This window comes from Micromys minutus, assembly GCF_963924665.1.
Source record: "Micromys minutus genome assembly, chromosome: 21".
Taxonomy (NCBI): domain Eukaryota; kingdom Metazoa; phylum Chordata; class Mammalia; order Rodentia; family Muridae; genus Micromys; species Micromys minutus.
Genome location: NC_137956.1, coordinates 4,955,313 through 5,027,401, shown reverse-complemented (window position 1 = coordinate 5,027,401; position 72,089 = coordinate 4,955,313). Strand labels below are relative to the sequence as shown.

Genomic DNA, 72,089 nt, shown 5'->3' with positions numbered 1-72,089 from the left:
AGCCATATCAGACTCTGACACAAGATGGGTGTTGTTAGAGACAATGGCATATGAAATTCTGAATATCAAATGTAAAATAACATTAGAACATTAAAGGCACAGGCAGTATCTATGTATGAGTGGATAAGGAATAGGCTCAATATTGGTTCTAGCTTGTACCACAAATATCACAGATCAAGCTATAGCAAGGTCTCCAATATCAAATTTTCCATTGCTTCAATTTTGCAGAAAAACTATAACCAGGCCACTAAAGGTCTCAGATCTCAAAATGCTTGGTGCTATAATTGAGAGAAATATGATCATTTGCCACAAAATTATGAACAAGGCATCTTTTTTAAAACTATAAACCAGAAAGGAGACCGAGGTTTCTAGGAGTGTGCAGCTGACATGGCAAGGGTTGCTGCTAGACCAACAAATATAATTACGTCCAAGAGAGATAACAGAGGCAATTTCTCACCACCAGAAAGCAGCCTTGGAGGCCTTGCTTGAGGCCCCAAAGCAAAAACTATAAGCTGTTTTCCTCTTGTCATTCAGAAAATAACAAGCAGCAGAAAAAACCTCAGTGAAGGATTAGAGGTCTAATGCATGCTACTGCAGGAAGTGCTGCTCTACGCTTGACCATCAATAAATGTCTTACTCTCTCCATAAAAATTCAGTGTTATGAAATAACTGGAGCTTATGGTCCTTTGCCTACGGGGACAGTAGAGACGTATTGGGAAGGAGTGGGTTGAGTTCCCAAGGATTCATTGTGTATCCAGGAGTTATAGGTGAAGATTTCAAAGGAGAAATTAAAATTATGGCTTTTATAAATAGAGATGCAATTTAATGAAGGTGATAGGGTTGCTCAGCTGCTACTATTTCCCTACATTAAAGCCAAAGCCATACCAGTAGATAGAACAGAAGAGTTCTCCTTAAAACTTTGGCCACTGATTCAAACAGTGCTTACTTTGTTAGAAATGTCTCTGTTTATAGTTTCCTGGACATCCAGCATGATCAATGGCTTGAAGAGAAGGGAGGGGGAATGTAGTGACAATTTTAGAATCTTGGTTTTCATAAAAACACAAACATGTTGTAAGATTGTGCCTTTGTTTAATCTCAGGTATGGAATAGGAGACAGCTTCAGATTGTCCACAGCAGCGGACTATAATTTGCCTCATGCTCTCTCGGGGACATGATTTTGCCAGCTGCAGATAGTTTCTGGAGTGTGTGACATTTAGAACTCTGGGGAGTTTTCAGAGGGCATATACATGCTAGGGCCCTGAGAAGTGTGGCTGGTTGTTGGATGGTTGGTTAGTGGTTGTTGTCGGTCATGGTTTGTTAAGTAGTCATGTGTAAATAAGAAACAACAACAAGAAGAAATTAGATGCCTTGATGGCAAAGTTCAAACTTGCCCCAAGGTACTCATGCCTCTGATCATCAGGAAATTGTCTAATGGTAATGTTGCCTTCTTTCTGACCCCTGACTTTATTCAGGGATTTTTCTTTTGTTTTCTTCTATCTTTTCTTCTCTCTTATCTGGTGTTAGGGAATTGAAAGGGTAGAAAAAGGGTGAATGGTGGAAGAAAAAAACCCACCAAGTAGCCAAAGAACGCACTACACAGAATACTTCAAGATACTGATGAAAACAATTAGTTTAAAAGAAAATTATATTGTATAAATGCATAATGTCTAATAAATTATGGTAGACATTTTATAAGCCTATTAGCAGTTGTCTATGGGCCTTCTAGAGGATATTTGGATCCCATGTTAAAAATGCCTTGGAGCTGATAGATTATTTTTAATGAATGCTTATTGCACATAACAGAAAAGTCTAGACTGCAGTGATAAGGTAGGAAAATGGTGTGTGAACCTGACTTATTATAGCAGAGGCTTATTGTGCAACATGAGACCAAAGTTCTCAGCATTAACTCCAAATTTTAAACCCAGGAGAGCAAAAGAACAGGATTGTCAGCCAGAAATGGATAAGGTGAGGGCTGGGGAAAGGCTCAGTTAGAAAAGATGAGCACAAGGACCCGAGTTCAGATCCCTACAATTCACACACTAAAAGAAAAAGCTAAACGTGGTGGAGTACACTTATAATCCAAACACTAGGAAGGCAGAGACAGACAGATTTCTGGAGTTCATTGGCCAGCTGGCTTAGCTACTTGACAAGTTCTATGATAGTAAAAGATCCTGTCTGGGCTGGAGAGATGGCTCCGTGGTTAAGAGCACTGACTACTCTTCCAGAGGTCATGAGTTCAATTCCAAGCAACCACATGGTGGCTCACAACCATTTGTAATGGGATCTGATTGCCTCCTCTGGTGTATCTGAAGACAGCTACAATGTACTTATATAATAAATAAATAAATCTATTAAAAATGAGAGACCCTGTCTATAAATAAATAAATGGAGGAGGATGAACAACTTATTGGGAACAACGCTTGAGGACAGCACTGCCTTCCACATGCGTGCACACACATGTGAATATGTACTTTTACACAAATGCACACCTTCATATATGTGTACTCATACCCACAAAGAACACACACATAAATGGAGAAGACAGACAGACAGATAGGCAAGTGTCCTAGTTAGGGTTTTATTGCTGTGAACAGACCCCATGACCAAGGCAAGTCTTATAAATAACATTTAATTGAGGCTGGCTTATAGGTTCAGAGGTTCAGTCCATTACCATGCAGCATCCAGGGAGGCATGGTCGGGGGGAGCTGTGAGTTCTACATGTTCATCCAAAGGAAGCCAGGAACAGACTAAGTATCCTCAGGCAGCTAGGAGGAGTGTTTCCAAGCCCGCCCCCAGAGTGACATACTTCCTTCAACAAGGCCACACCTTCTAACAGTACCAGTCCCTGGACCAAGTATATGCACCATCACAGCAAGCTTTCAGGGAAAAGATGGGTTAGAATCCCTGGTATGGTGCATGGTATGGCAGTTGCTATTTGAGATCAGAATCTCAACCCCCAAGATCTCAGAGGTGGGGTTAGGGTGGGGTTGAATATGAGGAACCCCAGAGACCAGAAGTGAGGTTCAAAGAGGATCTTGAGAGTAGCCAAAGGACCAACTTCACAGAATACTTAAGGATACTGATGAAAACTATTAGTTTCAAAGAAAATTGAATCATACAAATGCATAATGTTTAATAAATAATAGTAGAAATTTTATAAGTCCCCTGGCAGTCATCTATGCGTGTGGCCAAAATGTCAAGAACTATTTTGCTAGCAAGAAAGTGCAGCCAAAGGGCCTGAGGTTGCATTTCACAAATCTACCAGAAGAGGGAGTAGCAAGCATTCTAAAGAAAAGAGTAGGTTCAGGACCTGAAAAATTTTGGCCCGGAGTAGGACTCCTCCAGTGCTCTTCATTCCGGGGCAAGCACCAAGAAGCCCCTTTCCAAGTCTTTAAATGCACTGACAAGACTGGAAACAGGGCTCAGCTGTTAAAAACCCAGAGGATGCGGATTTGAATGTAGGTCTTTTAATGATAACACGGCAAGGCATGTCTCTAGTTTCTGGGCGCTGCGTATGAAATACACTTAGTATTTTGGGAGAGTCTTTTTAGTGCCTCCTTTCATGGCATGATTTACCTGACTATGATATAAAGGAGCACATAATGATATTTATGAAATCATTTCTATGGTGCCTCGTCTCACTGAGTGGCATCTGCATGGGGCTAATGTAAAACAAGCTTATCCTATCTTATCTCATCTGCCCTGCACCATGTATCAACAGGGCGTTCTTCTGAAACTATAACCACTCATGTGTATGTCGAAACATCTGAGGTCACAATGTTGTCATTCATGATAACACAGATTCTGTTTGGAATCTAGAAAGAGTATTGACAGAAAGGAACACAATTATGTGGTAGGTACTAAGTGTCCTATGAATGGTGCATATATAATTAATTTACTACACAGAGCTGGCCTGTAAGGTTTGCATTATGATAATCCCTTTTGTGCAAATGTGGAAACTGAGGGGGCAAAGCTGGCATCCCCTATTGAAAGTCTCATAGAAAACCAAGGTCTCTAACTTGGGTCTTTAAGATCAACCCTGAATTCTAGTCTCTCTCAAAAGTAAAAAAGATCTCTCCATCACTGCCTGCCCTGAGTGCCAAGTCCTGACCAGGGAACTGGTTTCTTTCTTGGGTAGCTCCCCCAAATTAATGAGCCAAGGTCTGGATCCCCTCCAAGGCAAAGTGATGAGGGAAGGATGTTGGACTTTGAGTTACAAAGAGTTTCTGGGTTACATATGGAAAGGCAAAGTAACTACCAAGATTTATCTGCAAGACAGTCAAGTGTGAGGATTAAGACTACCTAAAGCAACAGTTTTCAATCTGTGGGTCACAACTCCTTTTAGGGGCAATTGAATGACCCTTAACAGAGATAGAAATCAGATAGCCTACATATCAGATACTTAAAAGTATGATCCATATAATAGCAAAATTACACTTGTAAAGTAGCAATTAAATAATTGTATAGCTGAGGATTAGCATAGCACGAGGAACTGCACTAAAGGGTCTCAGCACTAGGAAGGGTGATAAACACTAATCTAGGGTAGGAGAAGATTCACGGGGCAAATCTTGACAGGAAAGAGTATAAAGTAGAATCCTAAGATGGAAGGCATCGACTTTGGAAAGATGTATCTTGGACCAGGAAGGAGAACCACAGGTACGGAATATGAAGTAACTCCTTCTTGGAGGGAGTAACCTTTAGGTGCAGGAGATGTTTCGTTATAAGGTTTTGAGAAATTGGTAAAGGCAACCAGTCCCCTGTTCCAGCCCATGTTTTCTAAGAGTCTAAGATTCCATGTGTGTAGAATTTCCTGCCACAGAGGCATGCACAAGTGCCAACAGGAGTAAAACAGCTACCTTCCACACCTTCCACTCTGTAAACTGAAATGCCAGCATCTTGGTTATAAGCCAGAGTGAACTTTGAATGTGAGTCATCTTCCAGAACCTTTGTTTTTCTTTTTCCCTTTCTCCATTTTTTTCTTGCTCCCTTCCTCCTCCTTCTGCTCTCTTTTTCTCTTCTCTTTTCTCTCTCCCCTCTCTCCCCAGTTTTCTTATTTTTACTTTGAGTCAGGTTCTCACTGTGGACCCCAAGCTGTATTGGAACTTACTCTGTTGGTGAGGTTGACCTAGAACTTTCAACTTTCATGTCTAAGCTTTTGAGAGTCCAGATTACTGAAGTGCCATCTTGCCAAGCATGAAGACAGCATATTGAGTCTCAATCAGTTCCACTCGATTAAAAATCAACTTGCAGGCACTGAGGTGGAGAGGGTGAGTAGGATCCAGTGCACCTTCATGGAGACAAGTCAGGGGAGGGGAGATGGGAGTGGGATGGGGGAAGGGGATAACAGTTCAAATGTAAAGACAGAGAGTATCTATTAAAAAAACATCAGATATTAAAAAATCTACTTGCAAGGAAGTAATATTTGATATGGAGTATTTCTATTTATTCTTTAATGCAAGTTTAATTTTGTTTTATGTAAATATAAATTTCATACAGTTATCAATGGATTTTTATAACATCCAATCTTTCCCATCTTTCTCCAAACTCTCCCCTACAAATGCCCTCCCAACTTCACCTCTATACCTTCGTCTTTACCCATTGAGTCCGATTAGTGCTGCTTGTATGTGAGGGTCATCTATGAGAGCCTGGGCAACCTAATACTAGCCACACCCCCCAAGTAAAACTTACTCTTCCTTCCCCAGCAACCAGCTGCCAATAGCTGCTCAGGCAGAGCTGGAGGCCTGTGAGCCCTGTTCCAGCCCATGCTGGGATGTTGACTGCCTCCATCTGTGCTGGTGACCTCAGCTGCTATGAGTTAATGGGTGCGGTGACCACAGCATGTGCAGAAGTCTAAGTTTCACTCAATGAATCTCTCCGTCCTTTGACTCTTACGTTGTTCTTTCTGTCCCCACCCCTTCCTGACATTTTGCTCAGCTTGTGTGTATGAGATTCTATTGGTCCTACTTAGGACTGAGAGCTGATTGTAATTTATCTCATAAGAGAGTTTTTTTTCAGACTTTCTTTACCATCTATATATGGGCCCAAACTTACAGGACTTCTATATCTTAAGACATTTCATTCACTCATAGCTTAATGATATGGTATTCTGTAACATTCTATGAATCTCCTTCACCTTCAAGTCTCCCCCAAGTTTTACTATAGGTGGACTCTAACTTTGATGTAAAATATCCTGACAAAAATACCTGACTCTATTTTTCTCTAGCATAATACAAATCCAAAGCAAACCTCTCAGGTCTTCTTTCAACTAGACTTTGGCCCCAACCTGCCTACAGTACTTGAATGAAAATGGACAGCACATGCTAACATAAAGAGATAGATCAAAGGATTGTACTCCGATCCTGACCACAAGATGACGGTGGAGAGTCAGTGGGCCCTTTGTGCTTTGTGGCAAAACAATTAGGTAACATTACACAGAACCACCTTTCCCACCAACTCTAAACTCTGTGACCTTATTAGTTTATCTTCAAGAAAGTAGGAGTGTTACTAAGTTAATTTCTTCTGACAACAACTTGCCAAATGAAGTGACTGGTACTTACCAATCAGCTAATCCTTGCCTCTGCTTCAATTCCACCCTGGGTTACTTGATAAGATAGAAATTCTGTACACTCATCAAATGTGTCAAGACCACATTCAGGAAGATGCTAAGTAGTAGGAGAGAAATGCCTGTCTTCTTCATTGGCTTCTTAATTGGAATGAGAGTGTCTTGGCCTCCAGGGCTGGTTTCCTCAATCTCTGTGTGCCTGGGAGCCAGTGCTAAGTACACAGTCACTCAGCGAACATTTAGTAAGTCCAGTGTGGTGGACACATCTGTAATCTTAACATTAGGGAAGCTGCGGCAGGAGGATACTTCAATTGGGGCAAGGTTGGGCCATGTAATGAAAATCTTGATTACAGTGTTTATTATATGCTTGCTGAACTGAACAAAGTCAACGGAGAAGACAAAAATAACCAATCACACTATATAAGCAAATAAAAATTTGAGCATTTGAAGATAGTGGGTCAAGGCACTTTTAAGGTATTGGTTACAATTTCCAGGTACCAAATAGAAGGCATACTTAAAGTTGTGGACAAAATACTCATGCAAGGATATTTTGGTTACCATTTTGAAGCAAATTGATTATAATGTTTTTCTAATTGTCCTTCAAAAGCACATCAAGTGTCAACAGTCAAAAGGCTTTGATATTAGTGGACCAAACACACACTGGAGAACCTTGCTTCATTTAGTCAACACACATCCCCTTAAGCAAATGTTCACTGAGCAAATACTCATCATCTTTGGACCCAGAAGATCAATGACTGAAGCCCTGGGGAGGACATGAAAGGCCTGACTCTGGGGACGCCCCACCTGTATGTACAGCAGCTCTGACCGTGTTCCACTCACATACCTCAGTCCGAATGATTTCACTTTAAATAGCTTCTTTACTGCTCATATGATCATTAATCAGTGACCTCTCTCTTCACCAATACAGCTGGGAAATCAGCTAAGTGGGGATTTGATTAATTATTTAGAAATAAATCTATCTCGGGTCAGAAGCTCCAGCAGCTGAAATCCTCAAGCCCGAGACCCAAGTTCAATCCTCCGGACACACGTGATAGAAGGTCAAGAGCCGACACTGAGCGTTGTCCTCTGACCTTCATCTGAGTATCACGGCCCATGTGCACACTCACGTACATTAGAGAAGTGAAATGTTTAAAGAGAAGATGAAAGAGAAAGCTATTCAGACAGAGCTGGAGTCTCCAGATTCTGTGGATTAAATGGGAAAAGATGCAGAGATGGCTCGCACAGCATCTGTCCATCAGAAATGTAGAATTTAAAGATATACCTGTGGGTCTCTCTCAAGGACAGAGGTTTTGCTGTCAGTGGTGTGCTAATGTTTAAAAGCTTGTATTCTAGGTTCTTGGGTAAAACAAGCTACTTCATACTGTCCTTCAACCAGGTGATCCTAGAGAGGGACAGCCCCTAGAAAATGAGAACATTACAGCACCTGCTATAAGCCACATATACTCCAAAATCTTAGCAATAGAGTTGGGTTTGAAAACCATCCCCAAGTTTGATTTGGGTCCCAGTTATTGTGACATCTCATGCTGTTGTTGTGGTAAAGTTCATGAACTCACACAGTATGGGTCCACTCGAGCTCTTTAGACCATACCAAGAAATATATAAAACAATACTGTTAGCTTTGAAGAAACTGGTCTGAGTGCATGATACACACTGCCTCTGAATACTGGCACACATGCGGGTGATAAGGGCTGGGCCAAAGGGATACATGAGGAATACAACTTAAATAAAATTCAGTGTGGGTACCACACTGGTGAGGCTGGGACTCACAGATAGGTTTGGAAGGCTGGAAGATGGATGACTTGTGGCAAAAAGCACTTGCTGTCCTGATCCCACAATCAGGTCTCAGCCCCCATATCAGGCAGCTCACAACCCTCTGAAACTCCAGTTCCAGGTCATCTGACCTCTGTTTTGTCCTTCACAGGCACCGCACTTACAAGCATACACATCCCAGCACACAGGGAGACGCAGTCAAAGATAAAATCATATTTTAAAAAGGTAGGAAATGGCTTTACTTCTCAAAAGGTGATGTGACTGGGGTTTGGACAGGAAGACTAGCAGGAAGATAAGATTCTAGATGAAAAGACAGAGCACAGGCAGGAGCTTGTAGACGGAAGCAAACAAGGCATGTTGTGAAATTGACGAGTCCTCTCAGGTAAAATCAAATTTCATGCTGAGAATATTGAGGTGCATATTTGTGCAGTTACAGAGGACTTAGACTTGTTGGGTGCCTTGACACCCCCTTTTTTGGCTGCTATAACAAAATATCTGAAAATGAATCATATATAAAGAAAAGGAGTGTGTTTAGCTCATGTTACTGGTGAGGTGCTCCTTTCTACAGAAGTTGTATTCTGCATAATCAGACCAAGCAAGTATGCCACTTTCCTCATAGCCCAATAGTCCATAGACGGATTTATTCATTCACCAGGGAAGATGTTCCACGAACCAGATGCCAGTCTCAGCTCTCGGGGCTGCTGCTGGGGACAAAATTCCCAGAGAATGAACTTTTTAGGAACCATCACAGTAGGACATTGCCAGTATGGATGTAGGGATTCTGGTCTTATTTACATATAATGGGGAACCATTGAGTTTTACAAAAAGAAAAAGTATAACTAAGTGTTTTAAGAGATTTGTCCTTCAAGCAATAGGATCTACAAGGTGACCCTGAGCAGGGGAGGGAAGAGCTCATTTAGTCCTTCCCAATATTATTTCTTCTTTTCAGTTACAAACTAAGGGGTTAGGGAGATGACTCGGCTTTTAAGAGCACTTGCTGCCCTTCCAGAGGATCAGAGTTTGTCTCCCAGTACTCACGTTTGCCCCACAGGCACATGTAACTCTAGCTACAGGGAAATCTGAAGCTCGGCTGACTCCCATGGGCACCTGCGTGAACATGCACACATCCACACATAGACATGCACATATGCACGGAAATCAGAAATTCTAGAAAGAGGTCCATTTTAAAAAATTATTTATCTAAATATTGATGTTTAAAGGGTGGGTTTTGTTTAGTAAAAAGGACAAAACCTTTTCTGTAATGTTGAGAAGCCACTTAAGTTTTTACTTGTAAAGTTGACAACATGAATCATTGTGAAAGAGTAAGAATTTATTAAAATGTTTTTTATGTGTGTGTGCAAAACTGTATTTACACATTAAGGCTGTAAATTATAATGGCAATAGAGGGTCTTATTATATCCTGATTAACCAACTTACCAGAACTCATGCACCTACCTCTACTTAAACTAAGCTGACTGCAAAGATTCATCGAGAATCTGGGAGATTTCAAATGCATCTATGCTTGTAAAATGACCTTGTACTTGTGAAGTAAATGACTCTACAAGATTGGCCATAAACATAGAATGTAGCTCTAAGTCTTCTTCAACATACTGAAGACTGAGGGACAAGCAGAAATATAGCAAACAAATACAAAAACAGGAGTGATAATTATTATGTAAAGTAAAAGACATGAAATACTTAATGTTTGAAGGGGACATTTTACTTTGACAAAAGCAAAGCTCACTGAGAAATTGTAATGATGACAAAAATTCATACAAAGACAGCTTAGTGTAGTGAAGCAAAGCTACGGAGCAGTTTCTCGTGTATATAGCTATATATGCAGGGATAGATAGATAGACAGACAGACAGACAGACATACTGGTGTGTATATATTTATACACAGGGACATATGTGTGTGCATATCTATTCTTATACATGAAGGAATATATTTCAGGAATTGGTCTTACACAGTTTTAGAAGCTAGTTAAGCCGCCTCTGACAGATATATTGCTTCATACCTGAAACTTGAAGTTCATAGAAAGATCAGGAAGAGGAGATGCGTGGGAGGTGGGGCACATCAAGAGTACTCTGGGACCTGCCATTGTCACCCGGGTTTATGAGAACAGACTGATCCCCACCGAAACATATCAGTCCCAATTGCCTCTGACCTTGATGACATGGATGGCCTACGGAAGGCAGAAGGCTTCATTGTGGAGTGCCACACGCTCATGCCTCGTGTGGGAGTTGAGAAAGATGAAGGAAGATCCAGGCAAGGTGGAGAGGCTGCAGGTGTGGATGTGACCTCATACCAGCAAGGTGAGCCATCAGGTGAGTGACAACATGTGAATTACGAACAGGTGGCGCTTCCGTCCTGTCCTCCGGAGCTGTTGCAAGCATTTCTCTTGGAACTGATTCTAACGAGATAAAGAGGAGAATCGGGAGAAATACACTTGGCTTACCAGAGTCACAGGTGACACAGCATTGACACAGACAGAAAAGGTTTCCACCGAAGCCTTCATATCATCTTCACTGGAGCAAAGCCACCATCCTGGAAGCTTTGAGCATTCTTTCCCCGGAAGTGGACTGATAAAGAGGGGCAAGCGGAATTGGAGGATGACCCCAGGGTTTCCCATCCTAGTGTACGTACACACCAGAGTCCAACTGGGAATGAGCCTGGTCTGGTGACTAGAATGAGACTTTGCCTGCAGTTATGTTATAGGAAAGGGCACAGGGACAATCCAGATGCGATCCCCAAATCTGTTGACTATGAGTTGATAATTACTCCCAGTGGACCTAGCTAGTTAGATGACCCCTTAAAGTAGACTGAAATCTTCTGAAAGTAAGTAAATGTGGTCTGAAAAGATATGTGGAGGGGTCACATTTTAAGAACCAAAGGACAGCTGCTAGCAGCCCACAGTCAATTGCTGGCCACACACAACAAGGAAAGAAAGTCTGACAACACCCTAAGGGTGCCCACACACTGACCTTTCTCTGTTCAAGTCTTCAGATAAAAATACAGCTGGCCAACACCTTGATCTCAGCCTCCCACAGTCCTGGGCAGAGGAGCAACTACACCAGGCTGGATTATTGGCCTCTTGAATCTGTGCCTTAATATGTTAGTGTAGACCAGAATTAAGCTTGAGAGAATGTTTGATTACAGATAATTTTGTTATGCAACAAAGAAACTACCACTACCATACTAATTATAGTAAAGTGGAACAAATATAAATAATCATTAATCTTGACTATATGAATGTATCACTTAGTGCAACGCAAAAATAGACTTTGGAAGTTTCCAGAACATTAAAAGCTTTGATCCTATATTAACCCACGATGACTTTTAAAAGACATTTTAAAAAGTTGAAATCTTAGCACATTCTCTAAACATTCATAAATAAAATTAGATATTAGCAATAAAAATTTTTTGAGTTCAAGAAATCACATTATGGACAGCCATTTGGTCTAACCATTTACATGTATGGTATTCAACGCTAATCAATAGTGAGACATTTAACATCTCATGCCTATATTTTAAAAGTATATAATATGGGGACTGGAGCCATGACTTGGAGGTTAAGAGTTCATTCTGGAAGAATAACAAAATAATTCGGTTCCTAAAATGTAAATAGGTTGTCATTTGCTCTATACCTGATTTCTCAACTTCTTTTATGTGCCTTGTTTTTAGAACAATTTCAGAGATTAAATGCTGCTTTAAACTTTGGTACTTTGATTTTGTTACATTGACAAATATATTAATGTACTTACATTCATTTTTAAAATACACATTAGTGCCTAGAGCCAAAAAATCATGACTTAATTTAAGTCATGACCACATGTTGAGACTGATTGATATTTGAAATGTTCATCCTATTTTACAGTCATTCACAGTGAAACAATGGCAGTTAGCGTTGGAAGTTAGACAATGCTAATCAGTAAGATCCTGAGCTCAATATTTTACTAACTTGCAAAGTTGCAAGTGTTTTTAAAAAATAAAGTACATAAAATATGGTTTTTTTAAGGTTGTTCTGCTTTTGCAGAGGACCTGAGTTTGATTCCCAAAACCCAAACCAAGCAGTTCACAATTGCCTGTGACTACCTGACACTTTCTTCTGGCTCCCAGGGTATCCTTATAACATGCGGCATGCGTGTGCATGTGCACACACACAGATGAAATATGTAAGGTTTTTAAATGTCTTAGATTTCTGGCATGCTGGTGAACAACACAGCCTTAATATTCGGGAGGCCGAGACAGGCAGATCTTTGAGAATTCCCAGCTAGCCTCTGTATCAAGATCCAGGCCAGCCAATACTAAATGGTGAGATTTGTTCTGGGTAAATAAATATGCCTTAGAAATTAGAAACAAAAATTCTTAGCATGCTAATAGAAATATGAGAGGAGGAACAGTGGATGTACTGGACAGAGACCGTGTGTTTAAACTGAAGAACCATACAAGGTGCTTGCGTCTATTGTTTTCATTCATTAAGACTGTAATGACTTTAAATAAAACAATAAAAGAAGAAAAATGTTCCTATTGTAAGAGAAAAGGTATAATGGGTTTTATTCAGACTTTATTGGTCTGCGCCTTTAAAAACGTCACTTTTTGTATTTGCGAAGAATTGTGGCTACCCACAGTACTTTGACCATATGGTTTTATTAATAATCTTGTTCACTATTTTACTTATTTACAAAATAAGGTAACACTACAAGGAAATCCTATACATACCGATCTATCTTTACAGGCCTTTCTAAAGGTTGTATTATTGGCTAATATGCGTATGTACAAAGTGTTTCTTTGTTTTTAAATATGTGTGTACATACCTGCACACAAGGCACACATAGGGAGGGCAGAAGAAAGCCTCAGCTGTTGATCCCTCTCTCTCTCTCTCTCTCTCTCTCTCTCTCTCTCTCTCTCTCTCTCACACACACACACATCCTAGAAGTAAAAGTGTAATTTAATTACACATTTTATATTTTTATAAAATATGAATGTCTTTCTAGTATGGTTTTTTCCCATTATTTTAAACAATTTATTAGCTAAATTAGAATTAAAGTTTAATCTCTCTTCCTCCCTTCCTCCCTCCCTCTGTCTCTCTCTGTCTCTGTCTCTCTCTGTATATATATATATATATATATATATATATATATATATATATATATATATATATAACTAATAAAAAAGCATTAGGTTTATGGTAAAGTTGCAGTATGACATTCTCCTCATCAAAAATTTAGACAATTTCTCCATTTATTCTTCTCCTTTATGTCTGCAAGTACAGGGGCATCATTTCCTCTCCCAGGGCTTAGCAAGCGTCTTCAAACCTCTCTTTTCTAGACATCTATTCACACTGATTTCTTTGGAACTGGGACAAGATCTCATCCTTCATTCTATTTGCCTTGCACTCTAATAGTGCTGGATCTCTCTCTGTCTGCTGTGATGCCAACACATTTTTAAGAGAGGTTCCCTATGCCACTTTAGGAAGGAATAGGCCTCTGAGTGGTGATGCCAACCCTGCAGTAGCTTCAGGGATGACACTCAGCGTGGTCAACCTGGAACTCCGGCCTGACATCACAGTCCTAGGCTTCTGAAGTCAGAAGCCATGCCAATAAGTGTGCAAAACATTGTCCGTGCTAGAGTCAAATCAGGCTTCAGTTTCCTTTGAGACAGCCTAATTTCCAAGTGCTTAGCACCTTAGCACCTAACCCCAAACTAGCCTGTGATGCTTAGTTCATGCTTGGCTCAGGGAGTGGCACTATTGGGAGGTGTGGCCCTTTTGGAGGAATCGTGTCTTTGTGGACATGGGCTTTAAGCCCCTCACCCTAGATGCCTGGCCATGAGTCTTCCACTAGTTGCCTTCAGATGAAGCTGTAGAGCTCTCCTCTCCTCTGTGCCCTGCCTGCCGGGATGCTGCCCTGTACTTACCACTCCCTGAGCATAAACAAACCATCACATAACCAACACGCACACTGATACAATGTAAGGGCAGGGAAATAAATTGTTCACTGATTTTTCTTTGAGGAAGAATGAGATGGAGGGAAAGAGAGGGGGAGATGGGCAGGAAAGGAGGAAGGGGAGGGAAGAAGGGGAGAGGAGAGAGAGAGAGAGAGAGAGAGAGAGAGAGAGAGAGAGAGAGAGAGAGAGAGAGAGAGAGCATCAGGCTACTTGGTGAGGTAGGAGGGCCAGAAGTGCATAATATTGGGGTGGGGTTGGTGACACAATGGCACAGTGAAAATTTTATCTAGACACCAACAAACAACATTTCCTGACATCACTCCTTTGTTCAAAAATGGTATTTAAGGCCAAAAGAAAGTTATAAAAACTGTGGACACCATTGTGCTATAAGATAAATTCAGGGCTGGAGAGATGACTCAGAGGTTAAGAGCACTGACTGCTCTTCCAGAGGTCCTGAGTTCAATTTCTAGCAACCACATGGTGGCTCACAACCATCTGTAATGGGATCTGATGCACCCTTCTGGTGTGTCTGAAGACAGCTACAATGTACTTATATGTACTAAATAAATCAATCTTTCAAAAAAGAAAAATTCAACCAGCCAACCAACAAACAGAATCCCCCAACCCTTCCTATAAAGTGGTGCCGAGGGCCTGCTGTGAAGGAATAAGGAAGACAGGACAGTGGTAACATCCAGCCTAGTGTTTATTTTGCATGATGGGCATGTACAGGCCAGGTAATGTGTGCACAACCTTGAAGCACCTTCGCTCTTAAAGAAGAATGAGAAATTAAAGTGAACCTGAGTGCTGAGGTCTGCAATTACAGATCTGAACACTGAGCCCCAACCCTGAAGGGAAGAGTTTGACCCTCACAAGACAGAAGAAGTAGAAGGAAGAGTCTCAAAAAGAGGGAGAACTGTGGCTTCTCAGGTAGAGCCCACTTCCAGAAATGTCACTGAGGTAGGATTGGGGTAGGGGGAAAGGGGGAGCTGCCAGGATAAAATAGGAGGATTCTTAGATGTAGCGACCTTGAACTAACGCTGGTCAACACCTTTGCATGTCTGGTGCCCTGATCAAGGCAGCGATACCTGGGGACTGGGTGTTTGTTACTGCTGTGACGTTTCTCCTTGCAAAGGTGAAAGGAAGCTGGAGTTACTGGAGTGATGAGTCCACCAAGCAGAACCTCTCCCACAGGATGGCTGAGTGATAACTGACTTCCCACATCTGGCCAACTCCTACAGCAGGTATCTGGAGGGCTCTGTAGCCGGAGCAAGGTGCTCTATGATTCACAGGACAGAAGAGATTAATTGGGCGCCAAGCCTACACAGGCTCCCTTCCAGCTGAGGGCTTCAATGTTGCAGGTCAGATGAGTTGCTATTATCTTATTGTAGAGAGGGCAGGACATCTGGACAATCAGCGGAAAGGGAGACCGGCTGCTGTGTGCAGAGCGACTGCATCCAAATGCAGCTTCCTTGGGATACAAGAAGGATGGTTGGAATCCTGCCCTTCCCATCCTCGCTGATCACAAGTCCCACAGTTAGATTGGTAGGGGGGAGGGGAGGATTGTGTGATGTCATATAGTAACTGTTAACAGCCTCCGGGTCTTCCTAGTACTGGGGCTCTGTGGGCACTTAGGAAGTCCCCTGGTAAGGGCCTGCTATTGACATTTCACCATGATGTCCCAAATGGCACTGGGAGGTCCGGGGCTCCAGTTTTAATGGGAGAACTAGAAAATAACCAACTGTTGGCTTTAAAAAATGCTTGCTTAAATTATGGCACATTTGTACAAGAGAATATTGCACAGTCATTTGAAAATGAATTATACACTGGCATAGAAAGGAACAGACTTGACTCTGGAGAGCAAAACCAGTTTGACCTAGTAAATATCACTTTTAGGAGGAAAACCATACATACATCTACTAATAAGAATTCTACAGGAGTGTGTTCCAACGCTAGCTATCACTAAGGCCAGGAGTTATGACATTTTGACCTTTCATTTATATGATTATGACTTTTTTGAATTAATATGATTTTATATTCAGAAAAAAAAGTTACCCCCACCCCCACCTCCAGCCCACAAAATAAGGGAGAAAGTGGAACAGCAAGAAGAAATGGTAATTTGAAGAAAAACAGCTTTGAAAGACTGTTTTCAGCATAAGAGAGACTTGGGCTTGTTTTGGGCCCAGGATAAAAACCAGTTTAGGAAAGAAAGGGTGTGAGGGGACTGTTAACTGGCTGGAGGCAGGATCAGGAAGCCAGAATGAGGGCTCACTGCATGGAGAAGACAAAGGAGAAGACATAGAAACAAAAACTGGGGCACACTTTTGAGGAGGAACATGAAAAGAATTAAAGCCAATGAGCCCTACTTCCTTTCTGTGGGATCCCGGGAGGGGGCAGAAATAAGCTGTGCTGAGAAAACAAGCAACAGGAGCTGAAGGGGCCTTGGGAAGGCATGCTCCTGCTGTGGAGAAGGGAGCAGGGTGGGCTCTGGATTGTCTCCTATACTCAGGACTCCCTGGGGTCCAGCCCCACAGAGATGATTGATTATAACTCTTGGTAAAATCTGGAGCCATCAACAGCAAAGGTTAACGGGAGACACAGCAGCAATACTAATGCTGTATCATAATTACCCATCACAGGGAAAATCAATACAATGATATGAGTTTCCCTGGTATCGCCCAGCTGTTGAGGAGAGAAGACTTGAGAAAAATCCATGGCCAAACATTCCCAGCATTGGGCTTGGTATCGAGGGTGTAGGCACAAGCCAGCAGGTCAGTGGAACTCAGGATGCAGGTAAGTACACCTGTGTCATGGAGCCAGGCTTGCTCATGAAACACTCGGCTGGGAGGCAGGCTGACTTTTCAAGAATGATGCTAGGCAGATTTCAGAAAGAATATAAATGAAAAACAAAACAAAAGCCAGGAATGGTCATTTCAATGACTGATATGAATTGCAGTGTTAAAGACTGTGCAAGAGGAACTGTCCTGGGATGTGACATAATTTCCAAGTGTGAGCGGGCAGAGCTAAGGCTGAATGAACTATGTAAGGGAAGTCAAAAAAATGAGGTCAGGGTATGAGGTGGTCTGATTTGTGAACAATTGACAATCTTATGAGTGGGCAAAGCTAGGCATGCAGAAGAGAATGCTGGAGCCAGGGAGAATTACATCCAGATGGAATTAAACACACTCCAGAGGCTGGGCTTGGACTTTCGGTATGGCACTGAGTTAGGACTGTTGATAGCAGAATGGGTCAAGGTGTTGACAAGTGTGGAACAGTCTTCCAGGTGTCTGCCTGTGGAGTTCTGGCTCAGTGTACCTCCATTTTGTTGGATGGGATAGTCGTTTGCAGGACCTTTTCACTTATTCCTTATCAGAAGAGATCTGCTTTTTAATCCCCAGTGCCTAATGCTGTGTCTGATGCATAGACAGTGTTTAATGAAGTGTTTTCATGGGTGGGTGAGAGGGTTGGATGGATAGACAGCTGCACGAAAGGATGGGAAGATGGATGGATGGGATATGATGTAATCGGATGGCTGGGATGGAATAGATCGACTGATGGGTGGATATCATGCATAGACAGACAGACAGATTAATGGAATGGAATGGGTTGACTGATGGCTGCACGAATAGAAACTACAAGTAGCCCCATGCACTCATTTAGAATATTAGAGGGGAGAGTGCTTCCAGAAAGATACATCCCAAGATGGAGGAAGGGCAGAGTGACGTCACTGCTCACCCTTTTAGAGTACTTGGGAGGTTTTGGTCGGTAGCTGCAGACAGAAGTGAGGAGTTATGTTTGATGATGAGCTGTGGTGGTAGGAACCATGGATGCTAACTTCTTCACCTAAGCATGAAATAAATTTCCCAAATCTCTATTTCTAGGCTCTGCACTCTCTCCTGATCAGTCCTAACGGTTTCCTTGATTATCTCTCAGAACACAGGCACCCTTTGCATGTGAGCCCACACTGCTTCCTACTTCATATCTCTCCCATGCATGTGTGGTTCCACGTCACACAAGTGGAACTCACAGTCTCCACTGCAGTCCTGGGATTCTCCAGGGCTCCTCCCATCGCTCTTTCTGCCACTTTCCCCAGCCAGCTGAGGACCTTTGACAGTTTCATTTGTTTTCTATGTCTAACCCACAAACCCTTTCCATTTCAGGACACAAAGAACTCTTAATCAGCCTCCACTTCTTCATTATGAAAACTGCCACTCAGCTTTAGAGTCATGGAACACCCCCACATGAATCTACATGCGGCCATTTAGGGCTCCCTTTAATCCCCTCTCCAACTCATGGCTCAGAGTTTTTTTTTTTTTTAAATTGGTTAAATTTGATCATTAATAACTTAATGCAGGGGCTGGAGAGATGGCTCAGCAGTTAATAGCACTGACTGCTCTTCCAAAGGTTCTGAGTTCAATTTCCAGCAACCACATGGTGGCTCACAGCCATCTGTAATGAGATCTGAAGTCTTCTGGTGTGTCTGATGACAGTTACAGTGTATTTGTATATAATAAACAAATAAATCTTTAGGAAATAATTTAGTGTAAGTACATAGGGCATTCTGCTTCTTCTCACGCCCACCCTGCCTTTCTCTTCCTCCACGTAGCACCCTGTCTTTGTCTTGTTTGTGATCTGTTAACTTGTTGTTTTGTTTCAGGACAGGGTTTCTCTGTGCCCTGACAGTCCTGGAACTTGCTCTTGTAACCAGGGCTGGCCTTGAATTCATAGATCTGCCTGACTCTGTCTCCTGGGTGCTGTGATCAAAGGTGTGAGCCAGCCCAACTTGGCTTGTGGCCCATTGATTTTAACCAGGACTGTCTGTGTGGCCATGGGTTTAGCCCTTGAGCCTGGTGGACAACCATTTGTTGCACAACTGAGTCCATCACTGACTAGTAGTTTGTCAGGTACAGGTAGGGGAGGGTGATCTTTATAAAAACCCAAAGATCTGATGACCTCATTAGCATGTCTAATCTACGCTAATCTACGCCAATGATTTATGACACTTTTAACCAGATGCAAAACTTACAAGGCTCAGTATAGTTTCCCTCACCCTAGCTCATTCTTCACACTGTTCCTTCCTTTGCCCTGGAGGCTAACCACATTGGGTGTTTCTCTGGTTCTTTGATAAGTGTCATGGCACCCCCCCCCTCTGCTCCTCAAAGCCTTTCACACCCACTTCCTTCCCCATTTCACGTGAGTAGCCCCTGTACCTCCTGATCTCAGCTCAGACATGACTTTCTGGGAGATGCTGCAGAGATCTCTCCAGCAAGGTGAACTCCCCTTGCTGTATTTGCACGTAGGAATTCAGCCCCCACCGGTAGAGCGTGTGTCTTTAACTGCGACTGTCTCTTCGTGCCCGTGTGTTTGTTTCATCTGCTGGTCTCCATCAGACCCAGCCCTGTGACAAGCAAGACCGCCCTGTGCTTTTGCTACACGCAGTGCTTGGCACACGTTAAGTATGCCATAAATATTTGTCAGGTGAGTGAGCTTGGCCTCTGAAGAACACGCTTTGTGTCTTATTAGCTGAAGTCAGAGCAATAAAGTCCTGTTCCTCTGGTCTAGCCACTGGGACTTGGGCATAATGTGGTCATAGGAAACTCTCCAAGACAAAGCTATCCATGAACACCTAACCAGGAGTTAAAGCAAACTTCTGTTTTTTTTTTTTTCCACACACACGTGCACCATGATCATTTAATCATTAATCAATTGATCTAGCCAAAATGCTAGTTTTTTTTTTTTTTTTTTTTTGACCTCTTAGGTTTGAACTGTAAACTTTACTTACAGCTTAGGTGTTTGATCCTGCCACTGGGCTCTTCCGAGCTGCTCTCCTCACATCCTCTCCTCCCCCCTCCCAGCCTGCCTCCTCTGCTGGAAATAACTGAGGGCCTCCTGCAAAGGTAGGGGAGGGCCCTAAAGAGCACCGGAACTGGGGCAGGCTGCTCTGTGGGAGAGAGGGAAGGCGGGAGGGAGGATAGCAAGGGTTCAAGTCAGTGGAGGTGTTTAGAGACTGCTGCTTTGAATTCCATCTTTTCAGACAAACCAGCTTTGGAAATCAGGGCTTGCTTATTGGTCAGGATAAGAAGCTATTATAAAATGTAGTCTGTGGCCTACAAGGATGTTAATTCACCAGATTTAAACTACCTTAGTGGGGTACAGTTACCCCTTTCTTCTTTAATTGGGATGGGATTGACTGGCCAGGGGGCTAGAATTTCAGCCCTCTGGTGTGTATTGCTTTCTCTGTCCTTCTGATTCTTGACTCTTAAACTTTGCTTAGCACCTTAACACCTCTCTCTCTCTCTCTCTCTCTCTCTCTCTCTCTCTCTCTCTCTCTCTCTTTCTCTCTCTTCCTTCCCTCAAGATAGGGTTTCTCTGTGTAGCCAGCTCCTACTATCCTGAAACTCATGTAGACCAGCCTGGGGCCTTGAACTCACGGAGATGAATATGTCTCTGCCTCCCAGGGCTGGGATTAAAGGCAGTACTAACCTTCCATAAACTTACCTTGCCATTGTGGAACCTTTAAACTGCCCTTCCATATGTTACTTTAATCATCTTTAGAGCCCTTCTTAGAGACTTCAGCTTCCTGTAGTCACAGGAACTCCCTAAAGCATTCCTAGGAGGGGACTTATCTCTCCCTTGCACTCTCCAGTTTGGGAAGAATCCTTCAGTAGAGGGTGTACACAGTGAAGGTATCCGTAGCTGATTCAACATTTCTAAATTACACCCAAACTGCCCACTTCCGAACAGGAGAAAACAAATCATCAGAAGGCTGGAATTGTGTAACACGCAAATCTCTTCTGGACCGAGGCCCATCTCTGGTTTGGCAACACAACCAACGCAGCATCTCTTTTCTCATCCCCTGGAAAAAAAAAGAAAGAAAGAAAAAAGAAAGCCAACAGAGAAAAGCAGCCAGAGAACAGAGAATAGAGGTAATGATTAATCTATCAGGTACAAAAAGGATCGTTTTGAGGATTTGGGGTTATAACTCATTACTTCAAACAAATAGCAGTGAGCAGGGAGGGAGGGGCTGACTGCAGAGGCAGACAAAGATTAAGTCACAGCTCCTAATTGGGACAGGCTCTCACATCAAGTATCTCTTTAGTCACCTCCAGCGATCTGTGCAGAGCTAAGTGGAGTTTTTTTTGTTTGTTTGTTTGTTTGTTTTTTGGTTTTTTTTGTTTGTTTTTGGTTTTGTTTTGTTTTAATGTGGTAGTGAAGGCAGGGAACAGAGCAAGCAGACCTTGGTGGAAAGTGTACCTCTGGCAGAAACCCCAAGATGCCTTCTGAGAAGAATCATGCCAAGAAAAGCCTCATGCAGAGGCTGGCCCTGAAGAGCCGTATAGCTAAGGAGACACTCTCCGAGTTCCTGGGCACTTTTATAATGATTGTGAGTATTTCCCGATTTCAGATTTCAGTGTCCCCAGTTCTGACTTAACCCCACTTCCTGGCTGCCACGCTTCTGGCGCAGGGGATTTCCCCCCTCTGATTATCTGATCTAGTCCCTTCCAGGTAGCAGCAAGTTACTTTCTAGGTTGCTTGGCTACAAGGTGACCACACCATAAGAACTTCTCTTGCTCTTAACGTGTATCCAAGACAGTGGATCGGAGTGGCGATGGGGGAGGGGAGTACTTCTTCATTTCTAAAGTGTCTTACAGTGGCTTTTATGATGAAAGAGTGAGTTGCTAGACATTTCTTCAAGTTGAAGAACTGATCTGTGTGTCCAGCTTACTTCCCATTTGGTGACTGAGTCACCTGAAACAATGCATTAATACTCAATAAATGCAGACAGCATGGAGCAGGCTGCCAAGAGAGGTGCCTGGCAGCTTTATTTGTTTATTCATTATTTATCTATGTGTGCATTTGAAGACAGCCTGCTGGAGTCAGCTCTCCTTCTACCCCCGTGGGCTCCAGGGGTGGATGTAGCTCAGGCCATCAGACCCAGTGTCAGACATTTTTATCTACTGGGGCCATCTCACCAGACCTACTTAACTTGGGAAATCAGAACTTGGGGTTTGTGTGGTGTGTGCATAGCCCTGTGTTGGTTTCATATAATTTTCCTCTTTTGATCTAACTTGATTTCAGCAAATCTTTCAACATCTTTAAGTGAGCCCTTATAAGAACTTCATAGAGATAAACGTGGACAGGCCTAAGAATCTCTGAAGGAGATTTGCTCAGCTGTTAAAACAAAACAAGAAGTAAAAGTAAAATGGAGTCCAGATACTGAAGTGCTGTGAGGGCCCCGGTCCCAGGCTCTAAGATCTAGTGCTCCCTGGGTCATTTGGAGGGGGAGAGAGAGAGAGAGACAGAGAGAGAGGGAGGGAGGGAGAGAGAGAGAGAGACAGAGAGAGAGGGAGGGAGGGAGAGAGAGAAAGAGAGAGAGAGAGAGAGAGAGAGAGAGAGAGAGAGAGAGAGAGAGAGAGAGACCCCTACTTACTCCAGGCATAATTTCAGCTTCTTATGATTCTAGAGGGTTGTCCTTAAATTGTACATTAGAAGAAAAAATTCCTTGGCTTTGGATCACTGAAAAGGAAAGGGGTAGCATGTGCAGGCTGAGTCAGGACTGGGAGAGATAAAAACAGTTTTTCCTTCTTTCCCCCCATTTGAAAGCTCCTTATTTTCACACCTTGGTTCAAGGCTAGAAGGAAAAGTGAGGAAAAAAAATAATGTCCCCAGTCATCTTTCCAGCCAGAGCTTCCTGGAAAACTGCCCCCAGCCAGATATGGAGATGCTTGGAGTCTTTGTTGTTGTTTTAAAATAAGGTCTCATTACTTACCTCCAGTTGGCCTAGAATTCGATATATAGATCAGGCTGGTTTCAAACTCAAAGAGATCCACATGTTTCTGCTTCCAGCATGCTAGGATTAAAGGTGTGCACTTCCACGCCCATCCTGGGTCATGGTGTTTGAAAGTCTGACCCTATAGAAAGAGTTGTCAGCACAGCCTGACTGGAGCCTAAATGACTTAGATAGAGGAGTGAGCAAAGCCTGCGCCACCTCTCAGTGCAGAAAACAAAGAGGAAGGGAGCTCAGCTTCCTTTTCTGCAGCGGAACACATTTTAAAGCCCTTCCTTCTTTCTTAAGAACCAGTTTCATAATCCCATTACACACGGAGACGATGAAAGCCGCTTCTAGCATTCACCCTTGAGATCATGGAGCCCCCTTCCCTATGTTACTATCATCCTGCTTCCTGCCCTACACACTTGAGGCTGCCTCTTCCAAGGCCAGAAATTCTCAATCTCCACCCTCCCCTGCCCTTTTCAAGCTTTCTGTGAAAGAATTTCCTGGAACTAGCCCATGTAATCATGGGTGATAAGACCCTCATTTTAGAAAGACCCAGCCTTGTAGCCTGGAAGAAGGAATGCCATTATAGAGAGGGGCAGAGAGGAATCTGGATAGACGAGATTGCTGGCTTCCCACTCAGTGACTTTTATTAACTTGTTTTTTGGTGTTTGGAATCAACCCCAAGGCCTTGTGAATGTGATATTCGGACACTTTCTCCCTGAGCTATGCCTTCAAGCCCTAACCTAGTGTTATAGACGTAGACTGTGAGTGTCCTGACCACTTCACGTGGCCTTCATTCTTCTGTCTTGTCTATGTAGTAAAATCTCCATAGAAAAGTGAAAAGATAGCCAAATGGGGAGGGTCATAGAGGGCAGTGTTTCTTCCCTAATTCCTCAATCTTCTTTTCCTCTATACCCCTCACAAAATCCTTTAGAGTAAACCTGTAAACTCGGGATTCCCCTGAATCCTGTGAAACGCACAAGTCAATGAATGGTAACCCAAGGAGAGAGTTGTAGGAATTTCAGATTAGAGTGGATCAGTCTAACAGTTCAAACAGCCTGGAGTTTTCCAAAGGTACTGCAGTATGGGGAGGTGAGGCCTGAGCACTCGCCCAGTAGGTCCTGATGCTGTCTCCACATGAACCGTGTCATTGTCGAGTATCATTGATGTCTACTGCAAACTAGACTGGCTGATTGCTGATGGGGGGCGGGGCAATTGCACGGATCTGTGGTCACTGCATTCTGTGTTGATGTCATGTAAGAAGAACAGTTTCACCCACACAAACCAGCAATTCCAAGCAGATGCTAGACCATCTAAATGCTGCATGGGAGAAAGCTGGACCTTATTCTGGTGTAAATTCCAATTTACATTATATGGTTGTTTGCTGAAGTAAAGCTTGGTAGAGTCTAGAACCTTGGTTGTCATGTTCTGTTTTGTAAGCCTGAAAGAGAAGTGCAAACAAGAAGTGGAAGTTTTTGAACAACAAATCCCCCGACTGTTGGATAACAGATGCCACCCTGGGGAGGGCCAGCCTCATTCAGGGTTGAGTCTCTCTGGTATTCTTCCCAAGTGGCTAAGCTCCCAGCATGCAGCAGCCCCGTGGTGGAGTGGTGCAGAGAATTAGATTGCTAAAGTCAGACGCCCCTCCCTCTAAAGTCTCAGAGGGTTGTTGCTAGGTCTCCCAGCTTCCCCACTTAGTGGCCAGCCTTATCAGGAGATATTCCACTAAGTTTCATCTCAGCTCACTTTTCTTTCAAACCTAGACAGAGTCCTTGCTATTGGAAGCACGCACTTGTGCTTAAGATCACCCCGGAACATTATTGTAGATCTGTTGGCAAATGCAAATCTTGCCTGGCTTTTTTCTAATAAAGATTTGCCCCCTTACAACGCCTGGAAGGAGAACACTGGGAAAATGGCAGAGGCTAGACACATCGCTCCCGCCTTGCCGGATTCCGGGAGTCTGAAGCCATCTCAGAATCTGCTTTTTTTGAGGGGCCCCTTCAAACTCTTTCACGCCATAATAATTGAAATGGCCAAGGAGACCTGGTTTGTAGTCCTTGGGAAAGAAAAGCCTCATGAAAAAGGCTGTTTGTCAACTGTGGCTCAAAACAAAACCAAACAAGTCATAAGCTGAGGAATGAGCCAGAATCTAGCCTGTTAGACACTAAGACCTTTTAGATATAGGCCTTTTATCCTTAGTGATGTTAGGGAAAAGTTGCCAGTATATCTCCCTCTTGCAAAGGAAGCATTAAGCATTTTGAACTGAGGAAAAGGGAGCGTGTGACAGGTTCTATCAGGTAGCTTAGATAGTTCATTACCAAGACACCATAGTCGTCATTGACGTGAGTTCATAGTTACATCAGTAATAACAAGTTGCAGCTAACAGTTTCTTCTTTATCTTTCATAAACTGTTGAGGAAAGGGAAGGGCGAGGCCTCAAAGAGCCAGATGCCCACACCTGAAAGGCATTAAACGGAGTTCTTTCTAATTCGGGATCTTAGACTTCCCATCTCTCAGCTTATCTTACCCCACCCCTACTCTCACCCTACCGCACCCCTACTTTCTTCCATAGATAGAAGTCATGAGTGGCATGTGCTCATGGGCATAAGAATTGAATGGTAAACAGATGGTCAGGCATCCATGATACCAGGCATGGCACCTGGGACACATGGTGTCTTCACCTCTCCTACGTTAAAAAAGAAAAAAGACTGTTTATGTGAGTGGCCAACAAATGATATGCAGGTAGAAGGGAGCCAAAGATTCCCAGGGGAGCCTGCCCCGCCTCCGGCTACACTTCTCAGCTGCAGTCAAGGTCTTCAGCAATGCCACCCAAAGGGAGCTAGCTCTCACAGAGGTAAGACACAAAGTCCCCGGCTCTTCCCTCTTTCTTGCCTGTCCCTCCCCACATCTCCTCCTGGGCATCTTCCACAGAGCTCTGCACAAATACAAATGGGACCCACAAAAAAGTGAAACTCTCTTCCTCTGCTGAACTTCCCAGGACCTGTCACTACTGTTCCTATTCCTCCAAGAGGCTGTGGCTACCTTACTCTGTGCTCTTTTCCATAAGTTTTAGGATTCTTTGATGCAAAGATGCTCTTACCCTTGATGCTGAGGGGAATGTTCCAGAAAGCTTCCTCCTCGGGAAGGGCAGTGGGGAAGACCCATAATTCTCCCATGCTAGAGACCTATCATTTGGTATCTCAAGAATGAAAAAGAAAACATAACTGCTTATTTAAATTTATCATTTAAATAAGCACAATGTCCTTGATCTGTGCCCTGGAGGGAAATTAAAAGCAATTGTCCTGGAACACAGAGTACATAAGAGTAGGAATGTGTGTAGCATGGACTTCGGACATGACAGATCCCACGGAGTACAGGGTTCTTGTTGCTCTCCTCTGTGACTGGCCCCTTTCTGGGAGCATTGGCAGGTTTCCTTCTTTCTTTCTTTTAAAAATAGATTTATTTACTTATTTTATGTATGTGAGTACACTGTAACGATCTTCAGACACACCAGAAGAGGGCATCAGCTGTCATTACAGATGGTTGTGAGCCACCATGGGGTTGCTGGGAATTGAACTCAGGACCTCTAGAAGAGCAGTCAGTGCTCTAACCACTGAGCCATCTCTCTAGCCTGACAGCAGGTTTCAAGTTCCATTCTGGGCAAATTCTTAATCCGACATACTGGTCAGAGAAGTCATCACCACAAACTGCATGTGTTCCAGTCTGCAAGTGCACATCTGATCAAGGAGAGTTTTAGAATATGTGATCAGCGTTTTTAAGAAATATTCAAATCAAGCTTTAAAAAAATTCAGCTTCCTGATTAAAGGGCATAATTCAATGTAATTCTGGTCTACTAGGTTGCTCGGAAACACTGGGTACTAAGATAAGGATGAACAGGCACGTGTTGATTGACCCTTTTCTGTTGAAAGAGGAGCGGAGGCCCCGCTGATGCAACTCTGTGTCCTTTGAATCCGCCTAGAGCCAGCAGCCCGGCCTTAGGCCCCTGGGCTCCCTCTGAGCTTTTTCCTCCTATGAGCACAGAGTGTTCTCATCTGGACTCTGCCTCGTTTCTACCTTTCCTGGAAGAGAAAGGAAACTGACCAGATCAGTTTGTCCAGATAAAGAAACAGGAATAGCACCCTTCAGTCTTTTATCCAGGATCCCCCAGGCCTTGAATACAAGAGCTGGCCTTGACATTCCTAATACACCACCATTACTGGACACCAGAGATGTCCCATGCTCAGAGCAAATATGATATGGCTGCAACATTTACTAGAAGGTCGACTAGATGTATATATGTTGTCTTTGTTTCCTACAAACATACTCTAAAACTCTTGCAACACTTGGGTCTGTCTGATGTTTCAGCCACCTGTCCATCCATTCATGGATCTTAGAGTTCACTGACAACGTAGTACACAACTTTCTTTTAGGATTTCCGTTTTCTGGATTCTCCTGGAGACCTCTATTCCCGACACCAAGGGCAGGGTCTCACTGTGTAGTTCTAGCTGGCCTAGAACTTGATATGCACACCAGATTGGGCTTGAACTCACAGACAGCTGCTTGCCTCTGCCTCCTGAGAGTTGAGATTAAAAGTGTGTGTCATGACTCTCAGCATGAGACCTCCCTTTTGTCTCATGACAAAGGACCTACTGACAACTGGATCTCAAAAGACCCCTTACTTGACTCTTCCCTCAGTCAGAGCCTTTGTTTCCTCTTCATACACTCTTCTAGCTCATGGTTTTGCAAAACCACCTCCCACTTGAGGCCTTGGGTGGTGAAGACAGAGGGTTACGGGAAGCTACCTGCAGGCCTGTGGGGTAGTGAGTCAGAAGTGTCTACAGTCAGCCGCTCCCTGGCTCATTCAGGACAAAGATAATGCTACAGTTTGTATCTTAAACCTGCCCAACGCCTGTGTGTTAAAGGCTTTGGTCCCCAGCCTGTGACACTGTTGAGAGGCATAGGTCCCCTGGAGGAAGTTAGGTCACGGGGACTCTGATCTTCCTTCTCATTTTGCTTTCTTCAGTATGTACCTCCCCATACACTCCACCTGAAAGACAAGTGGGCCAAACCATCAACTTAAACCCCTTAGAGCTATGAGCCGACAAAATAAACCTTTCCTCATTCTCTTCCTCAGCTCCCTTTCTCGTTTTGTTTTTGAGACAAGGTTTCTATCACGTAGGCCAAGATGGTCTCGATATTGCTACGCAGGTGAGTTGGCCTCGAGCTGATCTTTCTGCTTTTCAGCTTTCACCGTTGGGATTAGAGGCATGTGTCACCATGGCCGGCAAATCTTGCCTTCTTCTCATATGTTGTTTCTCATAGTTACTTTGTTAGAGCATTATGAAGCTAACCCACATGGAGGGTTTATCTGAGTTGTCAGGGTCTTCTTTCCTTAGATTCTGACATGGAGACCTCAGTCTGGAGTCTGATGCCACCAACTTTCCGGTGAGGGACCAGACTCCCACAGTCTCACAGAGCTCCGCTGTGTTTTCTGCCCTGCACAACAAGACATCAGAACTCTCACCAGCTTCTTGTCATTTTTATGATTTATTTGTGATGTATGCGTGATGTGTATAGTCCTTTGTGTTTCTGTACTTGGGTCTTTTGTATCTTTAAGAAAACCTAAGGCTTGAACTCTTAAAAAAGTACATCCTGTAAAAAAGCTAACTCTTCCCCGACCCCACTCAGAGGTGTTTCATGGGGGCTCTAAATGCAAAGGGGGCTCTAGATGGCCTTCTTCTATTAAGTAAGTAGAATACAGCAAGAAAGGGCGGAATGAATGGTTATCGCTTATTAAATCTAATTTTTACAACTAGACACACTTAAAAACAAAGTCTTTTGAGGAGAGGGTATTGTTTACATGCTACTGAGACCTAGTGTGAGTGACTTCTAATTAGGGCTCAAGTGACTTGCCCAAGCATGTCAACTGCAGAGCTGGGTTTAGAGTCTTGTGCTAAACCCTCCACTGTACTAAAGTGAACACTCCTGGAGATGCTCCTGAATTTGGGCTGCTGCTTCTTCAGGCAGTCATGTTACTGTTTTCGCAGCTTTCGCCATAGCTTTGTAGTCTTCCTGCCTTCTTGGGTTTATGTAGTGGAAATTAAGGGTGTTAATTCACCCGTGCCGAGCCCTTATGAACTGCTGCTCTCTATAGGCTGCATTCCTGCAGTGGGCGTCTTTGTACAAGTCTCATGTACATTCATGCTTACAAGCGTTTCTCTTATGTCTAGGTCTGTTCCCTTCTACCAGCTTCAACTTGATATGTTTTGAAGATTTCTCAACAAAGTGATTTCAGATTTGGGCTTCCAGTTGCAGCCTATAATTATTTTCCATTCTCCTTATATTCAAGTATGGGTACTGATACCCCGTTCCCCTCCCTCACCCTCTCCCTACTCACTTGAAAGATAGGGCAGAGAATTTCAGGACAATGTAGCTCCCTGCACTTGTCTTTTGACCAATTCTCTTTAGGATTTCAAAGATTTTCTTCATAGTTAAGGGTTGTGGATATTTTAGAACCAGACACTAAAGATATACCATTGTTTATCAAGGTCAACTGCTTTTTTTATTCGCATTTAGAGCTCTGAGTCAGTATACTTTACTTTGATGTGTGTTGTAGAATAGATGTCTGTCATCCCTGTCTGTAAAGACGACAGCTGGCCCAGCCCCATTTCTGAACAGTCTTTCTGTTCTTCATGGATCCAAATAACATCTCTGTCATATCCCAGGTCACATATGTGTGTATTTCATTTCTGTGACTAGCTCAATCAGGTTAAACAATGTGACTAAGGTCCAGACTTGCACTAATGCCACATATTTTTGTTACAAATTACATGCTTCTGACAGTTTTTTAAATTGTCACTGTTTGTCAATATTGCCAGTCTTTTCTTTCTCTATATGAATTGCACAATCAACTTGTGAAATTCCTTAAGAGAAAATATGATTTAAATTTATGCATCACTCTAGAGACAACTGACATGCTCAGAATGTCGAGTTTTCTCATCTGGGAACATGGAAGTGGATCTATCATTGCTTGGTTTTCACTAGAATTTTATACTTTGTATCAGTCAAACACATTCTAAAATGGGGTTGGGTTTTTTGGTTTGTCTTTTGATTTTGCTAGTGTCAAGAATTTCTCCTTCAGAAGCTAATGAAGACTTTGCCATTTTTTGTCCCTTAAACACTTGATTTCTTCCACTGTCACAGTTTTTGCAGTTTGAACTCTGTGTGCTGTAGAAGCCTTAATAATCTTATCACCCAATTGTCAACTTCATGACTTTTGGTTTTAAATATAATAATCCCTGGGGGAAGCTGGAGAATACCATAATTTCAAAAGAATTCTTATTTAGGGCTGATTTCAAAACATTTTTTAAGAGTACAATTTCTGCAGCTATAAGGCACACAAGTTTATGCACATGTGAGTCTGCTTTATCTGCTCAGGTGGTCAATTCTGTTGATAAACAAAACAATTTTAGCTCCAAATAATCCCTACATTCTTGGTACTCATCTCTAATTAATCATCCTACACTTAATGTGAAACATCCTGTTAAAGATTTAGATCATAATTTTGAAAGATTTATTTGTTTTTCCTATATATGTATGAATATGAATGTTTTGCCTGCATATATGTACGTGTACTATGTTCATGCATGGTGCTTCCAGAAGCCAGAAGAGGGCACTGAATTCCCTGGAACCAGAGCTGCAGATGGTTGTGAGCTGCTGTGTAGATGCTGGAAACCAAACCTGGGTCCTGCGCTCTTACCCACCGAGCATCTTACTACCCACCAACATCATATTTTATATATATTGTCCTTGTCTACTTTTATTATTAAGCTGCACTAGGCCCCTGAAATGGGTTAGAATTATTTCTCTCCTACCTAGTTTGTAAAATGCTTAATTTTTATTATATTTTATTTCTTTATCTTGTATATGTGAGGTCATGTGCACATGTAGATGTCAGAGAATATTTTGCCAGTTCTTGCCTTCCACTGTGGGGGTCCTGGGAATTGAACTTAGGCTGTCAGACTTGACAGCAAGTGCCTTTACCTTCACAGCCATCTCACTGGTTTGAGAACACTTTCTATATGGTGGGAGTTACCTGATCCTTAAAGATTGTTTAGTGTATATATACACTGGAGGAAGGAGAGAGAAAGAAGAATGAGGAGAGGGAAGACTCCCTTTAAAAGTCATAGGTTCAATTTAGATTTTTGTTCTTGATTCCTTATGTGGAAACCAATAGATTTGTCTAAGAAATTCAGCCAAGTGTGGTGGTTCTGATTCTTGGGAGGTAGAGTCAGGGGGGACCAGTGTTCTAGGTCATCCTTAGTTCAACAGTTAGCTTGAAGCCATCCTGGGATATGGGAGACCCTTCTCAACAAACAAACAAACAACCCCAATAAATTAGAAAGTAAAGGGAAGGATAAAGTCATTGTGGCTCATTGGCTGTCTCACACACACATTTTAAAGTGGCCAATATTTTGAAAACTAACATTTTTGAAAGCAACAATTTTTAAATGCATCTACACAGCTTTCTCTAGTTCTTGAAATCTTTGAGCCTCGTAGGCAAGCCCAATTTACAGTGTCTACAAAGGTTTCTTTATTTTATGCCCCAGTAGTATCAGCTGTGACCATTCTGTCTTCCCACTGCCTCCACAGCTTCCCTCACCCCACATCTGCCTCACTCCGTGGGCCCTTCATGTGCTATGAGTTCTCTGCCCTCTGCTTTTGAAGCTTTTTACGGCTCTAACTCCGGTCATCTGTTCCCTCCCATTAATCTCGTTTCATATCTCAATTCTTCATCAGTATCATTTTTACTAATTTTAAAAAGATAGAACAACTTTTACTTCTCCTCTGATAATTCCATACATGCTATCAATCCCACGATTCCCAGTTTCCCACCTTGTCCCATAGGCACCTCCCTTCAAGCCCTCTCTCCTTTTATTTTGTCAATGCTATTATCAGTGAAGACTTACTCACATTTACTCTCAACTACTGACTCATTTTCTAATTTAAAAAATTAGGTGTTAGTTTCTCTTCTATTACAATATTAATTAGGATTAAATTCTCAGTATCAACCTGTCTTGTGTGCTCCTGTTCTACAAACCACAGCTTGGCGGTGTTCCTTAGGCCACCAGGTCATTTCCTTTGGCTAAGCTCTTCCGGATCTGCCCTCACTCTCTGAATACAGAATTTCATCGGATGTCATTTCTAGGACCGACTCACTTGAGTGATCAACTGTGCTTGTTTGGGATTTGCTGAGACTGTGTGCATTCGCAGTGTAGTTGCCAGACTGTCCCGAGCTTCAGGAGTGTCTGGAGCTTACTAACTAACTAACATCTCAAAGGGACACTTCCCCCTACATTTTTGGCTGATATGAGAAACCTCCACAAAAGTGAAATCTTTGTTTGGCCCTTGCTTCTGCCAAAAAAGTAGACACGGGACAAACATGCCTTTACATCTGTGTGGATGTGTTCCTTGCTAACTGATCAACTAGTGACTTTATAATAGGTGTTTTTCAAGTTTTCTTGTTTCTGTTTCAGGTTTATTATTAGCCTTTAGATCCTTAAAAAATATGTATTTCTTTGGTAGATAATATTAGAATTAAAAAAATTACTTGTAAGATTTTCTATTACACCACTGAATATATTTATTCCTCATCTTCAACATAAAGATTTGCCAATTTTGCCAGTCGCAGACAACTATTACCTTTGTTACCTTGCCTTTCTTGTGGTCTGTCTTTGGAAAAAGACTGTGACTTTCCATCTTTGGGTTTGTCCCCTTGTTTGGTTGAGACAAGGTTTCTCTAGGCCAGGCTGGCCTCGAACCCACAGAGACCTGCCTTTGCTCTCATGTGCTGGTACTAGTTTGTATGTCTCACGCCACTCCTTTCCTGCTGAGAGCTTCACACGGTTATCCCACTTCTGCCTTACAGCTCACTAACTAACTCCCCAGTTCCCTGCATCTAATCCGGGTAACGCTGGTCTGTATTTTTATTCCTTTAACTTTTCCTTAATTGCTTTTCTTGTCCCCTGGGTTTATTTGTTTATAACTTTGTCCTTCTAAAGCCCAAAACATTCCCAATAGCTTAGGTCCCTTCTATCTTCTCAGGATGTTGGGAGCTGGTCATTCTGATTGCTTTTTTATATATTGACCTTCCTTCATAGAGGAGCTTTGATTTGTATTTGGGGGAGTAGTGGTCATAAACGTGTACTGTAAATGCTTTGGGAAGTTTTGTTTTCTTTGTGGGGAGTTCTCTGAGGGATATAGTTGCCTCACATAGCACAGTGCTTCCTCTAAAGCAGGTTTCTTTTGCTACTAAAAGATTATCATGGCCCGGAGCCAGGGCTCAGTCAGAGGGTGGGTGCCTAGCAGACAGGAATCCTCAATTGCATTCCTAGCACCACATAAACTGGGTGTGAATCCCCAAAGCCATTCTATTCAGAACGAAACAAACTGGGCAGGGTGGTCCATGCCTGTGATTTGAGCCTTTCAGAAGCAGAAGGATCAGAAATTCAAGGTCAACTCTGGTTAGCATTGAGTTCAAGGCCAGCCTGGGCTACCTTAGACTCTCAAAAAATGTCATTATACATTATTGTGAAGTAGAAAAATAAACACAGAAGATGAACAGAAGAAGGAACACGCTTCAGAACACTGTTTTACAGTTCTGTGCTTGTTTCTTCTCTCTCAAGATGGAATAGGTGACCATGGATAGGAAACCACCTCACGCTTCCTCTCCACAAAACTGGGCCTGTCCAGGTCTTTGGCCTTCAAGTCAGAAAGTGCTCTTGTTTGTCTTCTTTTGTCAGCCACCAGCGTGTGGAGCAGAGGACAGCCTCAGAGGTGTAGGTCCTCACCCCCTGTTTTGTTTGAGGAAGGGTCTCGTTGCTCTCTCTGGTGTAGGCCAGGCTAACTGATTATCAAGCTTCAGGCTTCAAGCAATGCTCCAGTCTCTACCTCCCATCTGGAGCCAGGGTACAGGTATGTGGTACCAAGCCCAGCTCTCTGTGGGTGCCGGGGATCAGAACTCAGGCTCTGTTGCTGGGACGTCTTGTTTGACACTTTAAAGGAAGTGATAAACATAGGAGACTCTGGAGAGTGGTCACGGGCAGCAGTGATGACGACGACAATGACAACATTAAGAACGAGAGCCCAGCCTTCCCTCTTCCTTCTTACTGACCCCAGCAGTTCACAAAAGTCATCTCAGCACACAAAGTCCCATGTTGTGTCCAGTAAATGATTTGTCACAAGCTCGGGACTCAAACTGTAACTTTTGGAATTTACAAATAATCTTTCCTAGAAATCATTCCTCTTCTTTTTTGTTTTTGATTTTTTTAAAAAATCATCTTACCCCAAGCTTTCTTTCCCCCCATTTCTGTAATCATGATTGCAAGAAGTAAAGCTTTGCTTGTGCTTAACCCTTACTCTTTCATCGAGTATTATTTTAGCATGAGTATTAGAAGAGAAAGCAGTGCTGGCAGACATCATAGCATCATGGCCTTTTTGGAAGAGTGTTGAACATTGCCTCACACAGGACCCGATAGGTAGGTGGGATCTCTTCAAACTTCTGGCCTTCTACCTCCATGAGGCTCCCACATGCTGGAATTATTAGGGCACCGCCATACCTTTGTGAGGTGCTGAAGACTGAATCCAGGACTTCCTGTATATTAGGTAATCACTCTACCAACTGGGTTCTATATCTAGGGGGAAACAGTCTTGAGCAGAGGTTCTCAACTTTCCTAATGCCACAACCCTTGAGTACAGATCCTCATGCTGTGGCGACCCCCCCCCAACCTTAATTATCTTCATTGACACTTTATAACTGTAACTGTGCTATTGTTATGAATCATAGTGTAAGCATCTGTGTTTTCCAGTGGTCTTAGATGACCTCCGTGAAAGGATCTTTCCACATGCCCTATAGGGGCTGCGACCCACAGGTTGAGAACCTGTGGTCTTGGTGGCACATCTTAACATAATGTGATGTGTAAGGACTGTAGCATTTGGTAGTATTGGAAAAGGGCAGTGGATCTCGGTGAAGGGTGGTGGGTGCTTGAAGAAGGCAGAGTTTTAGTTCAGAGTTGAGAACAGATTGGGTTTGGAGAAGCGGATGAGGAGAAAGGCAGGTCGTGAGCAGACATGTAGAGGTTGGAGTGGCAGATATCAGTTCCAAGGGCTCAACGTGGCTGGCATGCAACACTGAAGCTCCGTTTTAGGCAGAAGAGGGGCTGGGCTCCATGGGACAAGGCAGTGGAGAGCCTGGATGTGCAACGATGCTTCTTGGGCAGCAGAGAGACTTTTGAGTGCAACGGTAACCATGGCATCTGCTCCACTACTGATGGCTAGAGGGTGGTGGGGTCTCAGGCCCGAGGCTAAGACAGAAGGTTCAGGAAAAAATAAGGACATCACTATGACTGTTCAAGGGGGGAAGAAGGAAGGCAAGATAGCTCCAGAATGTTTGGCTTAGTGGCTAGCGATAGAAGGGCATTGCATACCTCACATTCCAGTTAACCACCAGCCTGCCCCTTTGAATACTTCCTGTCTTTTCTATTGAAACTTTCCTTTGCCCCCAAAGGCATAAAACAATCTGTGAATTAAGCCAGAACTTGCTCTGTTTTTGTCTCAGTCCTCCCCAGAGTGGTAGCACACACTCATAAGATGACCGGTCTTTGGAAAGTCAAGGAAAACAAGCAAAACCACTTGAAGCTTTGCAACTTCCCTCTTGCCCACATTTGATTCTATGATTAGCAGTAACACAACGACCATTTCTACTGCCCGACCTCAGTGCACCTTCCCCTTGTTAGTACCGGAAGTGAGTTCGTGGTTAAAGTTCATGGACTCAATTACTCGAATTCACTGGCTTTTAGCTTCCTTTTGCGTTTACATTGAAAACAGTTTCTGCATTTGCATATATGATCACCCTTTGCTGTCTAGGTGGTGCTTTCATTGGTGTTGTCTCATTTGAGCCTTTATTGAAAACCCCCGTGAAGCAAGCCGGAGGAAGGCCTGTTGTTTGGTGGAGGGACAAGCTGAGATTGAGAAGCAATGTGTTCATCTACACTGCCATACAAACAGCTTTCACACTCAACTGAAAAAGCAGCAATCTGATAATTTTATACAAATATATTAGAAGCCAGTAGATGTGGAGACCAACATTCTTGAAGTGCATATGTTTTCTTTCTCTCTGGAGTATGTGTCATGTAGGAAAAAAATAAAAATACCTACAAGAGATTCCTTCTGTCCGCTCTCCAGTTCAGAATGATCAAAATGGGACAGACTGCCAGGGACATGGTGCAGGAATTAAGATCATAGACTCTGGAGCTGCACGGTGCTCACCTTCTAAACCCACACAGCATGCTATGAACAGGCCAAGCCACCATGCAGAAGACTTGTAGACACTGTGCTGCGCTCCAGTTAAAGCCTCAGTGAGCAGCCAATAGCACCACCAGGCAGACACACCCAGGCAGACACACCCAGGCAGACACACGAGTGTGAGAGCCTCCAGACCGTTCCAGTGGAGCAGAAATGAACTGTCCTGCCGAGCCTCCCCAAATCCAGGACTCGTCCACAACACACTTGTAATCTTAAGTTTGAGGTAGCTCGGAGGTGGAACTCAATGCTCACGTGGCCTTCTGACCTTCCAGGTTATTCACAGAAACCGAGGCCGTAGATGAGTGGGTTAAGCTGATGAGAGAATGCCTGGAGAAGACAGTTCAGAATATAAGTGAAAGATGACAGAAGGCTTGGGGGCACAGGGATGAGTCTTAAGATCTCCCCTTTCCTTCTGCTCTTTTCCCTCAGCCTACAATGTGATTTACAACAACGCTCCTTACTGCTGCTTCCTCCAAGACAATTTCAATATCTAGGGAAGAAATGGAGAATACATACCAGAGTGAGATCAGACAGGTCAGAGGTCTCTCTGGACACATTCAAAGCCAGTTCAAGCTTTCCTGTTCCTGTTGGACCTATACTAGGGGTTGCGCAGCAGAATCATAACCAGGGAAAGACTCTTTATTTTTTTTAATTGATTTCCAATAAATTAATATTTATTTACTTCAAATGTTATCCCCCTTCCCAGTTTCCCCTCTGAAAACCCCTTATCCCACCCTCCTCCCCCTGCTTCTATGATGGTGCTCCCCAACCCATCCACCCACCCACCCACTCCAGCATCACCACCCTAGCATTTCCCTATGCTGGGGCATCAAGCCTCCACAGGACCAAGGGTCTCCCCTCCAACTGATGCCAGATAAGGCCATCCTCTGCTACATATGTGTATGGAGGGACACATGCTCCAGCTGCATATGTAGCAGGGACAGGCTCTTGTTTGGAGGGTAGCAGCCGATTCTGCCTCTTTGTCTAGAGTAGCTCATCTCAGATGACGGTAATATCCAACCCTACTTCCTGAGGATGATACTGATGATATTAATTTAGTTCAGAAGTTATACTCAGCATTTGGTTGGCTTTATACAAAGACAAAATGAAGGAACACATGTGAGTTTAGTTTGGACAGCTGTGATGATAGGGATACGGGGCGGGGGTCAGTTGTTAGGCTATGGAACGGAGCCAGGGAAAAGAACACACCAGCATTGCGACTTGGTTTACCATTTAATATAGAATATGGCACCAAGGCTGTGGATCAAGTCAAAGTCTCTTTTGTGGTGATGTGCATACCAAGGGCTTCCCTCCAGAGGCTCGGCTCGGCTGCTTCTCCTCAGTCCAGTAATTCACAAACAAAATGGGTGGATCTATCCTTGAACTGGGGACAGTGGGACCCAAAGACCATCAGTTTATTATCTGTCTCCTCCGTTTGGGGAGAGGTAAGCTGAAATCACTGTGTATGTGTTGAATGTCTCACATAAATTATATTCTCCAAGGGGCCTCCTAAGACACCTCACAGAAGTTTTATAGAGTCAGTTCATCTCTATCAAGAAGATATTTGTATAAATATCTTGTATAAAGTTTTTTGCACTCCCAAATTTGGAATCTTCTTTTTTCACCCCTTTGAGGAGTCTAAACCACGGTGTGAACTTACCTGATATATAAGTTATAGGCAAAATGTTTACACTGCAAACACCTAGTAATATTCATTCATCTATAACCTAAACGTAGCCTTGGAGATAGCAGAGCATTTAATTTGAATTGTTTGGTATCTAAGGAAGTATAACTCAAGACTTTATGTCAAACATAAATATACAACTTGTTATCATGAATGCATATTACACTAGGCAGTGCCCATGCCCAGTTCCTTAAGAGTTGTTTTGTCCTTTCCTTCTAGGTCCTTGGATGTAGCTCCATTGCCCAAGCAGTCCTCAGCCGAGGACATTTTGGCGAAGTCCTCACAATCAATATTGGATTTGCAATGGCAGTTGTGATGGCTCTTTATGTGACTTTTGGTGTCTCTGGTATGTGGTAGAACTTTTTTTACGATTTATTTTATGTGAGTAAACTGTTGCTGTCTTCAAACACACTAGAAGAGGGTGTTGGATCCCATTACAGATGGTTTTGACTCACCATATGGTTGCTGGGAATTGAACTCAGGACCTCTGGAAGAGCAGTCAGTGCTCTTAACCATTGAGCTATCTCTCCAGTCCCACTGTAGAGCTTCTTATCACAACTATTAACAGCAGTCCCAGTGTGCTAGCAGGGTTGACCACCTTACATGCTTCATTTATTACGTCTCAACAATCCTGCAAGAATATGTATTGATCTTTTTTTATATAGATGATAAAGTTTAATACCAACAAATGGTTAGTAGCTTTTGCAAAGGCGGGGTTAGCCCTCACACCTGAGGCATCCCTGGTAGCTGCAGTATATTGTCCAGAAATCAGTATTTATTTTATGACTCTCATGCTTGGAAGCCAATCCCCAGATAAGCTCGTGAATAGCTAAGCAAAGGTCACACCAGCAGAGGCACGTCCATGGACCCTTATCAGCTAAAATCAGAGAAGCTAGGTCTTGTGCAAGATCAGCTCAGTCTTCATGACAGCGTGTATCTGAACTAGAAAACATTAAACTAGTTTTCCCCTAAGGGCCAGGTTGACAATGGCCACCTGCAGGATTTTGCAAAGCAAAATGCCAGGATGCTGTTGAATGCAGTCTGGAAACTTAGAAAGAGACCAGGAGTAGTACCAAGTGTTTTGAGTCATAGAGATTCCCATGTGAGTACCATGAACTACAGCAAAACTGGTCAGAAGAGGGCATTCAGACACCTTGGCATGTTAGACACTGTGCTGGGCCTTGGCCATCCATAGTCATCTCTCTCCCTTATAGCAACATTTTGTTGGAATGTGTTACTGTCTTCATATCCTACAGAGAGAGATGGGGCTGAGGGAGCGTCCTTAAATTGATATAAATTCTGCATTTGACAAAGAGGCAGAGGAAAGTTGACCCTCAGTGGTCTATTAGGAGCAAAATTGCTCTGAAAAAATGATCCTAGGGTGAGTTGGCTGGTCTTGGAATGCCGAACGATGCCCAGGCTCCCTGAAGCCTGTGGGGCATGATAATGTGAAGGCTCCTTTACTGGATGACATTTCCATGACTGTAGAAAGGCAGCCAGAGTTCTGTTTGTGATGTGTTTGGCATGAGCAGTGTTGCCAGCCAAGTTGTCGAGCTTTTGCATCGTATTTCTCACCATAAGGAAAGCACAATATTTACCGGATATTTCCCCTGTTCATGCCAAAGCTAGGCTAGTGTGGGGGACCATGGCAGCAGACAGGAAATACACTCTTGAAACAAGCAGTCAAGATGCTCCATTACTATCCCTACACCTTCCAGCATATTTGGGTAAGTGTACTCTCAACACATCCACGTGGATATGGAACATTCTCAGCCATTGTTTTAAAACATGGAGGCGGGGTTTAAAGCACTAGTTCTCAGCCGTATTAATGCTGCAACCTTTTAATACAGTTCCTTATGTTGTGATGAACCTCAACCATTGCTACTTCATAACTGTAGTTTTGCTACTGTTATGAGTCATAATGCAAAGACCTGATATGCAGGGTATCTGATATGTAACCCCTGTGAAAAGGCGGGTGAACCCAGCTCAGGGTATGGTAGTGTGGAGTTGGAGTAGAGGTACCTATCATGCCTCTGTTTGAAACTAGCATAGTTCATGCTCTGAGGATTGATGACTTAGGCATGTGCAGAGACAGTTCATGCAATCTCCATGACAGCTACAAAGAACACAACATCAGTGGCCTTGGAGCAAGAGAAGAGCATTGTGTGGAAGGTGCCTATCAGGGTTTTGATAGGCACATAAAAATCCCTTTGTGAAGACCCAGGAACAACCAGTACATGCTGGACACGAATATAAACGTAATTCCATTTTGTGGCCATAGGCTGATGGGGTCAGTGGCTTTTTACTTTGAAGTATAAAACTCCTTTTGCTATAAAGGACTTTTAGCATCTTGCTCCATTGTGAGTGTGCCAACCAACCAATCCGAGCTTACCACACCTAATTATGTAGCATGCTGCTCAAAACATGTAGGCTGCCTCATGGTAACTATTTTTTTAAGCTGTGTGTGTGTGTGTGTGTGTGTGTGTGTGTGTGTGTGTGTGTGTGTGTGTATGCACATAAGTCATGGAATGCATGTGGAAGCCAAAAGATCTCTCCTTTTACCATATGGGTCTTAGGGACTTAAACTTGGGTTGGTGGATTAGTGGACCACATTGGTAACTACTTTTGATGTTGCATTTTGTAAATGGATTAATTGAAAAATCAGAATAGCCTTCCTTGAAGACAGAATAAATGTAAGGTATCTATCACAGAATTGTGCAGGGATGATGAGAAGGAGTTTGTCTCGAACAGAATCTTAGAAGAATCCACTTAGCTCACCCAAGATCCACATCATGGGCCTGTTGGGCTCCAGCTGTTCTCCTGGGGGCGGAGTCTTTATGTGGATAATATGATCATCAAAGCGATGGTGGCAGAGCCAACGTTTGAGGGCAGGACTCTCTGACCCTGGAGGCTCATGTTCTTTCCACTACGCTGCTCTGGCCTTGGCCTTGCTGTAATCCTCTCAGATCCGGAGACAGGAAGTTCTGTAGCCCATCTGCTCCTCCATTTCTGAACTCCCTGTCACTCCTTAGCCCCTTCTTGAAAGTTATCAAAGCTCCCTCCTAGATCTACCCTCTCTGATGTCCAAGCAGCCATCCCTAGATGTCTGTGATCTGCACTGTCTAAACAAAGCCCCTTGATGATCTCCTTATATAAAATGACTACTAAGTGGCTGACGTCACATGAGACCTGAAGCTAATTAGGCTTTCAGGGCGCTTGCCAGAGATTGCAAAGTGTAAACCTATCTGCAGGAAATCTTATCTTAGAAGAAAGTTTGTCCTAGAACGCTCATTCGGCAAGGCACTCCTCAGGTGACTTTTTAAAGTGCCTCTTGTCCTTCTGCAGTGAGTGCCTCCAGGCTGTCTCCCTTGGCTCATAGGTTCTGCCCCTTTAAAGAGGATCAGCTATGCCCTGTGTCCTGTCTGGTACCTTCCCTCATCTGCTGTGTTCAGAGATTCAACTCCTCTAAGCTTAGAGACTCCGCCAGGCTCAGACCCTCTTCCCCTCTGAAGTCTAGAAATGGAAGGTGTTTCATTTTGTCTGTAGGCTGTTATTGGATCCTCTGTCCCATCTTCCCTTGCCTGCCCTGTGGTAACTAAGGGACTCTCCAGGCAGCCATGGGAAGAAAAGGAACAGATGCAGCCTGGTTCTAGGGATTTCCCATCAGCCCAGGTGTTTGTCCAAATTAACATTTCCAACCTTCCTACTAAGCTGGCTTCTGAAGCCCATAAAAGCAAGACCCCACAGATGAAGTACTTACTTGTAAGGCTCCAGGGGGGTCATTCATGCTTTGACATTTTGAAATTTTCTTGCTTATATTCACTGGAGTTGAACAGTAGAAGTGGTTACCTTTGTGGCTTAGCAGCCAAAACCCATTATCAACTTTGGGATACTTGGGAAAAGCATAATTCTCTCTATGGGGGCTGGGCTTCTAGAGCCATGATTGGCCATGTTTCTGATGAGGGTCGGGGTTCATCTTCCTCATAATCACCATTGCTATCAGGAGCCGTCATCTCTCTTGTTCACATCTAACCCGAGCATTCACATTTCACGGTACTCACTTTGAGAATGAATTTGACCCCCCTTCCCCATGAAATGCCATCCATGATCTTCAGGTTCACCCTATGCACCCCTATCAATTTGCCATAAGGGAGTTTTAGCATCCTGCTCCACCGGGAATGTGCCAACCAACCAATCCGAGCTTACCACACCTAATTATGTAGTATGCTACTCATAATTGTAGGCTGGCCGGTGGTAACTTTTTAAAATTTGGGGGGGAGCAGAGAGAGAGAGAGAATGTGCATGTGTGCACGAGTGTACGTGTGCTTGTATGTGTACCTCTACCATGCAAGCTCTGACATGCATAAGTGTACATATACTTATTTTTCGAGGCAGATACATCTTGCTATTAGATTTGTTTTATGTATGTGGACAGAAGGGAGGATGTGCGCATGAGCATGCAGAGTCCAGAACAGGGCACTGGATCCGTTGGAGCTGGAGTCACAGATGCTCTGAGCTACCCACCCAGTGCAGGTACCAGAAACCAAACTTGAATCCTCTGAAATATGAGTTCCTAACCACTGAGCTATCCCTCCAGCCCCAGGGCAGAGAAATCTTTATAAAGGCGCTGAAGGAAGTCTACAAGTGAATTAATAGAACTTGGCTTTTAAATTCAGGTAAAGTTGGACTTGAATTTTGGTTCGATCACTCACTGACTTGAGAAGCTCCTGTTTCTCAGTTTGCTCACCAGCTAACTATGGCAGAAGCCATTCCATCAGGTTCTCAAGTCTAAATAATACCACATCAACAGTACCTGAAATCACTCAGTAAATATTGCAGCTGAGTCCAAAGCCACATGGGAACATCTGCAGCGTTGCACAGAGCAAGCCTTCTCTCTGACCTCATGGGGGGCTGGGAAACAGGAAGCCGCTTTCGATACCTATGGCTTAGGTTGTGTTGAAGGAGCTGTTGCCACATTTCTGAGCGAGAAAACACACTGTTTACACAGAGGGAGCTAGACGGATCTATTCCGAAATGGAAGTCACCTCTAACAAAGCTCTTCCGCCTCTGGGACAGGTACAGGGAACCCACCAGGACAGGATCCCTTCCCAGTGCTAAGAATGGCTCTACAATCTCTCGGCATGTACCAGAGGATGTTAGATATGTATTTAAACCTCAACTGCCTTACCACAGATTCACACTAATAGTTTACAACAATTTACGTGTGGTGTCCTTTCACCGATGGCTAAAACTCCACTTTAAAAAAAAAAGTGAGCTGCTTACTCACACCAAGTGTTTAAATGTCCGAGTTCCTTTTCGTACAGATAAATGTTCTAAACTGTGATTAATGGTGCCATAGCGTATTAGCTCCCCCTTGCCCAACACACACCCACGTCTCTGTTTCCCTCTCCCCACTCCCACTTTCTGCCCTCCAGGCTTGACTCTCTCCTCTTCCTTGCAGGGGGCCACATCAACCCCGCAGTGTCTTTTGCAATGTGCGTCTTTGGAAGGATGGAGTGGTTCAAATTCCCGTTCTATGTGGGAGCCCAGTTTTTGGGAGCCTTTGTTGGGGCCGCAACAGTATTTGGCATTTACTACGGTGAGTGCTGAACCTGAGCCCTGAAATGTGGAGGGTTAATGGGGTGCCCTGTGAAAGCCTGGGTTCTTGGTAGGAAGCAGTGACAGCAAGAACAGGAAGCATTGTGACAATGAGGCCAAGTTATCAACTGGGGTCGATGTACGAAGCCCTTTGATGAAGTATATGAATCTGTTTTTTTAATCTAAAGATGTCCATGTATTTTTTTAAACTCTGTTTATATGTCTATGTGCCACTTGTGAGTCTGCTGTTCCAAGGCCAGAAGAAGGCATCAGGTTCCCTGGAACTGGAGCTGCGGACCACTGTGAGAAAGATACCATGAGGGTGTGGGACCCAAACTCAGATCCTCTCTGGAAGAGCAGCTACAGTTAACTGCTGAGATACCTCTCTAAATTGCACCGCTTTTCAGAGCCTAATTTCAGGCCCACCCTGTGCTACAATATGAACACAGGCAATGTGCCGGCTGCCTTCCTTCCTCTCTCTGACTTGATGGGAAAAGTCCTGCCCAGTTGTGAAAGCTGTGGGCCTGTGAATCCTTGGAGTCAGGGGACAGGCCTTTGAAGAAACAGAGCTAGAGACAGCCAGCGATGGGGAGTCTCCACCCTTCTAGCAAACAACCGGGAGCCCTGGGGGGGGGGGGGAGGATATGCCCCTGGCATTCACAGACCCAGGACTGAGCCACGACAGTTACTAGCTTTTGTGACTTAGATAAATTATTTTGGGATAAAGCAAGGTGGTCCATGCCTGTAATCCTAGCACCTGAAGGGTGGAGGAAGGATGGATGATCAGATCAAGATCATTCTCAGCTATAAAGCAATTCCAGGCCAGCATGAGTGACTTGAGACCTTGTCTAGGAATAAACAACCAATAAGGAAATAGATAAGGCATCAGACCATGTAGGTCTTAGTTTCCTTCTATGGAAAACAAGGGGCTCTCAAAGTCCTTAAAGCTAAGACATCTCAGTACTCTGCAGCAGCAACTATTGCAATTCTTTGCGTACAACCCAAGATGAGCCTCGGAGCATGTTGAGGGTCAAACTGAAGACACTGATAATCCAAAACCTAGGGAAACAGGTTGTACAAAGAGGCTTCTCTCCAGTGTCTCTCTGAGATGTAATGTCTAAGGAAGATTAGATGTCGGACCTGAAACTCAGGGAGCCAGCAGCACAAAGAGGAGCCCCTGGTGCATGAGTGGCTGCGCTTCCCTGGTTCTGAGGCTCTACAGTCTTGCCATAGCATCTCGTTATCCAGGTGCACTGTCAAATTCTGACGCAAATTTTTAGGAGCAATAAAGAGCACCCTAGGAGCTATGACTTCCACTTAGCACAAGTTACACTTTGGTGTCAGATCAATCTGAAAACTCCAAGAATCTCCCGCACCTACTCATCCAAAGAAGATTGGCTTCCAGGACCCTATAAGGATTCTACCCACGTTTAGCTGAAGCACCGGGCCAACCACAGGCTTCTGCTTCTGCTTCATCATTCTGGGGTTCCCGGGGGCTGGGTGGGGTGTCTCTAAGACTAAGGAATACTGGGCTTCTATTGATTGCATGGGTCTCTGTTCTCCTTTGATTTCTGTTGCTGTGATAGAGGAGGGTGTTCCTCTCAGCTTGCAGGCACGGCCCCTCACCAAGGGAAGTCAAAGCAGGAACTCAGAGCAAGAACTTGAAACAGAAAATGTGGAGGGATGGTGCTTGCCGGCTGACTCACAGGCTCATTTATAGATAGCTTTCTTATATAGCCGAGAATGAACTCCTTGGAAAATGGTACACCCCCACCCCCACCCCCACCCCCACCCCCACCCCCACCCCAGTCAGATGGACCTCTTTCATCAATTAACAAGCAAGACAATTCCTCATAGGCACGCCCACAGGCCAACCTGAGCTGGTGGTCTCCCTGCTGAGATCCCCTTCAGGTTCCCCTCTGCAATGCCACGTTGGCAGTTGAAGCTGAGCAGGATGCCTTCTTTCAGTCATCCCAGAAAACACTAATGTCCCCGAGCTCTGTCTCCTGTAGATGGACTCATGGCCTTTGCTGGGGGAAAACTGCTCATCACAGGAGAAAATGCCACGGCGTTCATTTTTGCAACATACCCAGCTCCATTCATATCTGTGCCATGTGCCTTCATAGACCAAGTAAGTAAAAAGCCAACAGGGACCTGATTTGGGTGGAAACACATGCTAGAAAGCGGGGACGGGGACAGGGTGTGTACTGGAGTTTTGCATGCCTGTCAAAATGGAAGGATTGCATCTTCCAGCCAGAGGTGTTTCTGTGAACTGAGCTTTCTTGGCAGTGACTTGTCCTTGAAGATGCCAGTGCTGCTGGAAGGGTTCTCAGTTTCCTTTTGCAGCACACAGTTGCCTCAGATTGGTTAAGGTCCAGAAAAGGAGTGACCACCTGGGCTAGAGGCAAATGAGGTCCACGTCACATCTAGTGTCTCTTTAGTGCTCATGGTCTAAAGGTGAAAACTACAGAGATGTCATCTCTGTCTACATCCAAGGACTGACTATGGCGGGGAGCCTGGGGGGTCTGCCCTGTCTCTCCCTAAGCTCTAGCTCCATCTGACTCCCAAGGGGGCTGGGTCTTGATTAGCTTGATTTTTGAAGCAGCTCCTGCTGGGTGTGGTGGCCACACACTTGTAATCCCAGCCTTTAGGAAGCAAAGGCAGGAACATCATAATTTTCAGGCCAGCCTGGTTAACGAAGAAAGTTCCAGGTCAGCCAGGGCTGCACAGAGAGACCCTGTCACAAAGTGCTACAGCTGTATTGGTTGGTTTGTGAGAAGTCCCACATGTTCTCATCATTTCCTTTTCCACTTTGATCACAAAGAAAATTAGGGCACAAGCATTTATTCATCTTTCCCTGAGTTCTCAGCCCCATGTCTGGAGTCTGAAGAATTTGTTACTGCATGTGATCCCGAGTCCAAGTCCTTGAACGGAAATAACATTCCTGTCCCTGACTCTCTGAGTGGTTTCAGCAAGTTGCCGAATTATTATTTTTTAAGTCTCTGACTTTGGGGGTGGAGAGATGGCTTAGTGGATAAGAGCACTGGCTGCTCTCACAGAACCCCTGCATGATGGCTCATAACCATCCATGTAACTCCAGTTTCAGGTGATCTGTTGCCCTCTTCTGGACTCCACAGGTACTACATGCATGCGGTTTACAGGCACTCCTACACTATACATACATACAAACATTTTACTTGGATGAATATCGCATGTATAAATATCAGCTTTTGTCAGGCTCATTGTAAGAGTTAAGATAATAATATGAGAAATAAAAAATAATATGAGAAATATATGTTGTAAACAGTGTCCTAAGAAATGTAGACTGTAGTTGAACAGTGTCCACAGAACAAAGTGACAGCCAAATTTGGTGGAGCCTAGCTGTAATCACAGTCCACTACTGAGGAATTGTTTTACAAGATCTACTTATTAATTTATTACATATAAGTACACTGTAGCTGTCTTCAGACACAGAAGAAGAGGGCATCAGATCCATTACAGATGGTTGTGAACCACCATGTGGTTGCTGGGATTTGAACTCAGGACCTCAGGAAGAGCAGTCAGTGCTATTAACCACTGAGCCATCTCTCGAGCCCCTAAAGAATCAAGCAGAGCTCTCAAAGGACATCAGGAGAGCTGTCCTGGGAAGGTGGCACTGTCCCTCTTTGAGCAGGAGGGAGGAATACTGACTGCTCGGGCTTGGACTCGGACTTGGAACTATCTCCCTGGTCCTTGTCCTTTCTGCCCAGTGTCTTGTTCTCCCAGCCATTCTGAGAATCTGGGAAATGTGGCAGAGCCTCTGGCTCCATGAACTTTGGTGCCACAATTCCCTGTGAGTCCTGGTGTGAGACTCTTCTGCTTCCCAGACACATCCCATCTCCCTTCTGTTCCTGGGAGCTCACTGGTCCCAGAGGCATCCTTCACACATAACACTCCAAAGGCAAAATAGCAGCATAAATCTCTTTAGAAATCCTGCACTGTTCTGTCTATCTTGATTTTCCCAAAGAACCAGCTCCTGGTTCTGTTGATTCTTTGTATGGTTCTTTTTCTTTCTACTTGGTTGATTTCAGCTCTGAGTTTATTTCCTGCCATCTACTCCTCTTGGGTGTGTCTGCTTCTTTTTGCTCTTGAGCTTTCAGCTGTGCTGTCAAGCTGCTAGTGTGTGCTCTCTCCACTTTCTTCTTGGAGGCACTCAGAGCTGAATTTTTCACTTAGTACTGCTTTCATGGTGTACCATAAGTTTGGGTATGTTGTGCCTTCATTTTCATTAAATTCTAAAAGGTCTTTCTTTTTTTTTTTATTTCTTCCTTGACCAAGTTATCACTGAGTAGAGCATTGTTCAGATTTTATGTGTATGTGGGCTTTCTGTCTTTTTTATTATTATTGAAGACCAGTCTTAGTCCATGGTGATCTGATAGGCTACATAGGATTGTTTCAATCTTCCTGTATCTGTTGAGGCCTGTTTTGTTACCTGCACTGTTCTGGAGAAACCAATCTGAGCCCTGCTGCTGACCTCCTGTTTGCCCTTGTGTAAGTGAATGCAGAACTTCTTTATTTATTTATTTATTTATTTATTTATTTATTTATTTATTTATTTATATATTTTATCTTCAGACACACCAGAAGAGGGCATCAACTGTCATTACAGATGGTTGTGAGCCACCATGGGGTTGCTGGGAATTGAACTCAGGACCTCTGGAAGAGCAGTCAGTGCTCTTAACTGCTGAGCCATCTCTCCAGCCCAAATGCAGAACTTCTTTATTTTTTTCAGAATTGCATGGGTTTCTATTATATAGTCCCAACCAGGATATTGTATTTGTTATTATTCGACATTATTTTAAAAAAAAACAGAGATACATGTACAGATTTTAAAAGCATTTTTTGCATAAAACTATATAAAATTTTTTATCAGTACTTGAAATTTTTTAAAGGTTTGATAGTATTGAAAACTTACTAGTTACAATAAGCATAAAGTACATATAAGACAAAACATAACATGGAAATAGTCAAAGTCTTCTTGGTGTGTAAAGATTAAGCATAATGGTTTTTAAATACCAAGGATTGCCACAAGGCTTCATTCTTAGCTCTTGGATTATTAATGATTTAAGGTCCAGGTGTACTGCACTCTGAGAGGGTGCTATACACTTATTTTTTTTTCTAAGAAGGGCTAAGGCTTCCACTTTTTGGCCTTTCTTTTATTTTTCCTTTTCTTTCTTTCTTTCTTTCTTTCTTTCTTTCTTTCTTTCTCTCTCTTTTTTTTGAGCTTCATATTATCTGTGAGTTGTTTCTTGGGTATTCAGAGCTTTCTGGGGGCTAGTATCCAATTATCAGTGACTGCATATTATGTCTGTTCTTTTGTGACTGGATTACCTCACTCAGGGTGATATTCTCTAGTTCTGTCCATTTGCCTAGGAATTTCGTAAAGATATTGTTTCTAATAGCTGAGTGGTGCTGGGGAGGATATGGAGAAAGAGGAACACTCCTCAACTGTTGGTGGGGTTGTAAACTGGTACAACCACTCTGGAAGTCAGTCTGGCGGTTCCTCAGAAAATTGGACATAGTCCTACCTGAAGACTCAGCTATTCCACTCCTGGGCATATACCCCAAAGGTGCTCATACAATAAGGACACATGCTCCACCATGTTCATAGCAGCCTCATTTATAACAGCCAGAAGCTGGAAAGAACCCAGATGTCCTTCAACAGAGAATGGATACAGAAAGTGTGGTACATTTACACAGTGGAGTTCCGAATGCAGAGCTTCTTAAGACCTTAGCTTAACCTTCTTCTAAATGGCACAGATAACTCCCGATAGCCCACGACAATGCCCCACGTTTGCTGGACGATCTACAATGGCAATGTTCCTACCTGGGCCATCTCTCTTTCCCTCTCTCTTTGGTTCTGACAGAACTGTGCAGTTTCACATATTCTCCTGGTTCCTAGCCTTAGCATGTTTTGTCATGTGCCTTAGAGCATCACTTGGTACCTGGAGGGCAGAGACCTGTCTTCACCTGAACTGTCTTCACCTGAACTTTCTTTACTTCTTCCTTATCTCAGAGGAAGGGGCCATCTTCCCCAGAAATTATTGCTTTAAGCGGGTATTGTACCCACCCAGGTAGAGAGAATAAATATTAGAAATACCCATTGCTCTACCCATTAGCCAATGCCTGAAGACACTCTGCCTTCCTGTGTCTTTAGAAAGCCCAGAAAAATGTCAACATTCAGTCAGTCAGCACCCAAGAGAGCTTCGGGCCACCCAGACTGTGCTTTGGTGCACTTGATTTCCATGGCGTTGGTTGCTGAGCTCTAACTATATATGCACGCATAGTTTCCCAATTAGTTCATCTAGCTACTACATATTTGTTAGGCACCTGTGGATCCAGCATGTTCTTTAACAACTGGTTCGGATGCTCAGCTGGTGAGTGAGCAGGTGGTTCAAGGTGACAAGGGCAGAGATAATAGATCAAGTCGGAACACAAGGACAACCCAGGGTACCACTCTGCCTGAGACGGTCGGGAGGGGCGCTGCAGACAACCGGAGCTCTGCTGCAAGGCAGGAACTCACACCTCTAATTCCAGCACTAGGGAGGCAGAAGCTGGTGGATCTGGGATTTGGAGGCTAGTTTGGGCTACAGAGCAAGTTCCAGGACAGCCTGGGCTACACAGAGGAACCCTGTCGCAAGGGAAAAACAATTTTTGACTATGGCTATTTTGGAAAGCTGATGAAACACTGAAGGGATTAAACCATAAATTCATCTGCCTCCTGCCATCCCGACTCTTCCTCATGTCCTTGAGCACATGCCTCAACCTCGGTGTACCTAAGTTCTCTCATCTGTAAGGAGCAACGCAGGGCCTACTGCACTGGGGTCATTGCAACACTTCAGTGAGATGAAGCCCGCGGACTACAAGTGAGGTGGACACACTATGCACCTTAGACAAGTCAAACACTCTGTGTGGTGGACGTTACACATTCAGCAACCCCCAGCTGTTCTTTAGGTTGTACTGATTTCTTAGAAAGCTTAGGAAGTGGGGAAAGCAGGAAATCCCCCCGCTTTAGATGCTGTACTAGTCAGGGTTCTCCAGAGTCTCTGTACAGTAAGGGAATTTGTGGGTGACTATAGTCTGTAGTACAACTCCATAACAGTGCTCAGTAGCAGCTGCAAATGGAAGTCCAAGGATCTAGCAGTTGCTCAGTCCCACAAGGCGGCAGGCGGGGCGAGGGGGAGGAGTTTTCCTTCTTCCAGTGTCCTTATGTAGGTCTCCAACAGAAGGAGCGTGTCGTGGGCTAAGCTCTACTGGAAGACCCGGGTCTCCTCTAACGTTGCGGCCATTTGTGTTTCTTTGTTACAAAGCAGATTTCTCCTCATTTCCATCAGGGTGATTTCCCCATTGAGAAATTCTGTCCATCCACTTTGCTTGTTCGTCTGTTGCTTTCCCGCTTGCTGTCATTACGGCCAGTCTAAACCAGCTTTCCTTCATGTTCCTATCTTGCTCCTTGTCCCTCAGTGCTGCTGACTAGTAGCTTAACAGACGGTGTGGTAGTTGAGGACCAGTGTCCTCTGGAGCTGGGCCAACCGTGCGACCTTGGGCAGGTTCCCAGCCTGCTCCGGAGCATCCTGTCAGCGCCTGCCTCTAGATGTCTGTGGAAGGAAGAACCACGCGCCTGTCCACGCTGTTGGCTGTCACTAGTTTCTCTTTTTTTCAAAGGTTTCTTTATTTTAGGTGGGTAAGTCTGTGCACCACATGCTTGCAATGCTTGTGGAGGTCAGAAGAGGGCGCCAGGTTCCTGGGAACTGAAGTTCCGGAGGGTTGTGGGCTACCATATGGGTGCTGAGATCTGAGGCCATGTTCTCTGCAAGAGCAGCCAGCGCTCTTCACTGTGTGCTGGCTTTGGGTTTCCGACCCCTGTTGTTTTCATCTCTTAATAGAACAGGTGAGTGAGCAGAAGACAGACTGAACTCTGGACATTTTCTCCCTCTCCAGGTGGTGTCAACCATGTTCCTTCTTCTGATTGTCTTCGCCATCTTTGACTCCAGAAACCTGGGGGTCCCCAGGGGCCTGGAGCCCCTTGTCATCGGCCTCCTGATCATTGTCCTTTCCTGTTCTCTCGGGCTCAACACTGGCTGTGCCATGAACCCGGCTCGAGACCTCAGCCCCAGGCTCTTCACTGCCCTGGCAGGATGGGGATTTGAGGTCTTCACGTAAGTACCAATGGTGGAGAGGAGAGAAAAGGATGGACACGGTGCTTCGGTAGCGAGGACGGAGCCCTCACCTGCTGGAGATGTGGGACCGTGTGATCCAGAGAGCAGAGGCTGTGGACACTCTGGTTAAACGTGAACCACTTTTTTATTATAGAACTTGGCTGCAGATTGACATTGTGACCGAGTCAAGTCTAGAATCAGCATCTGGTGTATCCCAGGGACTCCCAAGTCCTTCCTCTCTCAGCAGAGGTTTATTGGGCTCTAGATATGCAGAAGTCACGGTGATAGAGAAGGATATTTCCAAGTCAGCTGGTACACTAGGATTTGGGGCAGAAGTTTGTTGTGTTTACAAGGGCAACTGGTCAAAATTAAGTGTGCATACTGTACAGGAGAGGATCTATACATGGGTATGTAATATGGGCTCCAGACATGCATACACATGTATTCATAGTCTCACACTTGTGTATACACACACAGACACACACCCAGACAGACACACAGACACAGACACATAGACACACACACGCACGCACACACACACACACACACACACACACACACACACACACGTACATTCCTGGCAGTCCTAGGAACATAGTGTAAATATGGCTATTCTCTGTGTGTGCAGAGACAGAGCCCTGCAGGTAACCAACATCTGAACACCTCCACTTGGGACTTCTGTTTCTGGCATGACATAGCCAGCTTAAGATAAAGCAGACAGGATCCCACCAGGGATAGGAAATTTGCATCTTTGCAAATATCTTAGACTTGCTCAGCCGAGGTGGAAGATGCTCCAAATAACAAAGCTGTGGAACAACTAAAAAACACTGCTACAGGGAAAGCATTCTTACTTCCAGACAAGGCTTCTGGAAAGCTCTCTTAAACCTTGAGGAGAAAGCATAGCCACCCTTTGCCTACTTCTCACGGCAGGGTGCGTCTGGATTTGGGCTTTGGGGATGGAGGTGGGGTTGGGGAAGGACCCTGAGACAGTGGTTCCAGAAACATCTTGCACAAAGTAAGAGTGGCATCTGGTCACTGGTGTGCTCTCCCATCCAGCTCACGTTGGTAACCAAAGACAGGACAGTGTCCCTCCCTACACACTCCTGGTGATCAAAGGTACTGGAGCTCAGACACCTCCTAGACTGCCCCGGATTGAGACTAGCTTCTCTAGCGACTAGGACCGGGCTCTTGCTTTCTGTTTATGTCCTCTATGTCACCTCTGACCAAAGTCTGCTGCAAACAAACCAGGTATGAACTCACCAAAGTTTGAGGGAAGCCTGAGCTACGTTAAGTTCCAGGACTGCAGAGTTAGACCCTATAGCAGACAGAATCTGCCCCAAACAAAATGGCCACAAGGGATAGCCTGGTTACCAAGCGCAAACATGCAAAACACAGGCATGGATCCTTCTAGAATCTGCATGCCCTCCATTGCACCAGCCAGGAAGGCTTCGGTTTCAGATGGCTCTGGGGATCAAACCTTATGCCTTGTGCATGCTGAACAAAGAAAGGCTTTCCCACTGAAGTGCCCTCAAGCCTTTTCCTATTAGTTCTCACTAGAACGCCAGAGTCTAGTCAGTCTGAAACTCTCAAGCACCTGTCTGCACCGCCTGCCTGCCCTCCCTGTACTACTGAGAACGTTTGACACTCTCCTGGTTTTTAGAAATAGTTTTCTCTGACCATCTGCATCCTTAAATAATACATATTGTGTGCTTTGTTTTTCCTGAGTGATGGTCGACATCGCTCCTGTGGAGTTCCTTAAATAGATATTTTGTGAAGTAAACCTCACAAGGTAGCCACTATCTCCTGGAATCACATCTCTGCTAGCGTGTGCATTGTGGTGGTGGTGGGGGTGGGGTGGGGGGTTCTGCAGAAGAAGGATGAACATAGCACAAAGCTTTACTGAGTGAAGCCTTGGAGAGCGCGCCCGTGGGCTGTGCCATGAAAGAGATGCACTGGTTCCAGACATGTTCAGTAGGCCGTCCCGGAGATAATGCGCACGCTGCTTTAGAATGCCCGCACTCACTATTTGCTTGTTGGCATTAACCGGAGAGTCCTAAGAATTACTTCACATTCTGAGAAACTCCCCCTTTTCATTCATAACTCTCAAGCTTCATTTTCTCACAATACAGGAGAGACAGTTACAGAATGGCCTCTCTAGAGGTCCTCCAATCTTGTCACGTGTTCATGGAATCATATATATATATATATATATATATATATATATATATATATATTAATGCATTGCATTTTACTTGGAGTGGTGTAGGATGAATGGTGGGTGCACACACACCACTGTGCACACATGTGGCAGTCAAAAGATAGCATGCAAGAGTCGGTCCTCTGCTTCCAACAACATGAGTCCTGGGGACAGAACTCAGGGCATCAGGCTTGGCAGGAGGTGCCTTTATCCACTGAACCATCTCATTTGCACAAATACCATGTTTTCTTTATTTTTTTAAAAAATATTTATATATGTATGTATGTAAGTATGTATGTATGTATGTATGTATGTATGTATGTATGTATGTATTATAAGTACACTGTAACTATCTCAGACGCACTAGAAAAAGGCATCAGGTCTCATTATAGATGGTTGAGAGCCACCATGTGGTTTCGGGAATTGAACTCAGGACCTCTGGAAGAACAGTCAGTGTTCTTAACTGCTGAGCCATCTCTCCAGCCCCATACCATGTTTTCTAAAAGGAAAATGAATAGGGCGCAATCATTCTGGTGTCATAAGGACACTGGCATGGGTCCCTGTTATCAGAGATGCTGGAAGTCCAGGATGGTATTGACTATGCTGCAGTGAATGGGCTGATTGTCAACACTGATCAAGTTCAAGAGAGGTGTGGGCACAGGAAAGACCTGGTGAATAACAGGATGGAGATACAAAGGTGGTCAAGAAATGTCTCACTGGTTCCTTGTTTGCTTTCAGAGTTGGAAATAATTTCTGGTGGATACCTGTCGTGGGTCCTATGGTTGGTGCTGTCCTTGGAGGTCTCATCTACATTGTTTTTATCCAAATGCATCACTCGAACCCTGAACCAGAACTGAAGGCAGACCCATCTGAGAACAATGTAGAGAAACACGAACTCAGCGTCATCATGTAGTGGTATGGTCAGGTCTAGAGTTACTGTTCATCCAGTTCTTTCTTCAGAGAAGATGGCATCTGTGTGCCTGTGCAGACCTGGGGCGGGGACATCTACCCAGTTTTCTCTAGCCCACTGGGACAAAAAAAGTCATGAAGGCATCCATGAAAAACTGCACCAGTCACCCTTCCCCTGAATAGCACTGACTGTTTATGATAGATATTTGATGGGAGTCCTTACTCCTAGGTGATTGCTAAGAATTTGGGAACCTGACCATGAGCTGGGCGGGTGGCCTCAAAGACCTTTCTTGCCCTGGATGAAACCTGTGTCATCAAAGGCTCTGCCCTCACAATCTGCAAACACAACATTCCAAAACCGAAAGCCCAAACAGTGGCTGCGCTTAACACTTATGAAATGGGGAGCAAAGGGTTAACACTCTACCAAGCTGAGCACTGTCACTACATAAATACTGATATCTTCCCAACCTAGGGCTGTAGAAAGCAAGCAGAAGGCAGCTGGGAAGAATGGGGTGGCATTTAGAAACCTCAGGACACAAGATAAATTTGGGATACTGAATGGCTTTCCTTTTAATGGAAACCATTTGTCAGGTTAATCTCTTGCTCCTCTGCATTTTAAATGGTATCAATTAATTTCCAGGTCTTTAAGTATATAATAACCTAAAATATGATTGTAACCTTGGTCAGGAAAAATACATCGCTCTGTCTTAGCACAAATGTGTTTTCCTAATGGCTCACTCAAGGACAGACATTTTTAATAGTCATCCATGTCCCCAGGAGCTCAAGCTAAAAGCTGGTGGAACCCAGCCTGGTGACTGAAGTTGAAGGTAGACAAAGTCCCCGGGACAGAAACAAGAGCAGGCTTCATGACTCCCAGACATTTCCACACACGTTATCCAGTCTGATCCCAACAGCAATTGTCTGAGGTGAATGACCACACATTCTTTTCAGATGAGAATCTCATGTGAATTGAATTGAGCAAGTTGCCCTTTCTTCTGCAGGGTGCTTTGAATGGTGCCATATGCCTTCCTGAAGCTTGTGCTGACCGAGGGTGTTTGACAAGCCATTCGGGTTTATGGGAAAAGGAATCAACAGCTTCCAGAATGTGAATGCTTTAGAGAACCATCACTCTGGGCCTTTGGCGTGTGATCTCCATATACCATGTTGTCTGGTTTTATTCCCAGTTCTACTGAGGTGTGGATGAAGGGGAAGGTAGCCATTTGGTAGTTTTCATTTGTGGACAGACAGAGGTCTTTCTTCCTTAGCCACTCTTGGTCTCCTTCCTCGCCAGGCCTCCTCGGCCTCTCCAGGAGACATTTTCTAACTGATGTTACTTCCAAGCAGAGCAAGAATTACTCTGTATCACGGGCATACCTTCACTGCAGTTGTTTAAAAGCCCAGTGTTCCTAGATACAGCAAGTTTTTCCCAGGTGCTTTGCAAGATCATCAACAAGAAATGAATGAGAAACATCTCTGATACCCTGTGCTGTACAACCTGTGGGCACATAGATTCATTTTCTGCATCTGAAACTACCTGGATATATTTTAGTTTAAATAAAATTTGGGGGGCAGATATTACTGTGTTTAAGGTAATTTTTTTCTCATTATGATGGCTACCAAACATACTTAGCTCAGAGTCTGTTGGTATTGTCTAGGAATTGAATATCCCATGGGGATTGCAGACAATGTTTATTCCCAGTTAGTCCTTTGTTAGTAGCTCAGGTGACTCCAGTATGCATTAAGGACTGGAAACATGGGCTGGATTGAACCTGATGGACCTACGTTTTTCCTTGAAAGCTATATATAGTTGTCATGATGGTTTCGTTGATGGTCTCGGTGCCGTAGGTTCCTGCTGGATCACAGCAGCATGGCTCTCACTAGTGACAATTTTGATTTTCTCTCCCCCTACTGAAACATCTGGGAACACCTGGAGACACTGGTAGTTTTCACAACTAGAAATGGGGAAGAGTGCTAATGGCTAGAGATGTTGTCACAGCAAGGCAGTGTCAAACTCATGTCAGCTACGCCCAGGCTGAGAGACCCTGGAGTCTGAGAAGGTGAGGAGAGAGAGTCAGGAGACCCTGAGGCCCTATGCTGGGGTCAAGTTCTGTAAGGAACAGAGACATCAAACAAGCCAGAACAGACTCTTGGGATGGGATTTAACTCTCAGAGCTTAAATTAAAGATTTGAATTTTCAGGGTAGATTGTGGAATATATGACCCAGGCAGGTACTCATAGATATCGCTGGATGATTAATGACCAAGATTATGAAGAGGAAGTATACAGTGCTGGAACTCCACCTCCAGAAGAGTATTTTGGTGGGAAAAAGCTCCGTTGTTCTACACTCAGATCCAACCTATCCCAGGTTGAGCAGATTAACCTCTAAGGTTCTTCGCCAAGAAGATGTCTTTGAAGCTGCATGGTCTATATAAGGAGTCAGGAGCCAAGTTCCTACAGAGAATCCAATGTGAAAAATAGAATTTTTTGTGTGTGTGTGTATGATTTCCCCAACCACTGAGGTCTCAGAGCTTGGTTCAATCCAGCAAATACCACAGCCAGTATTTAATTGTTAGATGTCTGTTGTTGTCTGCCAAGAGGGCAAAGTGGAGCCTGGATGAATAGATTCCACTGGGCTAGGGTCCAGCCAGGAGTGAGGAGGTTTGGACGGCCCAAGCAGGGCAGGTAGCCGAGGTCCTGCTACTGCAGCTCAGTGTGAGCCTGGACAGCCAGGCAGATCCAAGGTCCAGCGATAACTGCTTAGGAAGTCAGAACTCTTCCCCAAGAGTTACAGCTCTCAGATGATCCTTGGTGAAATAACTTGTGCCCTCTAATCCGTGTGAAAGGGACTATATGAACACTGGGGAGTGGGGTGGGACTTAGGGGAAGGCGTTTCTTTCCTATTGGCTCAGCCTGAGATTCTAGTGGTGCTTTATTCGCATAGGACAGGACTGCAGTTTTTCCCTACCTGACTGGCTGCCCTGGTCCTCTCAGTGGGGTGTCATGGTTACCGTGTTCCAGAGCAGGTACAGGAATGGGTAGGGAGCTCTACTCCTGCTGATCGATCTCAAGCCCCGGAGATTTCTGGAGTCTGAACTCACTCAACCTTACCAGTTCTGTCTGGTGGCACGGCCCACTTGCCCCACCATAGGACAGGATACACAGAGTTAAAACATTTTTTAATTTAATCCTTAGGACACTAAATTATAATTTAAGTTGCTCACACACATCTGGTGATATCATCATGGGAAAAGAACTGTAATTTATGATTACAGAGAACGGATTATAAGCTTCATGTAGCCAGAAAGACAAATGTTTGAAAGAATCTTGTGTGGTATCCAGTTCTGTGGATCTGGAGAGCAGAGAGGACCAAACCGTATCCTCCTAGTAACCATGAGGGTCTCTGAGTGCTCACATCCGGAGACTGTAGGGAGTGGTGCTTAAGAGGTCAGGCTTGAGAGAGGCCGTCTGTGGCCTCACTGTGAGCCTCTAACCCCTCCTTATTCACTAAGTGGGATGAGATCCTATAAGATGTTGGAAATACCATGGAACCCTTAACAACCTGGACCTTATTACCATCTTAGTGCTTCCTAATTCTGTTATTTCACATTTTCACACTCAGCTTGTTCTTCTGACATGTAAGAATTTGAAGCTCCCCTCCCCCCACAATATCCCCAAGAGTGTATGTTTGCTAAAATTTCCTGCCTGGCTTACATGGCTGGATGAGGTCTGACTACCTGCATCATCACAGAGTTCAGTATTGATAAGAAATTAACTCAGTGCTTGTTTACTTCATTATTTAAATATTAAAAATTGGTTTAAATTGTAGATGTTACTTACAGAGTTAATGTAAGACTAGTAAAATATTCAGTCGGCATTTTTAAAAAGACGTTAAAGGCTGATGGCTGTGTGTATGTGTATGCAGTGTCAGGCGGGCCCGATGGCAGACGCTGCAGAGACTGAAACAGGAGGATCATGAGTTCAAGGTCAGCCTGGGCTGCAGCACGAGACTATATCTCAAGATGCTATTTTCCAAAAGACTTGAACAGAGAGGAACAGAGTTGGAGAATCTTCACAGACTAATTTCATTTCCAGATGTTCCATGAATCCACGATAACTAAGACAGGAGTCTGTTGTTATGAGACAGGACAGACAGATTAGGGCAGGAGGGGATCAGAGCTTGACCCACACTTGTGTAGCTATTGATTTTCAATGAGGGAGCTAATCGCGCCCTCCTGAGAAAGTGAGGTGCTATCACCAAATGCCACTGACTAGCTACAGAGAGAGGAGCGCACAGAAACAAAGTCCACAAAATATGATGCAATGTGGATCACGGGCCTAAGTGCAGAAGCTTAATCTGTAAAACATCTGGAACAAAATACAACACAGCTTTGGGGTTGATAGAGTTCTCAGTGTAAAGCTATAAAAACGGAATCGCTAGACTTTGGTAAGATGGAAAGCTTCTAACCATTAAAAGATATTACAAAAGTGAGTGGGAGTCGCTGGAGAGATAGATGGTTGGGGGTTAACAGTGCCAGCTCTCACAGAGGACTTGATTAGAGCCCAGCGCCTACATGGCAGCTCACAATCATCTGTAACTGCAGTACGAGGGGATCCAGTGCGCTCTTCCAGTCTTCCCAGGCTGCACGCTAAAACATCTGTATATGCAAGCAAAAGAACCCAGATACACACACACACACACACACACACACACACACACACACAGAATAGCTAAGACAAACTGATTTTTCAAATGGACCGTAGACTTGACATCTCATTAAAATAGGTATTTGAATATCCAGTATACATATCAAAGAAGTTCACACTGAACTTAACAGTACTCTATCCTGTCATTTTATCCTGACTGTGTTACAAACTAAGATAAAGTCCTCCAAAACTCATAGGTCACTTCAAATGGCAAGATTGGGGCAACAGTAGCTTATAACTCACCACTGGGGGAGGCGTCCAGTGGGTCATGTGAGTTTTTAAAAATGTCTTGCAAATTTAAACCCTAGCCTGCTCTGCGAGCTCTAAATTCTACTCCCAGGATCCAGGAGGGAGCGTATTATCTACACATAAATATTGTTCTTCATGGCACCTTTATTCATCTAAGCTCCAACCTGGACAGAGTTCACATGTCCACAAACAGGGAAGAGGACACACACATTTTGAAGTATACTGACAAGAAAAGACTTAATAATAGAAAACAACATGCTATTAATATCACAGCATGAAAAATATTAAAACATGCTGAGCAAAACGATATAAGAAGCACATCATGGCCCAACTTTTACAGAATTCAAGAACAATAAGGTCCCCACAGTGACAGAAATTGCAGCAAATTAAAATGTCAGAGATGTGAGGGTGCATTGTTTGTGATGGGGATTTGGAAAAGGGAAATGTTTTATATTTTGATTGGGTTGGAGTTTTTAATGGATGTACACATATGTCAAAAAAAATCCCAAACCTTATACTTGAAATAGATTACTTAGAATATCTTCTAAAAGATAAGGCTGCTCTCTCATGCAGCACTAGGAGCTGCTGGTTTTGATATCTATAAAAAGCTTAACAGCTGGGAGTCAGAGCAAGAGGATCCAAAGTTCCAGACAATTCTGGACTCGCCAGCAAGACACTGCTTCCTCCAAATCGATCAATCTATAGAGTGATAGGTAAATAATACAATACCGTGTTTTCTATAGGTTACAACCAACACCATGTTGTCTATAGATTACAACTAACACTGTGCCTTCTATAGGTTACAACCAACACTGTATCTTCTATAGGTTACAACCAACACTGTGCTTTCTATATGTTACATGCTGTTGATTGGAAGCCACAGATAGGCTGGGGTGGATAGATGGCATGCACGAAGTATCAAAAGAAAACGGACATGTTCGAATTTGTGTCAGATAAAACATGCCTTTAAAAACACCGGGATAAGGAGGAACATATATGTTCCTAAGAACAGACCCTTAAAATACATGAAAGAAAACCTGACAGAATCAGAGGACAAATTTAAAAATTCAAAAATAGTAGCTGAAAGCTTTAAATATTTAACTTATAATTTTTATATGCACACACAACACACATATACAAACATATACACATACATGCACACACATGTTTTTGATCATATTCACCCTCCGTTCCTCCCCATTCCCAACCTCTTACCCCATTTTTGTTTTTTATAATGTACTGAGTTCAATTTGCTCTACTCATATATGCAGGGATGCAAGGGCTATTCACTGGGGCGTGGCTGAGCTACCAGGGACCAGGCCTGTAGAGAGTATTTCATTTGTGATAAATAGAACAATTACACAGAATATCAACAAGGAAAGTCAAGATTTGGAGAACTCAGTGAACAGACCATGGTAACAAAACTGTAAAATGAATAAAGCATGTGTATACAAGCAACATGGATAGCCTTAGGAATCATAGATTTGAGTGTGTACACATGTACCACAGCACATGTAAGGCAGTCAGAGGTCAACTAGTAGAAGTCACTTTTCTCCATCCACCATGAGAGTCCTGGGGATTGAACCCAGGTTCTCAAATTTGGCAGCAAGCACTTTGCCCACTGTGCCATCTTGCTGGCCCAAACACCATGTTAAGTGAGAAAACAAGGTATACACACAAGGTTACATGTAGTATGACTATCTTTACATGGCATGTCCAGAGTAGGCAACTGACAGAGACAAAAACAGATGAATGGCTGCCAGAAGCCAGGGGCAGGAAAATGGGAGCCCATGCTGACGGTACCTGGGCGTGTGGTGGGGTTAGGTACCGCTGCCACCACTTGCCAGTCAATACTCTAAAAGATACGGACTACAGCCTTCACAAGGAGGGAGATTTATGGTTTGAGAATCTTTTCTTAATCAAAAAGAAATGAATTATGTCCATCTGAGGAACAATCTGGAAGCACTTATCAATACTAAAGATATCTTCCCCCTGTGAGTCAGAAACCTCACTCCTCACTGTATACTTCTGGAAATCAGATCCATATGGGCATGTCCTTGGGGACAGATATAGTGGTGCTCTTGGCAGTGTGGGATAGAAGCCACTTAGAGTGTAGATAAATAGATTGTGGGGCAGTTTCCAAGATGGTGCAGTAAGAAGCCACACCCAGTCAGATGAGCTAACGACATAAACGGATGCATGTGTGCACATACGCATATATATTCATATATGCAGACATATATTCGTTTCTAGATTTATTTCCATTGCTGCAATAAAATGCTCTGACAAACATTAACAGAGGAGAATGGGTTTATTTTGGCTCACAATTTCAGATTATAGTCTATTGCGAGAAAGTTACAGGGGCTTGAGCTTGAAGCAACTAGTCGAAAGATAACATCACACCAACAGTCCAGAGCTGGTACAAACACATGTGGGCGTGCTTTGTGCCCAGCTAGCTTTCTCTGCCTTCATAAAGTCCAGGACTCAAACCCTTTCAAGATGGTTCTTCCCATATAAACTAAGGCAATTCAGACAATCCCTCATGGACATATCCATAAGCCAACCTGATTTAGAGAGTCCCGAATTGAGACTCTCCAAATGAGGTGTGTGTGTGTGTGTGTGTGTGTGTGTGTGTGTGTGTGTGTGTGTGTGTGAGTGTGTTCATGAGAGAGAGAGAGAGAGAGAGAGAGAGAGAGAATGAAATATATAGCAAGTATTGTTTATGTGAGTTAAAAATATGCAAGTTCATGTACTTCAATGACACATACAAAGACAGCAGGAGGGTGGCTGCCAGTGGAGGGGGGAAGCAGATAGGAAGTAAAGGCTTGGGGTGAAGGGAGCAACAAAATGGAAGCAAACTAAACATGCATATGTTGATACCCTGCTGGCCTGGGGGTAGAAGTAAACCTCTGCCCTTGAGGTATAAAGTGGGAGTGAGAAGACAAAAAGGAAGAGATACTAGTTCAAAAATGCTCCCAAGCTACACAGAGGTATCTCCAGGAAGTGAGATGAAGTTGGGTGTATTCATGTCTTTTAGAATTTATATATAAAGAATATATACGTGTGCTCACGTGCACACACACACACACATACACACACACACACACACACACACACACACACACACAGTGCTTGGGGCCACCTGTGACTACTTAGAGATTTCACTGAGATCCTGAGTTCTGGTGCCACATGTTTTAAGGAACCCTTGGTTTATTTTTAAAAATGATTTTTTCTAAAATCATGTTTCTGTCTCTCTGTCTCTGTCTCTGTCTCTCTGTCTCTCTGTCTCTCTGTCTGTCTCTCTCTCTCTCTCTCTCTCTCTCTCTCTCTCTCTCTCGCTCTCTCTCTCTGTGTGTGTGTGTGTGTGTGTGTATGTGTGTGTGTAGTACCCACAGAGTCCAGAAAAATGCATTGGATTTTCTAGAGCTAAAGTTACAGGCAGCCATGAACTAACTGCCTTACATGGGTGCTAGGAACTGAACTCACATCCTTAGCAAGATCAGTACATCTAACTCAAGCATGGGACCTTGAGTTTTTTATGTGTACACTCACATTTAAGTTTCCCAGTCTGGATTAGCCAGGTGCTATTCAACAGTATAACCAATGTTTTGAATAGAAATATTTGTGGCCTACTTATAAAGTTGTAGAGGGTAAAGGGTTGATTATCCTGTGGGTAGGATCTGGATGGGTTACTTTTAGCTGAAGTGATCATTTCCTCAAAGTTGCTTAGAAAGTTTCCTTGTTACCAAAATTTGTTTCCCTTTCTTAATTCTTGTTCTCTCTTCTTCCCTCCCTCCCTCCCTCCCTCCCTCCCTCCCTCCTTCCCTCCCTCTCTTTTTTCTTTCTTTCTTTCTTTCTTTCTTTCTTTCTTTCACCAGTATTTGTGTGATATACACATGTGTATATGTGTATTTGCATGTGTGTGGGCACATTTACATATGTGTGTTTTATTAGTGTGGAGGACAAAGTGTGCATTCTTTCTGGGTTGAAGCAGGGTCTTTCACTTGAACCCAGAACTCACCTTATCAATTTGGCTAATCTAACTTTCAAGCTTGCTCTGGGGATCCCGTTTTTAGCTCCTAAACTCTGAGATTACTGGACACCTGGTGGGCATGTGCATAATTTGCAAAGATCAAATTACTATCTCCACACGTCTTCCCCACCTCTCCCCACTTCTAGGGTGTTCTCCTACTTCTCCAGATCCCGTTCCTAACCCTTAAACCATGTCTTCTCCATATTCTATTTCACCTTGGCAGAACAGAGTAATCTCTAGATCTATAACATTCTAGAGCTGGTGATAAAAATGTATACAAAATATGACCATGGGACTCAGAAGTCAGAAAACATGAAAAGTAGCTACAGTGGGTTTGTCCAATCCAGATGGAGCCCTTTGTGTCCTAAACCATACAAAACTCTCAGTGGTCACAAAGTGAAAAGATGGTGTGAGATGGGAGTGACATTGATACGTGTGTGTGTGTGTGTGTGTGTGTGTGTTTGAAATTTTTTTGAAAAGCTTATGAATGTGGGTATTTTGTCTGCATGTATGTACTATACATGTGCAGTGTTATTAGAGACCAGAAGATTTCTGCAGTGCCCTTGGGGATCAAAGGGGGCATTGGATTTCCTGGAACTGGAGTTACAGAGAGTTGTTATCTGTCATGTGGGTGCTGGGAGTTGAAGCAGGGTCCTCTGGAAGAGCAGCCGATGATCTTAACCATTGAGTTCTCTTCCATGGTCTCTAATCAATATTTTGAGGAAGAAGAACAGAGATAGAGAGAGGCCCAGTTTGGGGCAGATGGTTAGTGTGAAAAGGGGGCTGACCTTTCTTCTTTCTGTGGTCATCAACATGATGCCTTTAGCTGGGGCTAGTCACATGCTGTTCAAACTTCTAGAGACATGAAAATTAGAAAGCCAATCTTAGAAGTGACAGATTAACAGCTATCCTGATTTTATTCTGTTACTGTGATTAAACACTCTGACCAAAAGCAACATGGGGAAGGAAGGGTTAATTTGGCTTATACTTCCAAGTTTTATCCAACACTGAGGGAAGTCTGGGCAGGAACACTAGCCATGAACCCGGAGACAAGAACCCTGGAGGAGTGTGTTTTCTGGTTTCAGCCAGGGACCACCGGTCCACATTGGGCGGGGCCCTCTTACATCAATTAGGACAATCAAGACAAAGGCTAACCTGATAAAGGTAAATATGCAACTGGGACTGAGGTGATCGTAAGCTGTATCAAGTTGATGCTAATTAGGACAATTTGTCATCCCAACACACAGTAGCTTCAGTAAGAGTAACAAACCCTGGGCATACTAAGTATTTTCTACTCATCACCCTTTTCCCTAAGTACTTCACACACATCTTCCTGTTTTGAACACCACATCAAACTTTGGAGGGAAATTCGGTCATTCTCATTGTGCAAAAGAGGAAACTGAGGCCCAGAGAAGCTGACTAACTCTTAGTTCACATGAAGAGAGCCAGGATTTCAGCCCAGGTATGTTGGATTACCAAACCCGAGTTCTCCAGATCCCAAAATGAGGTATCCATGATCATGTAGGGAGCAAATCAGTGTTCGTTAGGAAAATGCACAAGCTGCTAGCATAGCAGCCATCCGTGTCAGATTAAATTTAAATCACTTCATTAGAGTGTTCTTTTCTGAAAATACACAGAAAGAACAAATATATCTCAACTCTAAATTATCCACAATGTCACCAGGAACCAAAGGGAATATAAAGCCAGCATGGGGAGCTACTGATCAGCCAAGTGTGTAGTTAGAACATGTCTTAAGTGTCACACAGGGGATAGAATAAAGCCTCTACTCATTGGCTTGAGTGTCCTCCCAAAGGATTCTGAATTTTCCAGGTCCCACTCAGAAAATTTTATCAATGTTTTTAATAAAACATGTATGACCAATTTGAAAATTGCAGAAGATAAGAGAATAATTTTTATATGGTTGGCAGATTTGGATGGCTTTTATTTTTTAGCTGTGATGACCACTAAATGTTGCTCCATTCATGTATCAAAACCTACTCGGAAAGCTGTTTAAGGCACCCTGCTAAAGGATTGTTTGGAGCTAGAGAGATGGCTCAGTGATTAAAAGCAGAGGACCAGCCTTTGGTCCCTCCGTCCATGTCAGGTGCACCACAGCCACCTGTATCTCCACATCCAGGAGATTTGGTGGCCTTTCTGCCCTCTTCTGGCACCTTGAAGAAGTGTCCAACCCCACCCCATCCCCAGAAACACAACATTTGCAAACACATATCTAAAAATAAAATATTTTTTTTAAAGACTAAGATGTACTGCGCCCTACTCATCAGTTTTATCAATGACTTTGATAAAATATTCATGGCATAAAATATTCATATCAAATTGAAGATGACACAAAGGATGATTATTAGATGACAGATTATTCTGTTAGCTATGAGGTAATATGTCAGTGAGGACAATGCTGGGATATTATAAAATCTCATAAGTCCGTGATAACATTTAAGAAGAGACCGGAGGAATAGCCTAACACCAGTCCCGTGGTGGACAGCGGGGAATAGCAGCTGGGCTGACCACCATGTGTAGGTTAAATCACAGACTGGGTGAAAAGCACAGACAAACAGAAGCACCTACCATCTTCAGTATTACATACCTCCATTTGTCTCTAGGGATGTTTTTTGAGAAGGTTGTTTTGGGTTTTTACTGCTCTACGCCAAATTCCCCAAACGTAGTGGCTTTTTTAAATCCACCATATGGTATTGTCACGTGTGATCCCATGAGCTGACTTGGTGACTCTCCAGTCTGTCTTGCTCTCAGTTTCTCTTACTATTGGAGATGGCAGGTCGGGGGAACTCGGGGGATTGCTGGACCTGAGCATCCAAGATGGCTTCCCCACTCCCATACTGGAGGGTGCCTCTCTATGAATCTCATATCTTGAGGTCTTTTCTCCCCTGCAACATGGCCAGGCCCAATACTTGGCAGCTTGCTTTTATCGGAACAATGATACAGAGTGTAAGACCTTCTTGAGGCTTAAGATCAGAGCTGACAGACCCAGAGAGCAGCAGTATCAGAAGGCACCTTTGCATTCATTAGTGGCTATCTTTGGGATCTATAGACAGGGACAGCCAGGACCTTAAAAGATCTTGTTTGAAGCCATCTGTGTCACGAAAGATGAAAAATAGTTTTTGATTTTTAGATCAAGTACAATATTTACTTGCAGGATTTATTTTTAAATTCTTAGAAGACACACTGCTCCCTGACTCCAAACTCCCTGATCAGATGTAAACCCTTCAGTTACCCCTTCGCTACCATCATCATGTCTCTGAAACTGTGAAGACCAGTCACCAGCATGACAATGCAAACAAGACTGTTACTAACCATGGGACGGTGACATCTACAGACATGCTGACACAGAAGGGGTAAACTCTTGATACCTCAACCCTACACAAGCAACTACAGACAACTGAGGAATGCTGAGAGGGGGGAAATGGCCTTCTCCAGGAACGAGACTCCCCCACCCCCCACCCCTTCCCCCCAATTGGTTATCTAACACCAAATGATAAGCCCTTGGATCCTATACATACAAGGAATAAACAGGTTGAGCAGGTGGTTATAAAGGTGTCACTTCCACTAGTGGCCAGCAGAGAGAGCAAAAAGAAAGGACGATGCCTCTCTTCAGATTAAGCACAGAATACAAACAGAGGCCTTCTCAGGCTTCCTCTCTCAGACCCCTCTTGCTTAGCTATGGATAGCAAAACTGTGGCTAAGAAGGGAAATGGGGTTTCCTAAGGCTACCAGAGAATATATAGTAATCCCTTACAATTCCCAGGCCTTCTAAGCATTTGGACCAGAGTTTAATCCCTAGAACTCACTCTGTCCCATCCAAATCAGGACATGATAGTGTTCACTTTTAACCTTAGTGCTTGGGAGGCAGAGACTGGCAGATCCCTAAGCCAGTCTAGTCTAGTGAGGGAATTTCAAGCCAATAAAAGACCCTGTTTCCAGAAGCAAAATAGATCCTGAGGAATGACACTCAGTTGACCTCTAACCTTCACACTCAAGAACACACAAAGATGAGTGTACACCACACACACACACACACACACATACACACACACACACACACAAACACACACACACACACATTCCTAAATAAATAAATACCCAATCTAATAAATTCAAGATCAAGATCAGAAATTACACTTCTCATTTGAAGGGGATGTGCCAGTAACACAAGTCCCAAGTTAGTTTTCCCAAAGGTTTGACTCTGGACACACAGTGAGTCTTAGGGAGCTGTTTTCAATCTGTAGAAAACCTTCCATGCTTTCCCCCCACGACTTTAGACTTTCTGCCCATTCCACGCCTGCCATCATTTGAGTTGCTGTGATCTTCCGGCCAAACTCCAAATTATGCATTCCACTGACATACTTCTTCTTTATAGAGGAGGAAAGATAAGATCTCACCAGTTTATATCAGACACTTGTTTTTATTTGATAGCTGTTGAAAAGAGGCTTATTGTAAGCAACAACCAGGTATAAAAACAGGATGAGGACCTAGGACTTTTCACACCAAACATCCCAATACATACGATGAATAAAAACCATTTTGTTCCAGTAAGTGGGGGGAAAGGGACTGTCAGCATATCATACTAGGAGAGAAGGAATACAACATTAAATGAACATTGAAAAGAAAGGGGTAGGTAGGGAAAGGTAGGGGGCAACAACATATCTCTTTGTGGGGGATATGGTTGTGTATGCACGTGTGTGTGCACGGATGTATGTGTATACAGTGTGCATATATGTCTTGTGGGTATGTGTACCTGCACATATGTGTATGTGTGTCTGTGTGCATATGTGTATGTGTGTATAAATATGTGTGTGTGTGTGTACATGTGCATGTGCAAGAGCATGTGTGGATACTACTGAAGGTCAGAGGACAGCCTCTGGTATCGTCCCCCAGTACTTCTCACCATCTTGCCTAACAAGTGAGCCTAACTTGCCATACAAGACCAGTGAGCCCAGGATATCGACATCTCTGCCTGCTCAGCACTGGAATTACAGGCATTTGCCCCCCATTCGCAGGTTTTTTAACACTGTGGGCTCTGGGGTATCCAACTCAGATCCTCACACTTTCATGGTAAGCACTTTACTATGGGAGCCATCTTCCCAGCCCTGACTCAAACTCCTTTAAAAAGCTTGACTGCTCCAATTCTCTACACTGGAAGGCAAAAGCCTCCTGCTTAGCTTCCAGTGAACATCTCCTCTCCTCCAGGGGAAGAAACACAGATTAGAAAACATCCATTTTTTATTGTTTGTTCACTTTGTGGAACACTCTTGTGCAGGTTCAGCACGGTGATTAATTTATAGGTTTGTGTTTGTAGGGCACCTGCAGGAGGGCTTGCCCCTTTGGGGACTGGGGCTGTCCCTTCCTCAAGGATAGCAGTTTGTTTAAAAGCAATGATCCTGACTAGAGTAGCCAACATGCCACCACAGTGACTTCATTTGGTGACATTTTATTTCAATAATGCCAAGGACCCTTTGGAAAAGCAGCCCATGAATATGAAGGACCATGGCTGACTGATCCATCTGTAGGGGAACAGTGTTAACCAGGCAGGGACAAAGTCAAAGGCCTGGAGTGCGGGACTCAGAGGCTCCAGAAACCCGGGCACAGAGATCCAATGAACACCAGAGGGGGGATGATGATCCTGAGAGGACAGAGATGGCGCTGCCAGAGAAAAGTCAGTACAATGCTAGAAAAACATTAAAAATGGATTTGCATGTCATATTTGACTCTGCGGCCTCAGCAGTCACCTCAACCTCTGAGGTTTGGTTCACTCTTCCAAACTACAGAGTGGAAATGTCAAAAATAAAAATCCATATTTTTGTCTTCCATATCATATGTTATGTAGAAAGACAGTGCCCTGGTGCCAATGATAAATCCCTCAGCCTGGACTCACCAGAAACTAACATCTGTACCTGTCTGCCTCATCTTCCTGACTCCCTTAGTTGATGAAAGACAGGAGGAAACATGGGCATATATAATTATATTTCATTAAATCACAGACACCCATGACATTTCATCACTAAATATTGCACTACACAGCTGCTCAGATGAACATTTTTCTACCTCCACCACAGCCCAGTAACCACACCCAACAGTCACAGCTTAGGACCTAAATTCCTCTTGTGGTCATGTCTCTACAACTCAGCCATTTACCTAAAATGTTAGCCTTTGAGCCCACAAGGCCTCAACCCTATGCAAAGACTAAAGGCGAATGAGGAAAACTGTAAAGCAAGAGGTCCCTTTCCCAGGAAGAGCATGACAAGTGTTTATTCTGTGCCAAGTGGTTCAGACTGAAATATACACACAGGTAACATTGTACGGATGGAACAGGTTATATTTAAGCATGTATATGTGCCTGTGTATACATAAAATAATGAGATTTTTAAAAAGGAAAGGCCGAGGACTCAGGATCTGCCAGGGGAAGGCTGAGCTTGCAGATCAGCTGCACAGGCACTTTTACACCTGGACCAAGTGTGAGCCTGACACATAGGCAAGTGCCCAGTGAGGGAACACAAAGAGTTCTTGGAGCACAGGGAGCGTGGTGCTCTCTGGAAAAAGGTCCTTTTTGGCCAAGAGAAAGAGCCAGGTCTCTGCCATTAGGTCTCAGAACCTGTGGGCAGAGGGCTGAGCTCCCAGAACAGCCTCACAAGAGCTCTCACACCTGAGCCCACGAAGACAGAGCTGAGTCACTGCCATCAGAATGCACTGCTGGTCCATTAAGAGCTGAAAACCCAGAAGCAGTTTCCTTCCTGAGTCCACGGGCCCTCAGATCCACAGGAGAGACAGGCACCAGTCAGTGATAACAAGATCATCTACAATCACAGATAGCAAGATGGCAAGAGGAAAGCAAAAGAACTTAAGCAATGGAAACCAAGACAACCTGGCAACATCAGAACCCAGTTCTCCCACCACAGCAAGTAGTGGATTGCCAAACACACGGGTAAAACAAGACTTAGACTTAAAATCATACTTCATGATGATGATGGAGATCTTAGAGAAGCACATAAATAACTCCCTTAAACAATTACAGGAGAACCAGGAGAAATCACTCAAAGAACTACAGGAAAACACAGCCAAACAGATGGTGGAATTGAAAATGGAAACAAACAATAAAAAAAAAACACACACACACAAAAAGAGACAACCCTGGAGATTAAAAAAGAAATCAGGAGTCACAGATGCAACCACCAGCAACAGACTACAAGAGATGGAAGAGAGAATCTCAAGGGCCAAAGACAACATAGAAAACAGACAAAACAGTCAGAGAAGATGCAAAAACCAAAAAGCTCCTAATCCAAAATGTCCAGGAAATCCAGGACACAATGAAAAGACCAAACATAAGGATAATAGGTGTAGAAGAGGGCAAAGAATATCAACTAAAAGGCACAGTAAATATCTTCAACAAAATCATAGAAGAAAACTTCCCTACCCTTAAGAATGAGATGACCAAGAACATGCAATAAGGCTACAGAGCTCCAAATAGATTGGACGAGAAAAGAAATTCTTTCTGATATATAATAGTCAAAACACCAAATGTTCAAAACAAAGAAAGAATACTAAAAGCAGTAAGAGAAAAAGGACATGTAACATATAAAGGCAGACCAATCAGAACTACACCCGACTTCTCAACAGAGACTATGAAAGCTAGAAGATTCTGGACAGACATCATACAGACTCTAAGAGATCACAAGTGTCAGCCCAGGTTACTATATCCAGCAAAATCCTCAATTACCATAGATGGAGAGACCAAGATATTTCAGGACAAAACCAGATTTACACAATATCTGACCACAAATCCAGTCCTACAAAGGATAATAGATGGAAAATCCAACACAAGGAGGGAAGCTACACCCTAGGAAAAGCAAGAAAATAACTATGCAAGAAAACCAAAAGATGAAAAACACACAAACATAATTCTACCTCTAACAACAAAAATAACATGAAACAATAATCACTATTCCTTAATATCTGTTAACTTAAATGGACTCAATTCCCCAATAAAGAGAGAGAGACTATCAGACTGGGTAAGTAAAATAAAATAATGATGCTTTTTTAATTATCATAT

The 72,089-nt window shown here is 43.7% G+C and overlaps 1 protein-coding gene across 1 annotated transcript; it reads left to right on the top strand.

Annotated features, from left to right (window-relative positions):
* Nucleotides 1-21,573: 21,573 nt before the first annotated feature.
* Nucleotides 21,574-55,027, top strand: AQP9 (aquaporin 9; the record flags this gene model as incomplete). Its single annotated transcript, XM_080934309.1, has 6 exons — nt 21,574-21,684; nt 38,341-38,467; nt 43,583-43,720; nt 45,732-45,850; nt 51,700-51,917; nt 54,853-55,027. 6 exons carry the CDS (start codon nt 21,574-21,576, stop codon nt 55,025-55,027), a joined length of 888 nt encoding a protein of 295 aa, XP_080790435.1.
* Nucleotides 55,028-72,089: the final 17,062 nt, after the last annotated feature.